Below are 72089 nucleotides of genomic sequence, written 5' to 3' on the forward strand. Positions count from 1 at the left end.
GTCACGTAACTATTCATATGTTACAAATTCATCATTTTTATTGAAAATTGCATTATATTTGAGTTAAACGTTAACCTATTGATGATTAGTTAGTTATTTGATTAGAACTAAGATAAACCTAAAAGTATCCGAAAAATCTGATTTAATTAGAGATTATTCTAAATTTATGTTAATAATATTAATTAAGATTCTAATATATATTGTCTTGTCTGAATAGTACTTAATAGTGATGCTATTACATCTATCTTATTTTTTTTTATGTTCATTAAATAATAACTGAAATTATTTATATATATGATTTTTCATTTTATTGACGCTTTCGTTGAAAATATTCTTTCAACGAGTTTTTGTTAGCGTAAATCATCAAATTCACGGTTTTTTTTGTTTGAGTCAATAATCAATTTTTAAATGTAAATTTGAATTAAAAATAAAATATTTGTGACTATTTTTACGTTTCAAATAATTTTTTTTAAACTAAAAACACTTCCACAAGCATTCAAAATCAATAATAAGACAAACTAGGATGAGCTGAAGCCGAATGAACCGCTCAACTGAGCCATGCAGCGAGTGACGAGAGTCTCTTTTCATCTCCCCCCCTGCATACAGCACGTGGCAGGAAATGTTGGATACAGCTATAATACTTGACTAAAGTAAATTAATAATAAAATAATTACGAAAATTTTACTTATCATTTACTAGCTTAACACCTGTCGACCGTTTTAGTATTGAAGACAGACACAAGCACTCTTGACCAAATTTAGAAGAGACAAATGTACTTTTACAATTTCTTAATCATTTTAACTAATTCTTGATTTTTTTTTATTTTATTTTGTGTCTTAAACATCCATATTTCCGACCAATTCCTACTTTGTACAATCTTACAATTTGTATCAAAATGCGTAAACATAGATGTAATTTACAATTAAAATTGGATATAAATCAAAAGAGGGGGTGATTTTTTAAAATATAAACTAATATAGGGATTTAATTTTGTAAAAATATAGCATATGACTTAATTTTAAGTTTTAAAACATTATATAGCGTATGCTTGTAAAATCGATGCCATTCATTAATTTTTTTTGAAAAGAACCAAATAACCATTAACCGGAAACTATAAAATCGATGACTTAATATTATTTACGAGTGTTTTTTTCTTTTTTTTATACTTTCATATAATATTTAAATAAATAATTAAAAATATTATTTGAGATTTAAACACAAAACTATTAAAATATTTCAAAGACTTTATCATTCCTCGATCCTTAATCATTATTTAAATGATTCTTAAAAAAAGTTTTGCACGCGAAATATTTTCTAAGGGTTACTTCAACTAGACATTCTTAAATCATGAGGTTTAGATTGTAAATTGATAATTATACTTTAAAATGTTTTCAAATTAATTTAGAAGGTTTTAATATCTTATCAAATAGGCCCTTCAATCGATTTAAATGATAAATATAGCGTAGATCTAATGTAAAATGTACTTAAAATATATTAATAGAATTTATATATGAGTATCTATGTATGAACTTGTATTTTTAAAAATGAAATATATAACTCCTAAAATTTAATAAAATTATCTAAAAATATTTTTTTATTAATATGTGGTAAGTACAAGATAGTATATTCATAGATAACTCTTTACCATTTGACATTGAATGCTCACACCTCTGGCATTACTAGTGCACAATAATTTTTTACAAGCTAAGCCATTTGATTCGTGCAATAAATTAAATAAAATTTATATTTTAAACACACTCCACGTAAATTTCGAACAAACGTTTAAATTAGGTTTGTTCTTACATAGGACAAAGCTAATAGGGCGATAAATAAACATGTGTAGTTTGAATATGTATTTACGTGCAATGTGTAATTTTCCCCCATAAGAAGACACGTTTCAATTGGGCGGTACCAAATCCTATTTGACTTGCCCCAATTCGCCCCCCGCAAACCCTGTCTCTCCTCTATTATATATCTCCTCTTCCATGCGTTATATGACTTCGGTTCCCAAGGTTTTTACACTTCTTACAAGTTTTTTCCCGAAACAAAAGGCAAGTTTTAAGGTTGTCTTAAAAGATATATCGGAAATGGGGAAATCTACCTGCTCCGACAAAATGGGTTGAAGAAAGGTCCATGGACAGCTGAAGAAGATCAAATATGATCGATTATATTCTGAAACATGGCCATGGCAGGTGGCGTACCCTCCCCAAAAATGCAGGTATATCCCAAAACATACTTAAATCATCGAGATTCGAGTCGAATGTTTCGAGTTCGTTGTCTTTTTCGTTACGATAGTTCGGTTAAGATTATGTTATTTTTTTACTAGGGTTGAAGAGGTGCGGAAAGAGTTGCAGGCTTCGATGGACTAATTACTTACGGCCTGATATCAAGAGGGGGAAATTCTCACGAAGAAGATGAAGTTATAATACAGTTACACAGTGTTTTAGGAAACAAGTAAGTGTTTATTACCTAGAAAATGTCAAAATATGTTTAATCGAATAGTAAACAGTTTGATGTTTTTTTCTTTTTTCCTTTTGTATTTTATATATTAAGAATGATTTAAGTTGAACTATACTTATGGACTGATTATAATAGATCAGCAAAGTCAATGTAACAAAAATGTTTGTTTTATAGTACCATGTCTGATTTACTCCTTTTTTTTTTAACATAGGTGGTCCGCCATGCTGCTCGATTGCCTGGAAGAACAGATAACGAGGTCAAGAACTACTGGAACACTAACATCAAGAAGAAGCTATTGAGAATGGGGATCGATCCCGTAACCCACACTCCTCGACTCGATCTTCTCGAACTCTCTTCGCTTCTCAGCTCATCTCTGTACAATTCTGCCGAATCCGACCGGTTTTACCGGCAGCATCGGACCAATGTTCAACCCTAATCTCCTCAGCATAGCCACTGCTTTCATGTCGGCCCAAAACAAACATGGAAGATAGTAACCCTGAATGTATCCAAGTACAAAACCAGCAGGTCGAATCTTACCAGGGAAACCAGTTCCAGAATCCTGTTCAAATCTGCCCTACGTCATCATCTTCAAGTACTGTCATGAGCCATATTCTGCAAGCTAATTCGAACTATTTTTCTGCAAATATTCCGCAAATACCCTTCCAAATCTGTGGCAATTAGATGGTAATGTTAATAACTATTCAAAGAGTTTCTTCCCCATGCAACTACGCCTACCGCCACGAGTCGAATCAGTCGATCATTAGCTCTTCAGCTGATCAAAACCATACATGTTTAACGAAACATCTGAGTCTGAATCCCTTCGGATCGATTTTATCAACACCGTCTTCGTGCTCGACGCCGTTGAATTCGTCGTCGAACACATATGTGAACAACGGTGCCGGTAGTGCTGCCGAAGATCGAAAGAGATAGTTACTGCAGCAACATGTTGATGTTTGAAGTTCCTAATGGCCGATTAAATGTCAATGGGTCCTGTAATGTTTCTGAAAAAAACACAAAAGTTAGATTAAAGTGTTTTTTTTAATTAATTGGAATTTGACTATAGTGTTTTTGTATTTTGTAACATCTATGTGAAATCTTTAAATATGTATTTTGTGTAGAAGTTTTGTTGATTTTTTTTTTCATTTGCTTATACAAATTTCTCAAGGGTTAAAGGTTGAAGTTATGCAGTTGAAATTGACATTTGCCTACAAAAGATTAGCTTATTTCTAAAGCACGCCCAGTTGGCTAAGGCAGAAAATTTACTTGCTGTTAGGTGTGCATCATTTCATGGGACCCTCTGCATTGCAAATAATACCAAAAGGAAAAAAAATCTAAATTTAATTAAATTATATTATTCATGAAAAAGCACATTCCAAATATTAAAACTTAGAGTCATGTTATCAACAGAGTTTATTCAAGTAATAAACAACTTAATATCGCTTAAGTAAATATCAAGTTCAAATATTTGTATATGCAGAAATTTTGGGAGACTCACCCACTATAGCTAAGTACGACATGAATCAATTCAAATAGCAAAGAAAAAACTTTAAAACAAAGTCAAAAAAAAAACTTAACTCTTCTTGTAAAATTAAAGAAGACAAATATGGAGAAAGAACAAGAGATAACAACTACAAAAAGTGAATATTAATTTTTTCAAAAGTAATATTTAAAATGATATTTATATTTATAAATAGAAAAATATAATAAATAAAATTTATATTTAACACGTTATTATTATTATATTATTATTATTATTATTATTATTATTCCGTACTAAAGAGTTAAGAATCTTTAACATATATAATATTTTTATCCCAATATGATATACTTTATGCTAAATTTTTAGTGATTAAGATAAATTATTTAATTATACTCAAGTTTTTTTTTTGAGTTGAAATCTCACTTTTAAACGATGATAAGTTTTTTTCAGCATGACAACAATTGTCAATAATATATTCATAAAAAACACATTCCAAATATTTAAAACTTAGAGTCTTGTCATCGACAGGAGTTGGTTCAAATCGTAAATAGTTTAATATCATTTAAATAATGTCTCAAGTTAAATTCTTGTATATACAGAAACCTCTGTCGGGATACTCACCCACCAAAACCAAATGTACAACGTGTCAGTTCAGAATAGTTAAGGCGAAGCTTAAATCAGGAAGGCAACAAAAAAAAAACTTATTCTTCTAGTAAATTATACAAACATATGGAGAAATAACAAGAGATAACATAACCACAAAATAAGTGAATATTAATTTTTCAAAAACAATATTTAAAATGATCTTTATATTATAAATATAAAAGATATAATAATGAAATTATATTTACATTATTATTATTATAGTAGTAGTAGTACATAAACAATGTTAAATAAAATTACATAAAGCCGGACAATGCTTCTCGTTCAAAGCGAGCGCATGAAAAATGAAGTTCTTGCTGCGTCTATGGACAGTCCACGGACAACTGTTTTGCGTGTTACAGCGTGATGGATAAAGCCGGACTACAACTAGATTAAGAAAAATACGGATGGTTTCGTGGGTGGCTCAGGGATATGGCAGCAGCAGCAGCAGGAGTTTTGCGTGACTAATGGTGCATGGTTGTTTGGTTTCTCTCGAAGCCTTGGCGTTTGTTCTGTTTTAAATGCAGAATTGTGGGAAATCCATACTGTTCTAGCTCATGCTTGGGAGTTTGGGACACGACAAATTATTATGGAATCGGATAGTGCAAACTGTGCAATGACGGTTCAACTTATTAATCAAACGACGAAAGGCGATGCCGGCAACACCATGTTGTACTGATTCGGGAGCTGTTAAACAGGAGTTGGGTTTCAAAGGTTAATCATAAGTCGAGAGATGAATAGAGTAGCTGATAGGCTTGCTTCCATGACGCGGGGTCAGCCGATTGGGGTGCAACTTCATCACGATGTACCTCTGGAGATTGCAGCGTTAGTTGCTGAGGAGAAGAACCCGTCAAACTAATTTGTTTTTTGTATTACCAAAAAAAAATTACATGAAGCACAAATCAACCAACTGTAGTTAGGGATGGGCATTTAAACCGACCCGACCCGATTGGGTCGGATTTTTTATGTTGTGTTCGGGTCGGGTTCGGGTTTAGGGTGAAAAAATCCGATCCGACCCGACCGAAAAAATATATAATTTTACCCTATATATTTAGGGATAATTACAATAATACCCCTCTATATATAATTTTTTTTCAATTAAGTCACTATTTTTATTGAATAAAAATAATTTTTTTATTCTTTCGGGTCTGGTCGGGTAAGGTGAAACCTTATTTTGGTCGGATCAGGTCGGGTCTCAGGTGGAGGTTCTCTTGTTCTCGGGTCGGATGGACTAAAAACCCGACCCATGCCCATCCCTAACTGTAGTGACTAAGAGATTTATCGTTATCCCTTAAGGTATTAAATTTAACCACTACGTAGGTAAGGTATGATCATTATGTACCAAAGGGTTAATAATCTTTAAACATATATAATACTTTTATCCCGATATATGGTATAATTTTATGCTAAATTTTTAGTGATTAAAATAAATTATTATTTTTTGGTACATAGGACAAAACGACAACATTTTGTCTATCATCTTAATAGCTCTATCCCATGGATATCAGCTAGCAAAAGATTAAGCAGTTCATTTGGTGGCTCCTCAACTCAGAGCGTCCCTTCGGTTCGTATGGAAGCTAGGTGTGCCATCCGATCGGCACTACGATTTCCTTCCCTCTAGGTATGTCGAACTTCCTTAACCCATCATTCTTTTATCATTTTTGACAGTCACTGATAAGAATTTCATTTGCATGTTAGTCGATCCACCTCCCTGTATCGCTTCGACAGCCCATCGAGCATCTACTTCGACTACTAAGTTTGTCGCTCCCAGGGTTTTCGCAAGGTTCAATCCTTCTCTTATACCCCAAATTTCAGCCATGGCTATCTTTATTTTGCCGAGATTTACCATAAATCTGTGCACCCATTTTCCATTTTCATCTCTTATCAGACCACCTGCGGTAGCCATACCCGTGCTTGCTTTGTAAGCCCGGTCTGAGTTCAAGATCCAGTGTTCACTTGGTGGTTTCCTCCATTTTACCCATTTGGGTTCACAGGTAATCCACTATGTTTTATGTTGTTCTTTGCTTGGGAGATTTCTTTTGTTAGATTGTTGCTGTTGTTTATCAACTGAGTTGTGTTGGGATTATTGTTTTTAAATATTGTTTCGTTTCTGGTTTTCCATAAGCTCCATATGATTGTAGAAAACTGAGTTCCCCAACCTATTCCATCTTTTGTCACTTTTACCGATCGACAATTCCATCACATCCATTCTTCGAAAACCTTAGATTCGAAGCTCACATCTTGACTCCTCACTTCGGTCTTCTCCCACACCTCTTTCGCTACTTTGCACTCTCTCAGTATGTGTTCAATCGATTCGATAACTCCCTAGCAATGTTTACACTGGCTTTCATGAGTAATCTTCTTTTTGACTTGTATTTCGTTCGTGTTTAGTCTTTTTAGAATCTTGAGCCAGATAAATACTCTTATTCTATCAGTAGTATTAACTTTCCAAATCCAACCCAGATCCTTCATATGTTGGCTCGAAAGACTTGCGCTCACTATTGCTTTATATGTTGATTTTATTGAAAAAATTTCATCTTTAGGAAAACCCCAGAGAATTTTGTGTTCAGAATTTTCAGTGTCCATTCCTGGTAGAGGTACACTTCTAATTTGATTAAACTGATCTTCGGGGAGTAAGTTCAACGCAAGAAGATTCCATAATCGATTGTCATTTATAAACTCAGCTACTTTGGTGTCATCTTCCTCTCTTCCTGGGACTTTATATCTCAATGGGGTGTCATCTATCCACCAATCCTTCCAAAACGTATTTTCTCCCGACCAAATTTACGTTTACAACTTTTACTTATAAAGTCCTTGGTATTCATGATGTCTCTCCAAGTAGCAGAACAGTTTCCATGAAAATTTGTTTCCAAAATTTTTTCTCCTTCAGATATTTTTTTCTGAAGATTTTACACCAAAGACTATCTTTCTTCTCTATCATCCCCTAGCCATTTTTGGCTAGCAGGGCTAAGTTCATATCTTTGGTCTTTCTTAACCCAATTCCACCTGCATATTAGGGTCTGCACATAGCGTCCCAGTTAACAAGGTGCTTATGATCATAATTTATAGTTCCTCTCCATAAGAAATTGCGATTCAATTTATCCATTGTGTTGCATGTTGAAACGGGGAGCATAACAGTCTGCATGGTATGAATGGGTATAACAACTGTCATATTAAAATAAATTATTCAATTATACTCAAAGTTATTTTAGAGTTAAAACTCACTTTTAGACTATGATCAAGTTTTTTCAGCATGACAAAAGTGTCAATAATAATATTATTTTTTTTCAGCACCTAAAGAACTCAGAAGCAAAGTAATTTCAAAATTTTCAATTTTAACATGTTCGTTATTGAAATCGATGAAATAAAAATATTTCATAAATTTACCCTAAATTAGTTATGTAGTTAAAAATATGCAATAATGAACCAATATGATGAAAACTCAGATTTCAATAATAATTTTGTCTAAAATGAAAGAAGTTGGCAAATAATTAAAGAATATGTGAAAATGACATTCTTGAATATTTTTTTTGGGTTAACTACATGATTGATCATGTTTTGTTTTGTTATATTTTCTTCACTAATTACGAAAAACATTATATATGGTTATTTTTATTTTTATTTAATAAAGATGTTGTCACTATGAATTAACTTGTTATGAACAGTTAATAAATTAGGTGATGTGACCGTTAAATATTTTAGTTTAATCACACATTTGGTCTCTATTATTTATATATTATTTCAATTTAGTCATACTTTTAATAAATTAAAATAAATTTAATCATCTAATCGAATAATGTCTCATATCACCCTCTTGTTGAAAGAAAACAAAGCAAAGTAAATTGGGGGCAAATAAATTTGAATTTGGGTTACTTAGGAAACCAAGCATGTACCCAACTATTGAACCAAGACCAATGTTTAGTCTAAAATAGACAATATGATGTATATATTTTGTATGTTAGTATATAAATACTTAACTTAAATTCATATATATTTATATATTAACTTTTAAAATATTTTTTATATTAACTTATAAAATATATTTTATTATTAACTTAATTTAAAAATATTTTTAAATCCATTTAGTCTCAGTTTGTTTTGCTTTGTTTTCTTTCAACAAAAGGGTGACACGTGTCATCTTATGATTGATAAAAAATACATATATTAAATTAAAATAAAATGACATGTGATACGACATTCGGTACTAGTGATACATGGAATCATTCAATTGGAGGAATATATTTATTTAAATATATTAACAGCAAGACTAAAATTGAGAGAATATATAAATAACATGGATCAAATGTGTGGTTATACATAATATTTTAATTGTTATTGGCAGTTAACATGCTGAAAACATCTTAACTAAATACCCTTTCACTGCAACTATCGTCCAATGAATTCAACCAACTAATATATTAATTTGCATATATTAGAATTAGAAGCATTTTTGGGCCCAAATTCTTTATAGATATTTTATTTATCATTATTGCAGTCGGGCCTTAGTTGGCCCAGTTCATGTTAAACGAACCTGTTTATATTAATAGCTAAATTACACCAGTTTTTTTTGGGTTTTTGGCCCAATAGAATAAACAACTTTTTAATTAGCCCAATTCTGCATATAAAAGTTTATGTTGGGATCTACGGTATTTGTAATAGTAACTTTAAACTCGTTAAATTGACGAGAAAAATTCTAATAAAAAATATTTTTTAATTGAACTTTTTCCCGGATGTGATCAATTTAATAAAAAATTATTTTTATTGAAATTCGTCACTTCGATATGATGAGTTTTTTTAATACTGTAACAAATATCGTAAATCGCATAATAAACTTATATATGCCTTATTGGGCTAGTTAATAAAACTGTTTGCTCTATTGGACCAAAAGACACTGTTATTTAATTTCTAGGTCATAATATTTTAGTCATTCAAAATGAAAAAAAAAACTTTCATTTTAATCATTCAATAAATTGTTAATTATTAAAAATTAATATTTTATACATATATTATTTTAATTCTAAAAATCTAAATGTTAATACCCTAAATCTAAATTCTAAATAGGACATATATTATTAAAATAAATTCGTGTAAAACAAATTTTACATAGCTTGGATATAAATTTGTAACCTCAATTTTTTATAAATAAATTAGACCAAGTCTCATATATTTACACAACATTTGCACATAATTAGACCAAGTCTTATTTCAGTATATTCATGTTGGGTCAATACTCTATTTTTGGAGTTGGTAAACGTTCACATTTGAAGTCAATAGTCATAAGTCACAGATGCCCACAGCTTATTGTTCTTCTTAAACCTCAATTAATAAAGTAATTAAACTTTAATTTTGTCCACCTAATCATGTTTTGGGTCAACATTTCTAGTGAGTCCAAGTCAGTCCATTAAGTCAAATAACGAATGGGAACCTTTGCTTTGTATTTTATTTTAAAACAAGTTTCCTTATTCCCTCATTGGACGGATATTAGTTATTGTATGAAATACGCATAAATTAATATTAATTATTTTTTTCATCCAAATTAAATCTTTAATTTTAAATATTTTAATTCATTTTTAATTATTTGAATAATTATAAAATATTAACTATTCAAAAAATTTTAATCAATTACCTTGTAAACATAATTACTTGAAGTTAAATCTTTTCTAAAAAATAATACTTTTAATCTTTATAGATTAAATTCATTTCTCATTAAAAATTAATTAATTTTAATTAATAATGACTAGTATTTCGTATTCATACCGGCGCCTATAGAGAAGCAAAATCGCCACTCTTCCCATTAAAAGGGAAACTAACACTTTCCCTCGTTTTCTCAGTTTCCTTCCGATTCTCACTCTCCAAACAAGCACTTTCTCCCCCTAAATCTTCGCTATATCCACATAACAATCAGAATTCATTTAAAATATCTTTATTTTTCTCCTTTTCAAACCGCCCCTTTTCTTCTTCTTTCCTTTTCCCTAAACCCATTGCATGAACTAAAGCAAACCTTTTCCGTAAAAATGAAGAAAATGAGCATGTGTTTCCTTCCGGTTGTTTCCGATAACGGTTCGATGGTCGGAAAACGATCGAAGTCGTCGTCGTCAGATGTTAAATCGCCCCTTTCACCGGCGAAGAACATGATGGGTTCCGACGACAGAGACGATGATGCTCCTGGAAATTCTTTTGGTCGGAAAAACAAACTTGGCCGCCGGAGTCTCTCTCGTTTTGTCAATGCCGTCTTCTTTGAAACTTCTCTGGTCAGTTCCCTTTTTTTCTGCTTCTTCTTGTCGTTTAATCTTATGTGGGTTCTTTTTTATAAGTGAAACTAAAAATAGAAATTTACTTAAAACCATGCATTTAAAATTCAAATCTTATATACATATATGAACAGATTACCAGTAGAGTATACAGTAACAGTATGAACACTTAGTTCTTTCGTGTGTTAATTATTTTAGTTTCTGCTTTTAATGATAATTTGATCAAATCAATTCAATTGTATACTCTTCACAGAAACACTTACTGTTCTTGGAAATTCAATCTCCATGTGCTTCACTGATTAAAAATTCTAGTCAAAATTGTTACGTTTCTTCTGTTCTCTTTTGTGTCTGATTATATATATATATATATTGAAATTCAATTTTCATTTGCATTTGATAGATGAAGAGAATGACAAGCAAGAAACTGGATCAGAAGCTGCACCGGATTTACAATGGCGAGATATCCAAATCTAAATCTGAATTAAAACCGAAGAAGATTTTCAGTCCGACAATCAACGATGTGCCACCGTGCGAGGGCATCGATCACTCAACAAGTGACAATTCTTCTAAGATCTCATCTTGTTTATCAAAAGATTCATCTTCATCATCGTCGAGATTGTTGTCGTTAACGACGGCATCTGACCGTTCATCTTCATCATCGTCGAGGTCGTCGTTAACAACTCCATCCGGCCGTTCATCTTCGTCGTCACTTTCCCGTAATTCGAGGCCGGCATCGTCCAAAACCGCGGAAAACAATAAAATGATTGAAAAGGACCATGGTTCCAGGATCGTTTCTTGTTGTTTGCTCCTTGTGAGCCTATTGGTTTTGGTCATTTGGGGTAAAGTTTCTGCAATTTTCTGCACCTCGGCCGTGCTGGCCCTTACGAACCGGTGGGCTAAACGAGGTCCATCGGATAGTGTTGCGGTCGATCATCGTGTATTCGAGATCGATTCGAAGCATTACAGGAAGAAGATTATCATGGAAGGGTTGCTAGAAAGGAACCATGGTCGAAATGTATATCCATACATTCATAGTCATACTTTTGGAACTATATAAATGTTATCTATAAACAAAAGGAAATTAGGTTTCTAGACTCTCAGCAAATTTACCAGATTCTTGCATGTAATTTTGGCTAATGGATTTACACTTCGATTATTCATATTTATATTTATTTTGATATAAGATCTCGATATATTTCAGTTATTAGTATATTTATTTGTGATTCGTTACGTTCGATATTACATGTGGACCATATCTGTAATCAAGATATAGTTCGTTTATCACCATGTTTATCAAAATAAGATTTAAAAAATAATTTAGATGATCAAAATGAAATTATAAAAATATAATTATTGAATGTGTAATTTATCCTAAAAAATAATGTTTATCATGGCCCAAAAAAATAAAGAAACAAAACCCCTTAAACCCAAAAAAAAAAACCTCGTTAATCTTCTTATCTCCTAAAGTCCTCCCTCAACCCCGAAAAGTTCAGTCCACCAAAAATGGTGGCAGTAAAGCTTATGCATCTCAAACCAAACTCTCTTCTTCCTTTCACAACCTTCTCTCTCAAACACTCCTTTTCCTCTCTTCCAAAACCCTCAATCCTTTCTCTCTTGTATTCCACCCAAACCCAAATCAAAACCCAAAATTTCTCTTATGGCCCTTCTCTTCACAAAGGCAAAATCCCACTCGAAACCCCTGGAGAAGCTTCACCGATCAGATAGAAGCTCCAGGAAGCAGGACATTGATGGAGTATTGAATCCAGCGGCACCGAATAAGGTTTCTTTAGGTGGCCATGATGGTGCATTTGAAGCCACTGCTGTTGAAACCACTAATCCAACCGACTTGCTGGATTCTACTGATAAAGATATGTTGGAAGGGAGATTAGTATATATAAGACTGCATTGGAAGGGAGGAAAGTGGAGTTGGCGGATGGTGAAGTGGAGAGAGATGATGATTTGGAGGTTCAGATTGGGAATAAGTTGAGAAGGGATGCCTTTTTGGATAATTGTGCTGTGGGAAAAGTGGTACTCAATTATAATTATTATAATTATCATGTTTTAGGATTAATTGTGCGAAATTTACAAAATTTTACGACCGCAACTTCTAGAGTGATCGCAATGTGACCGAAAATGTAACCGCCAACGCTATTTAAATATCTGTTTATAGTAGCTTTTGAATGTGTTATAAAAGATTAGAGAGATGGAATTTAGCTTTAGCATTAGTCTTAAAAACGCTTTGACGCTCTAGTTAATTAAACTGGAAAATTTTGAATGTTATAATGTCTTATATATAATAGTTTTTGAATGTGTTATAAAAGGTAGAGAGATGAGATTTAGCTTCAGCTCTAGTCCCAACATGTTTCGATGCTGTATGTGTTAATTGGAGAATTTTCAATTTATTTGATGTATGCGTGGACTGTCGGTACTTTTTATTTGGATGCTCTAGTTGCTTACCTCTTTTTCTATGATATATGATTTTTGCAAATTTGATGCTGTTACTGTATCTATAGTATGATTTCTATTATGACATATTGTTCATGTTTGTCACATCTGAAATGCCACCCCCCTTCCTTTTTTCAGGCTGTGTTGGTTGAAGAAACCAGAGAGAATAGTTCCTCGACTATAGAGGTTGTGAGATGTAAGCTGACTTTGTTCTATGATTATTGGCAGATGAATGAGGTATATCGCACGAAAGCATCATAATTGTGTTTGTTTGGGGGGCAAATTTATACCACAAACATTGATTTCAAACTTATGTTATCTCTTCAAGAATGACGTCTTGGGCATCAGATTCATTTAAGTAATTCTTGAAGTTAGGGTGTCTTGCCCGCAGAGAATGTTCCTTGTTTCATCATTCTCGCCTCTCATCTTTCCCCCCCTTATATCCGTCATTTTCTAATAATGCTTTGAAAGACTGTAACGCAAATTAATGGTAATCTGGTTCACTTACTTCTAATGTCATTGTCTTTAATAAGCTTAGAAGCTAGACTGGCAGCATGATTGGCAGAAATGGAAGGACTTTTAGTTTGCAAATGAATGGACAAAGCAAGATTTTGGAATCATTTACGTAGACATTTTGTAATTATTATCAATCATTAAATCATGTCATGAAAATTCTGCATATGCTATTCTATTACACAAGGCCACAAAACTGTAGCGTCCACGGCAAAGAGGAAAGAAAATTAAGGGGGAAATATTGAGAGTGGGTTGTAGTTTTTTCTTTTGGTCCCACCTCTAACTATAACAACTAATCAGAGTCAGATATAAATGTTTGCAACATCAATGGGGGCTCTAAATCTTATGCATTCCTTGCAGATCTTGGAGACCCTGCTACCAGAGGGCATGATTATCCCTTCAGCCTTTGAGACGGTTGGTCATATTGCACACTTGAACCTGAAAGATGAACATCTACCATACAAGAACGTTATAGCGGAGGTTCCTATTATAGAAATTAGTATATTGCACATACTGAAGATACAAGTCTACAACTTTGAAGGTGAACTCATCATTTGTCTTCTGACAGGATATGGTTGTTTTCCACTTTATCAGGTGGTTCTGGACAAAAAGAAGCCAAAAATACAAACAGTTGTAAATAAGATTGACGTCATTCAAAATGACTACCGAAAAATGCAGCTTGAGGTGTTAGCCGGGAATCACTCCTTGGTGACTACAGTAGTTGAGAATGGACTGCGATTTCGTGTTGATTTAGCAAAAGTGTAAGCACTGCTTTCATCAAAACAATAAGATATTTAACTTCGGTGACAAGGTATTCATGTTCCTCTTTTCCGCCGTTTATGCAGTTATTGGAACTCAAGGCTTGGAACTGAGAGGCAGAGGCTTCTGAGTGGCTTCGATCGCAATGATGTCATATGTATGCTTTCAACTCTACGTTGTTTGGCATTATGTATTACAAATAATGATTGTTATAATCACCATAAGAGTATTTAATGTGCGCAAATTTTGTACTAGCTGTAATTTTTATATAAATATTCGTATCATATCAAGTGGCTTACATGTCTCAATTCTTCAATTTTTTGTAATTTACAGGTGATGTATTCTCTGGGGGTCCGATTGCTATATCTGCCGCTAAGATAGTAAAACGTGTTTATGCTAATGATTTGAACCCTTTTGCGGTTGAATATCTTGTTAGAAATATATGCTGTGTGCATCTTTTATTCTTCCAAGGAGTAGCCTTTGCAGAATGCAGTTTAAGTGTATAAAATAGTTGATTTGTAAAACTGAGTATTTCATATAAAATTTTGTATAGTAAACACCTTATTCATTTCTGTGGAAAATATAGTTATTTTCACTGAGGTGAATATACACTTTCAGAGGATTCCAACCAAAAGAAAAGAGCACAAAACAATGAAAACACCTAAACAACAGAGAATTCATGTTTTTTCAAAGATACATGAACATCTTACAGACGCATCTAGTTACTGTCCCCACGTTTATGTTTTACGGTCCACTTTTTATCATATATGCAGTACTGTAACAGCTGGGGGTACCTGTTTTGGATGGCACAGATTAACCCAACACAACGCTCTGAAGTCACTCTGTTGAGAGATCCTGTCCCTCCATAAAAATCTTAAAGAACCAAAGACAGAGATGATGATTTTTCTTTTTAACTATGTTGGGCAAACATGCAATAAAACCTTGGAAAAGGAGTCATGTAGGGAGAAAGATAACAGCAAAGAGCAACAAAATCTCTGTTCAGATTGCTGAGATCCCAGTAATTATTATTGTTTTTATATGGCTGAGGTCCAATATTGAAATGAGAGAGAAGAAAAGGGACCTTTTGATCTTTGGTAAGGGCATTCTTTGATTTTTGTTTTTTGAACTTCAAAGAGGAAGGTCCTTTCACAAGCTGCATAAAGCTACAACCAACAGTTACTCTAACCTTTGATCTTTAATTTTAACCTAAAATGTTGCCCAATTTAATGAAGTACTTTATAAATTTTTATTTTAAAATCGATTAATTGCGGCCTTTTTCAATCTTATATTAACCTATTGTATTTTAGACTACCCAAATATATGTATGGATCTAATTAGTTTTTAAGTTGTTGATATATTATTAATACACTAATGCAAATTAATTTAAGGATAAAAGTTGAATTAGTTTGATGTCACTTTCTTTAGTTTTTTTTAAGGTAATATACATATGGTCCCCCATTGTAATGCAAAAAAGGAGATTTCCGTGGTTAGGGTCATAGCCCTATAAATGTATGATCTCCATCAAAAGCTGCCAAATGGTAGGACACCTATGCATATAAATGCCCCAAAACTGAGTCCATGTAGGGCACAATCTGCTTCCCAAACCCCCAAGAATCCTTCCATGTCTGCCAAAACCCATTAAACCCTAAACCCTCTGTCTAAACCCCCCAAAACTCATACATGAGGAAGAAAACCCTAAACACTCTGGTTCCACACATGCGACCATCTCCGGCCAGCTTCCACACCTGCCAAATCTCACATTTTTTGTAGCCGCCTATATCCCAACCAGGGTTTTAAATAGCGTTCGCGGTCACGTTTTCGGTCGCGTCGCGTTAATCATGGTTACGGATATAACGGATGTTATTGCGGTCATTGCGAATATCGCGATCGAGAATTTTTTTCGAATGAGCAGTTTTTTTTAATAAAAAACCTGTTTTTATTAAAAAATTAAAATAACGAAAGAATAGCGGTCCGCTATTGCTGTGATTGGCCACAATCCGTTAAATTACGGCCGCGATCCACCGCTATTGGTGTGATCCCGCTTCACACCGTTATTTTTCGCGATAGCGGTTTCGGACACCACTGCGACTGCGATATAACGGCCGCGATATCACTATTCGGCTGCTATTTGAAACCATCATCCCAACACCTATGGTGGCCAGCCATAACCAATGTCCCTTTAAGAAGATTATCTCTTCTTTACATACGAAGAATAAAACTTCATCACACCATACATATGCATATGGCCTAGGATCTGGAGAACTAGATCAAGGCCTAAAGAAGGAAACTAGAGATCAAAGCCTTTTTGCTTAGGTGGCAGGTGATGATTGGTTGGAATTTTGGTATTCTGGACCGTCCTACATAAATTTGTTCAGCTTGCATGCAATTGTGTGAAAGGGATGGGGTTCCCTGGGATGATTATAAAGATCTTCAACCAGAATAATATCTGAAAATTACATCTTCGGTTAGTCACGCGGTTTTTATTGTTTTATTTTTCTCCACCCGTTTTAAGCTTTTATAACACACCACGATCATGATTCAATGGTAACAGGGCCTAGGAATTTTCCGTCTAATACTATCATTAAAAGTCATTATAAAATCTCCTATACAAAATCGAAAGAATACTTCCTTTCTTCTCCTCTTTCTCCCTCTCTCCTGACAACATCGCCCCTAATCTTCGGTTACCATTTTCTCTCAAATCACCGACTACGATTCTTAGTATAAACTAGAAGGAATAAACCACCAAAACCAAGTTTTACAATTCCATAAACTAGTAAAGTACCCCATGGACTCGGCTTTATTTATTTTAAGGTGTTTTCAAAATATGCAGGGATCAGGGGATCATTGCAACCCTACAACATAGCTAGGTAGATTCACATTATCATGACCAAAACGTACTCTTTATGATTGCTCTTCCACCTTTTAATTATTATACAATTATATAAAAAAATAATTAAAATACAATATAGTATATGACAAAATTCCAAAGAATATATCAAGTTAAAACCCACCTCCTTGTTATTATAAGCTTTATTCCTTCTAGTTTATACGAAGAATCGTGTCCTGGAGTTTGTGAAGAGCAACAAAGGGAGGAAACCTAATGGGAAAGCCCCACACCCAAAGAAACAGCCACAAAGAGGCATGGGAGTTGCCCAACTCGAACATTTAAGGAAAATGAATGAAACCAGAACCATAACGGCAATAACCCAGTTCCCTTGTGAAACTAGAGGAGGAGGAGCGGCTGGGAATGTTCCCTTGTTTCACGGTATAGTTAGCTATGGTGTTCTGTTGGTAAAATAGACTGCTGCAAAACGAGGCATTAGCATTGATTGGAAAAATATATATATTGAAATATATAATTAAAGAACCGATTAACCGTGTCGTGGTATTAACCACTGCCTTAGAAACGAATTCGTCCCGATGTGTGTAATCGCTGCAGTAGGCGGACCTTCCTCCGAGGTTAACACGGTCGCTCCGAATTCCGTACACCCGAAACCGGAGTGGACTGCTGATGGTATTGCACTTCTGATCGGAAAGCACGGAGAGAACAACTTTAGAAAACACTTGGAGAGTGAATTCTAATTGTAGAGAGTGTGTGTTGAGAAGCTGAATTTAGCTCTCTATTTATAGGCTAGAAGTAAGGGTAAATCCGTCCAACAAGAAAATCAAATTAAATTTGATTTTAATTATGAATTTAAACCCTTTTTGTAACTCCTCTTGATGAATCTGGCTAAAATAAGAGTCCATGTTCATTGCATAAAAATTAAACAGTTATAACTCCTGAAATTAAATCAGATAACTCATGTAACTTCTGATATTAACAACTTGTCTTTCCCATGAACAAAGCTTGAAATCAGTCCAGATACATCTTAAATTCTGATTTAATTTAGGAAAATAACAGTTTAATGGTAAAATAGACTGCTGCAAAACGAGACATTAGCATTGACTGGAAAAATATATATTGAAATATATAATTAAAGAACCGATTAACCGTGTCGTGGTATTAACCACTGCCTTAGAAACGAATTCGCCCCGATGTGTGTAATCGTTGCAGTAGGCGGACCTTCCCCCGAGGTTAACACGGTCGCTCCGAATTCCGTACACTCGAAACCGGAGTGGACTGCTGGTGGTATGGCACTTCTGATCGGAAAGCACGGAGAGAACAACTTTAGAAAACACTTGGAGAGTGAATTCTAATTGTAGAGTGTGTGTGTTGAGAAGCTGAATTTAGCTCTCTATTTATAGGCTAGAAGTAAGGGTAAATCCGTCCAACAAGAAAATCAAATTAAATTTGATTTTAATTCTGAATTTAAACCCTTTTTGTAACTCCTCTTGATGAATCTGGCTAAAAAAAAGAGTCAATGTTCATTGCATAAAAATTAAACAGTTATAACTCCTGAAATTAAATCAGATAACTCTTGTAACTCCTGATATTAACAGCTTGTCTCTCCCATGAACAAAGCTTGAAATCAGTCCAGATACATCTTAAATTCTGATTTAATTTAGGAAAATAATAATTTAATTTATTTAATTTCAGACAACTAATAATCAGTTATTATCATCTGAAATATTCGAACTTTAATAGTCTCAGTAGCCTATAAATATCAGATGAATCTTTCACATTTTCATTTAATATTTCAGAGAAAAATTCCTTACGAATTTTCTCTAAAAAGATATTATTCGTGTGGACGTGTGAAAGACACGTATTACCACGCCTTGTTCTCTATCACTCAACAAGGGAATGGAGAATGTAAACCTTAAATACCATTCCCACTAGTATTTCCAACTCTATGTGGGATTGAGTATTACCAACATTCCCCCAGTAATGCGAAAGAATTCTTCTGAAACTCGAAAACAATCTTTCCAGAATAGCAATAGCGAGATTAGTTGCTTAAGCACTAGTGAACGTATCTGGAACTAGTACATGGTGATGATGAGCAATCCTTCTCTTAGATAAGTGAAACTAGTCTGGAACTTTCTAAGATGGGGGTAAACTCATAACACACAACTAACCCCTCCATCCACCTGAGTCCTCGATGTGTAAGATATATATACAAAAATATATATTTGGCCATCTTACCTCAGGATTCTAGTAAGTGTGCTAGAAAAATGGCCCAACATTTTTCATAGAAGATGTCTAACCCTTCTCACTTACATAGGTTATTTCATCAAGTTTATCTCGATATAAACCACCCTTAACAGGGATATGAAATAATTAAGAGCTTTTATAATAGCTCGACCTCACAAAGAGTATGGTGACTTTTTTCAAGTTCATTATTAATGAACCACCCAAACTCTGGGCTAAGAAGTCATTAAGAATAAATATTCATCCTCAATTATCGGTAAATTCAATAAGTCCTTCTCACTAGAACCATCCAAAAACTTGGATTTGAATTTATTAAGAGTTTAACAAACTCAACCTTTCTGTCGGTAAGTTCATTATTTCCTTTTCATTTAGGACTACCTACTCACTCTGGGTTATGAACTTATTAAGAATAGATATTCAGCCAAAATCGGTAAATTCATCAAGTCTTTCTCACTAATACCACCCAAAGTCTGGGCTATGAATTTATTAAGAGCAATTAAGCTCATCCTGGGCATGCACATTATTCATCATAGGGATAGGCAGTAGGAATGTGCACTATGAGTCTTTCCATGGTTTCGTTTGACCACATGGAACTTAGATAACTAAGTTGGGTATCCACCACGAATTCCTCAACCAATGGGCTTGAGACCCATCCCCCTCAACGAATCTAGGACCAGCTTCCGACTTAACCCTTTGGTAAGCGGATCTGCTAGGTTCCTTTCCGACTTCACATACTCTAAAGAGAGCACTCCATTCTTTATTAAGTGTCTAATTGATTCATGTCTTATGCGAATGTGTCTTTTCTTACCATTATATACATATCACATCTTGCGAATCACACAACAAAGAGAACAAGGGGTTAGTTGTGTGTTATGAGTTTACCCCCATCTTAGAAAGTTCCAGACTAGTTTCACTTATCTAAGAGAAGGATTGCTCATCATCACTATGTACTAGTTCTAGATATGTTCACTAGTGCTTAAGCAGCTAATCTCGTTATTGCTCTTTTGGAAAGTTTGTTTTCGAGTTTCAGAAGAATTCTTTCGCATTAGTGGGGGAATGTTGGTATTGCTCAATCCCACATAGTATTGGAAACACTATTGGGAATGGGTATTTATGGATTGGAATTCCCACTTCCTTGTTGAGTGAAAGAGAACAAGGGGGACTCTCGCGCACCGCCGCCGTCCGTCTCGTCTCGGCACGGCTTGGCTCGTCTCGGCTCGTGGTCGTGGTAATACGTGTCTTCGACACGTCCGCGCGGATACTATCTTTTTAGAGAAAATTCTTGAGGAATTTCTCTTTGAAAGAAACAAATAAATGTGAAAGATTTCAACTGATATTTATAGGCTGCTGAGGACTGTTTAAATTCAAATGATAACAGCTGGTTTATGAGAGTTATCAGAAATTAAACAGCTTTTCCTAAATTAAATCAAAAACGTTAAGATGTATATGGACTGATTTCCAGCTTTGTACAGAGGAGACAAGTTGTTAATATCAGAGTTACAAGAGTTATTTGATTTAATTCCAGGGGTTACATGATATAATTTCGGGAGTTATAACAGCTGAATAATGATGCAATGAACCTGGACTATTTTTGAGTCAGGTTCATCTAGACGTTTCAGCTGTTACAAAAGAAGAGATTTAGTCCTGAAATTTTATGGACGATTTTAACCCTATTTCTAGCATATAGATAGAGAGTTATATTCAGCTTTTCAACTCACTCTCAACATTTCAGAATTCACTCTCCAAGTTTTTTCTAAAGTTCTCTCTATGTGCTTTCCCATCAGAAGTGCAATACCATCAGTAGTCCACTCCAGTTTCGGGTGTACGAAATTCGGAGCGACCGTGTTAACCTCGGGGGACGGTCCACCTACTGCAGCGATTACACACATCGGGGCGAATTCGTTTCTAAGGCAGTGGTTATACCACGACACGGTTTACCAATCTGTTCTTTTTCAATTATTGTTTATCTTTCCTGTCAGTGCTAACGGTGTGGTTTTGCAGTCTATTTTACCAACAATTTAGAAACGAATTCTTACTGCTGCTAAATACGACAATAATTATTATTGTTCGTGTTGTGAAGAAAGATGGATTCTATGATCACTGGAAATTATCGGTAAGAAAATCGAATATGGATTGCACTGCATGAGATCGTGTCTCTTCTTTGCAAAGTTTGAATTCATTCTACTTTTCGGAATGGTAAGAATCAAAAGGTTAGTACGATTGCATTCTTAATATTAATAATGATTAATACAATACTTATTATAAACGTTTTTAAATGTTTGTAAGTAATACAATATCTGAATAATGTTCAGATTAAAAAATGCAATTATTACTTGAAACGATTAAATGCCATGTCAATGCATTTACATGTATTAATTTGTGCAGTTACACGTAAATATGCACATTTCTTTTTGGTTAATTTGTATTAATATGAATGGAAATGTATATATAATGCGTTTAAGAAAAATGAAAACTATAATATCATTTTAAGAAATGGTATTTATTGGAAAACATGAATGTATTATAATCATTATGCGGTTATAACTTTTGATTTGGAGTTATTGGCTGTTTTATGGCATTATTATTATGCCTTAACATTTATGTGTTTATGATGAAACACTAAAATAAACTTTTAAATGTAGATTAAGATTACATTTAAAAATTTGACACATTTGTGTTGTGTTTATGATGCATCGGTTGAATATTCATTAGTGGTAATTTTTATTGACAATTCATTTGGGTGATAAATGGATTAATATTTGAATAATGAAAAATCATGAAAAAAACGGTAAGCTTTGAATAGAGATTTTAATGGTTCTATTATAGCAAGCAATTGAATTGTTTATTAAGCTTTAATGACAATTTATTAAGCTTTAACAATATTGTATAAAGGTGGTAGATGGTTGTTTTATTCTTAGTGAATTGTTTCATGTTTCCATGGCCTGCCTTATTTAATTCTTTATTATGTGTTTAAGAATTTTAATATGGTTGGTTCATGTACAATGAGTTGAGCTATGAAACTATTCAGTTTCTGAATAGTAAGTTGAAAAATAAATGTCAACTCTCTTGTCGTACTAATAATTTCTTTTGAGAAATTATAAAGATAACAGAACGTTGCAATTTTGGAGAATCATGAAGATGATGATGTTGGACGAGAAGATTCTTCAAATCGAAATAGTTGTTAAATTCGAGTTTTATTTTCACAATCTACTGAAGATAAGGAACCAAAATCTTAAAGATATGGATCTTATTACTATCAGTAAATTATTTTTATTTTATTACTGTTAGTAAAAATATTTTTGTTACTAACCATATATATTATTCATTTGAATTCAAAAGATTCAAAAGAGATGATGGGTCAGATGAAGTGATTGTCATGATAGATTTTGAGGTCCTAATGCAAAGGCTGAAGTAGCATGCATGGTGAGGATGAACAAGTCTATTTGGAAATTATGACTCTACCTACGAGGTCAGGTTATTTAGACTTGTTGTTTGTTAATTCATGTTCTTTTAAATACATGAATTAGACTGCATGAGCCTTTAAGGTAGTCTTTAAAACTCAGTGGATACTATGAAATGAGATAAAATCACTAGTAAAGACTAAGGTAGTACTACTAAGGCTAAGGTAGTAGTGCAAACCCGAAATATATGCTTAATAAGATACTATTGTGATTAAAAGTATCAAGCATAATTCTTTAAGAAGCCTTAAGAAAGAGAAAATCTATAAATAATTTATTGGAAAGTAGTGTGATGAGTATAAAAGTGCATGTCTAGGATTGGTTCGATTAAGACTTGGTATTTAAGCGTGCCTAGTGCACCACCTCTCTTTCATAGAAACATACCTGGTGCATTGTTCATTACTATGCTCACTATTTCAATTTATAAAATACTATGACAAGATGATAACTCTTTAAACTTAGTGTAGAAGTTAAAAGAGTAAAGATTAATTTGGTTGAGTGAAATACCAAACTTAGTCATAGTAAATAAAATATGTGATGATCTCTTTAAGGCTAATATGTTGAATATCATGAATGAAAATATGATAGACATTATTGCTACTAAGAGTGTGTTGTAGTTATTAAATTTCTTTAAGTGGTTTTCCTAAGTAGAGGAAAGAAAAAAGATTATCTATTTCATAATGGTTTATACATTTTAATCTTAATGATTTGTAACTTCTCAAAACTTTGAGAATATAATTATGTGTAAACAAAACTTAAGTTTGTTAAAATATAGTTTTATGGCTAAAACTCATAACAAACTTTACTCTAGTATGATTGAGTATTTGTTTACACGTTTTACAAGACACTTATGGATATCCTAAAATATTAGAAATGTGGGGGTGGCTTAAAATGTAGATTAAATGCATAAACTCAAATAGAAAATATTCTATCAACTTCTTCTCGTATTCCTGTTAGGTCTTCTCAAGAAATTGATTTCGAGACTAGAAGAAGTAAAAGGCTATTTGGACCAAATTTTATCACTTCCTTTATTTCTAAGATAAATGATTTAGACTCTCTTTCTGATCATATAGCTTAAATATTATATGAGGATCCTAAAAAGGCTATAAGATCTATCGATACTAGTTCTAGAAAATCGCTATTAATGATGAACTAGAATCGATAATGTCTAATCATACTTGGGAATTAGTTGACTTGCCTAGAGGATTTAAACCAATATGTAGAAAATGAATCTTCCGGAAGAAAATGAGACCAGATGGTTTGATCCAGTGGTACAAGGCAAGGCTATTTGTCAAAAGGGCTCAAAAGTTTGTTTTAAACTACTTTGATTCGTACTCTCTCGTTATGAACATCTCAATGATCCTTGCATTATTTGCACTAGCCTCCATTCATAAGTTGCAAGTACATCAAATGGATGTTAAGACTACATTTTTGAATGGAGATCTAGATGAGGAGATCTATATGGGAACAATGGTACAAGAAATTTTATAAAACTATACTTAGTTTTGGTTTTGTTGTGAATGATTCGGATGCTTGTGTGTATTCGAGGATGTTTGGTACTGATAACGCCATCATAAGTTTTGTATGTTGATGACATGTTGATTTTCAGTTCTAACATTGAGTCCATTAACAAAACAAACAGTTTCTTGTCCATTAAATTTGAGATGATGGATTTGGGAGAAGTCAATATAATCTTAGGAGTCAAAATTACCAAAACTGAAACGAGATTTTCTTTAGGTCAAGCACACTATCTTAAGAAAGTGTTAAAGAAATTTGACAGTTTTGATGTCGTCCCTGTTCGAACCCTTGTGATTCTAGCATACATCTTGTTAAAAATAAAGGAAGTAGTGTTTCCCAAACTGAATATGCTAAATTAATCGGAAACTTAATGTTCTTAATGAACTATACTCGGCCTGATATTGTTTATGTTATGAGTAGACTGAGTATATATACTCATAATCTGAGTGGTGAACACTGGATTGCTCTTAAACGCTTACTGAATTATCTTAAGGGTACTTTGGATTGGAAACTTGAGTTCGTTGGCTTTCCTGCGGTACTGGAAGGATATTGTGATGCCAACTGGGTTTCTGATAATGATGAGGTAAGCTCTACGAGCGGGTATGTTTTTACTTTGGGTGGAGCAACAATCTCGTGGAAATCATCAAAGCAGACTTGTATTGCTCGTTCTACCATGGAGTCAGAGTTTATAGCTCTTGACCTAGCTGGGCAAGAAGCCGAGTGGCTCAGAAGCTTGTTAGCAAATATTCTGTTGTGGGGAAGACCGACTCCTCCAATTTCTTTGTTGTGTGATTCACAAGATGTGATATGTGTATAATGGTAAGAAAAGATACATTCGCATAAGACATGAATCAGTTAGACACTTAATAAAGAATGGAGTGCTCTCTTTAGAGTATGATAAGTCGGAAAGGAACCTAGCAGATCCGCTTACCAAAGGTAAGTCGGAAGCTGGTCCTAGATTCGTCGAGGGGATGGGTCTCAAGCCCATTGGTTGAGGAATTCATGGTGGATACCCAACTTAGTTATCTAAGTTCCATGTGGTCAAACGAAACCATGGAAAGACTCATAGTGCACATTCCTACCGCTTACCAACTTAATTGCTCTTAATAAATTCATAGCCCAGACTTTGGGTGGTCTTAATGAGAAAGACTTGATGAATTTACCGATTTTTGTTGAATATATATTCTTAATAAGTTCATAACCCAGAGTGAGTGGGTAGTCCTAAATGAAAAAGAAATAATGAACTTACCGACAGAAATGTTGAGTTTGTTAAACTCTTAATAAATTTAAATCCAAGTTTTTGGATGGTTATAGTGAGAAGGACTTATTGAATTTACCGATAATTGAGGATGAATATTTATTCTTAATGACTTCTTAGCCCAGAGTTTGGGTGGTTCATTAATAATGAACTTGAAAAAAGTCACCATACCTTTTGTGAGGTTGAGCTATTATAAAAGCTCTTAATTATTTCATATCCCTGTTAAGGGTGGTTTATATCGAGATAAACTTGATGAAATAACCTATGTAAGTGAGAAGGGTTAGCCACCTTTCTATGAAAAATGTTGGGCCATTTTTCTAGCACACTTACTAGAATCCTGAGGTAAGATGGCCAAATATATATTTTTTGTATATATATATCTTACACATCGAGGACTCAGGTGGATGAAGGGGTTAGTTGTGTGTTATGAGTTTACCCCCATCTTAGAAAGTTCCAGACTAGTTTCACTTATCTAAGAGAATGATTGCTCATCATCACTATGTACTAGTTCCAGATACGTTCACTAGTGCTTAAGCAACTAATCTCGCTATTGCTCTTCTGGAAAGATTGTTTTCGAGTTTCAGAAGAATTCTTTCGCATTAGTGGGAGAATGTTGGTAATGCTCAATCCCACATAGAGTTGGAAATACTAGTGGGAATGGTATTTAAGGTTTACATTCTCCATTCCCTTGTTGAGTGATAGAGAACAAGGCGTGGTAATACGTATCTTTCACACGTCCACACGAATAATATCTTTTTAGAGAAAATTCGTAAGGAATTTTTCTCTGAAATATTAAATGAAAAATGTGAAAGATTCATCTGATATTTATAGGCTACTGAGACTATTAAAGTTCGAATATTTCAGATGATAATAACTGATTATTAGTTGTCTGAAATTAAATAAATTAAACTGTTATTTTCCTAAATTAAATCAGAATTTAACATGTATCTGGACTGATTTCAAGCTTTGTTCATGGGAGAGACAAACTGTTAATATCAGGAGTTACAGGAGTTATCTGATTTAATTTCAGGAGTTATAACTGTTTAATTTTTATGCAATGAACATGGACTCTTTTTTAGCCAGATTCATCAAGAGGAGTTACAAAAAGGGTTTAAATTCAGAATTAAAATCAAATTTAATTTGATTTTCTTATTGGACGAATTTACCCTTACTTATAGCCTATAAATAGAGAGCTAAAATCAGCTTCTCAACACACACTCTCTACAATTAGAATTCACTCTCCAAGTGTTTTCTAAAGTTGTTCTCTCCGTGCTTTCCGATCAGAAGTGCAATACCACCAGCAGTCCACTCCGGTTTTGAGTGTACGAAATTTGGAGCGACCGTGTTAACCTCGGGGGACGGTCTGCCTACTGCAGCGATTACACACATCGGGACGAATTCGTTTCTAAGGCAGTGGTTAATACCACGACATGGTTAATCGGTTCTTTAATTATATATTTCAATATATATTTTTCCAGTTAATGCTAATGTCTCGTTTTGCAACAGTCTATTTTACCAACATGTTCGAATGGTGATCAATGGTGGAAGTGGTGGGGGGTTATGGGGTTCGGGAAGTGAAACAGATGGTTTGATGATGCAAAGGGTTGTCGGAAATGGAGGATTTGGTGGGTTTAATGGTCAGGTTTTTGTGGGAAATCCTGGTAATTGGCAGGTCGGTTGTGGTGTTGTGGAGGCTTCAAAAGAGATCTCTTCAATGCCAAAGTTTCAGCATTGTAAACCTGATCGTTGTGATTGTTGCTTCAAGGTATAGTTCTTCTTAATCTGCAAAGTTTTTTGAGCTCCGGGTTTCGTTTTGTTTGCAGACTTGTGTTTCTGGTTTGGAGTTGAGTCCTGTTTGGTTAGCTAGAAAATATAAGTATGTAACAAATCCAGAAACTAGCCAGTATTGGCCCTGGCCATCTTTATTCTTATCTTACTAATAATTTTTTACACACGTTGCAGAAGAAGCGTTGCAGTGGAGAAACTGGAGGGATATTCAACCAATTTGGACAAATTTTCCCCAGAAAAGATGCTGATTTTCATGGAAGGAACCTGGAAAACAATCAAAATTACATCAATGAAGAGATGAATGGATTCAGTGCTAGAGCTGCAAGGAGTGCTTATGCCTATGCAGCAGCAACAGGAGGCCAAATGAACAACATCAATGAGGTAAAAATGAAATTGTGTTTTGAATCAAATCGAACGCATTTCTTTTCTACTGGAACTCTTTTGATGTAATTTCATTTTTCTGGGTTTTTTTCTCTGGGGGGAAGACTGTGGATGTGTTAGCTATTCACAAGAAGGGAAACTCGGTTGGCACTGGAAATTATGTGACGGAGTATGAATTTTTCCCTGACAAAAATGGCAGAAACACCGCTTTCAAAGAATGGGAACTGCCACAAGATGATTCTTTGTCTCTGGGAGGTGAAGCTTCTCATGCTAATGCTTCTAATTGTGTTGAGTTGTCACTCAAGCTTTCTTATTAGAAGCATATATATACAGGGAAATTGTCTGTTTTGGTTTTACTGTTACATTGATTTGGTGGTGTGTGTGTAATTAATGCCCTTTTGACAAAAAAACCAAATTCCAAATACAGCATTAAAAAACTTAATTATATGTGATATACTAAATTACTGCAATTGATCTTTCTACTTTCTGCAATCCATTTTGTCAGCTTCAAAAGATTTGTACATGCCCCAAGCTTTAAAGCTTGTCCCGGAAACTATATGCTAAAGAAACTGGCTAAAAATATGCCATACATGGAAGAAGATATGCATAGATTGTAGAGACTGGTCTTGTGTTGTTGCATGTAGAAACTGCAAATCAATAGTTTCGTTTGGCTCAAGTAATCCTATGTGAGAATTTTGAATTTGATTATTATAGCTCCATATTCTTTGTTATATTCCGTGGTTGTCTCTCTCAACAATATCGTGTCTAAGATTCTAAGCTATAGGTTAGGTTTTCTGAGATTATAGCTCGAATCATGCTTACATATGTATATAATATAAATGGGATGGAAAGAATGGGCTCAAAACCCTAGCAACTGTTACTGTCTCTCATTTAGAATTGTACTTTTATTCTTTTTTCAATGGGGTGAGACACAAGGAGGGTATCTCTAGCTTTGTCGAGCTCGAATCATGCTTACATATGTATATAATATAAATGGGATGGAAAGAATGGGCTCAAAACCCTAGCAACTGTTACTGTCTCTCATTTAGAATTGTACTTTTATTCTTTTTTCAATGGGGTGAGACACAAGGAGGGTATCTCTAGCTTTGTCGATGGGAGTGATCTAATTAAGTAAACCTTTTTAGGGTTTGTTTTTTAAAAACGTGTAATGTAGCCAGCATAGAGATAGACTATCACTGTTTCCAGGAAAATCTAAGCAAAACGTACACAGACATGGAGTATATAATGTTACCAACGACACTGGAAATGATCAGAAACTGGCTGCTGCTAGCTGATACTGTAACCGATGAGTGCAGTTGAAAGTTCTAATATAAACTTTGAACAAACCGATAATCTGAAGAAAACCATGTTAAATATTTGACTAAATATAAGAAACGAAATGATGAAGCCAAACAGTTTCGTGGATGTGGGGGCTTATAGTCTGGTTAATGCATGGGGGTGGGAAAAGCCGAGTGTTTTCAACTATTTGTTTGGTTGCTCTCAGTGATATGTTTCTTCATTCCCCAGATTTTCTTTTTGGATTTATTTTGGTTAACCATTATGAAAAATCAATCTTTTTAAGTAATTCATGGGTTAGCATATTTTTTTTGCAGTGTAATCTCATTTTCCTGGAAATTGACTAGGAAAATACGATGTTAAAACAATTGCAGGAAAATGCATACATTGCCACCAAAAAGGGGTAAAAAAATAAAAGGAGCGTGAACGGCAGGATTCGAACCTACGCGGGCAGAGCCCACATGATTTCTAGTCATGCCCGATAACCACTCCGGCACGTCCACAAGATTGGTGTAACGCGTTCTGTTTATTAATATTAATATCTTAACAAATCTATTTTTTTTCTTTCCACTTCACATGGTTTGTTCTTTTGGACGATTTATATGGATGAAGGCAGGGAAGGTTAGAAGTGTTGAAATTTAATGTGGAAATTAGAGGTGTCTCAATGACTTAGAGTGTTCTTATGATTGATTTTGCTTGAAAATTTGTTAATAAATAAAGAACGTTTCTGTCGGTATTTGACTGTTGATAGTGAGTAATGCTTAAATCTCTATTTTCCCCTTTAACTATATTATTTTATAGTGTTGCCAAGTATTTTTCGTATCGTTTTATCCCCTCAACTAAAATTCGTTCCTCTGTTTTTCCCAATCTGTTAATTCTGTTAAAAAACACAGCGGTGAATTACATATACTTGGTCACTCAACCATTCTCACGATTTTGTTTTGGTCATCAAACTATTTTATTTTTCATAATCATCACTACACTTAGGTTTTTGTTTCATTTTGGTCATTAAATTCTATTCGATTTATTTTTAAAATTTTTAATATATAAAAATTCATTAGAAAAACATAATATTTGATCTTGAGACATTTAAACATTGAAAATTACTGAAAGACACACTTGAAATGACTAATTTCAATGTGTTTAAATTGAATTCAATTACGATTTTTTTGAAATTAAAAAATAATAAATAAAATCATTAAATAAATAAATGTTACCATTAAAAAGGAAACAATGAATCTAAAAATTGGGATTAAAAAACAACCACATTCAGGACATTTTGTGATTGTAGAAGCACGCACAAATCCTACATTTTATTATTTTTTCCAGATTTGAATCCTCTCAAGAACTCTCTCCTTCCTTTACACCTTTTTCATCACTCTATCACCATATCTCCTTTCTCCACCATTAAAATCTCACCTTTCTCCAATATTTCGATTAACCGATTAAACCGATCGAACTGATTTTTTTTGTTAATCAGTCGGTTAATTTTACGTTTGGTCGGTTAACAATTAATGATTTTTTCAAAGTTCAGTTATCGGTTAATTCGGTTAGAAATCGGTTAATTAACCGAAATTTTTAAATATTTAATATATTATTTATCTATTAATAGCTTTAGTAGTGTTTAAATTTCAGTTTTAACTGAATTAATCGACCAAAATATTAAATATTAAATATATACTATATATTATTTAAAATTTTGGTTAATTCGGTTAACTGACCGATTAACTGAACTTTGTTCGGTTCAAATAATTATTTTTGGAAAAAATTTTGGTTCGGTTAACGGTTAAAACGAGAAAAAAAATCAGTTAATGAAATTTTGAAAGTTCGGTTCGGTCGGTTAACCAAACCAACCGATTGAACACCCCTATATACTAATCTAAACCTTGTTTAGATTAAACAAAAGGAAAAAAACCCATAAAGGGTGAAGAAGCAGACGTGAAATTAAATTAGGTGACTAAAATGGAAAATAATTTAAGTTTAGTGATTATTTTGAAAGAAAAAATAATTAAGTGGTGAAAACACAACCGTTATAATAGTTGAATGACTAAATATGTAACTTACCCATGCTGTTTTTAACGTTGTTAACGATTTTAGGCAACGAGATAATTATTTTTAGTTGAGTGAGTAAAGCAGTACGAAAAATACTTTAAGGGGTAACTCGATAAAAAAATATAGTTCATGGGGGAAAATATGCATTTAAGCCTATATATAATTCTCACGAAGACGACTTCGACCATGTTGAGTTCATTGCTCCTTGTTTCGATTTGGATGATTCTTGAACAAGAATGAGAAATAAGAGTTTCACCTATAAGAGATAGATGAATTTAAAATCCATTAAGAATGAGAGTGATTTTTTTTTATAGATTAAATCAATTTCTTCTTCCTCGATTTTCTTTAGTAGACAGTAGTATCAATTTTGATGTTGGTTATCATTGTCGGTTGTTTTTTCTCTTTTTTTTTATTATTTTTTTATTTTTAATAAAAATAATTTTGTCTTTGTGATTTGTTTACTTTTACCTTTGTGGCACGTTTGTCTTTACCTTTATGACACATTTTTCTGTCTTTTGGTAGTTTTCAATCGTTTGTCCCTCATTTCGTTTATCTTTTTTCTCAGGGTTGGATTTGACTTCGCCACAACTAATCAAAAAGACGCTTATTTGTTATCATGTTGATCTTCCTTGCTTTGAACCCTTGGAGTGATTTGGATACGCGTTTTGCGTTCATGGATAGTTTTCTCACGTCGCTCGACTCTGATTTGCGATTTATCGTGGTCTTTTAGTAGTTTTATCATTTTTTGTGGTTCGTTTGTCAATTCAATTAGATTCGTTCGCATCTTTATTTTGTTTGACATTTCTTTTATTTGGTCGTTGTGTGATCTAAGTGGCTAATTTTCGTGTTATATTTTAATTTACTACTATGATTATAAATCTTTATTATAATTCTAAATATTTTCCAATTTTAATAAAACTAGCATATTTCTGTATAAAAAATGATGTTAATTCAATTTGCTATTTAATATTAGGAAAATAAATTGAAAATTTAAGTAGAAAGGGGTAAGTCAATCGAAGCGTTACTCTACAAAGTCCAAAATTTTCAACTGCTTCAAAACCTCTATTCAGCATCAACCTAAAACATCGTAAACTGAATCCCCCCAAAAAAAAAATGAATCCTTCGGATTACAGTGACCACCCTCAGCTCCCAACCATTAAGATCCACCACCCATCATCCCCTCACCACCCCACCTCCACCGCTACCCCCACCGCCGGCTCTCGCCGCAAGATCGGCGTAGCCGTTGACCTCTCCGAAGAGTCTGCTTTTGCCGTACGTTGGGCTGTTCAGGACTACATCCGGGCCGAGGATGCTGTCCTCCTCCTCCATGTTTCCCCGACCTCCGTACTCTATGGAGCAGACTGGGGCCCACTCCCCCACTCCCCTCAGAGCCCTGGGACGCCGCAGTCACAGAAACAACTGGAAGACGATTTCGATGCCTTCACGGCGTCGATGGTGGCGGATTTGGCCAAACCCTTGAAGGAAGCTGGGATTCCTTTTAAGATCCATATAGTGAAAGATCATGATATGAGGGAAAGGTTGTGCCTTGAGGTGGAGAGGTTAGGGTTGAGTGCTGTTATAATGGGGAGTCGAGGTTTTGGAGCTGAGAAAAGAGGGAGTGATGGGAAGTTGGGAAGCGTGAGTGATTATTGTGTCCATCACTGTGTTTGCCCCGTCGTTGTTGTAAGGTATCCTGAAGATAAAGAGGGCGGCAATAGCAAGCCCGTGGTGACGGTTAAGGAGGCTGAGGTAGAGGAAGAAGGTGGCAAAGGTTAATCCTTCTTCGGGTTTTCTTTTCTTTTCTTTTTTTGTTTCAATTTGATTGAAAATATGATATCTTTGTACTTGTTTCAATGTTTAATTTGGATGGTTTGCCCTTATTTTAAATTGCTTGTGTTTTTATAGCATTGTCAAATGAATCTATATAGCGAATCCTACATATCTAGATTGTTTTTGGTTGTGAATTAATGAAATATGGATTCTTTGCAATGTCTATAAATGTTTATGTAGGATGATTTTAGCATTTTTTCTTGATCTCTATACCTAAACCAGCTTGTTAGAAATGTCTATAAATATCGTTGTGCGGATATGATTTTTTTTCTTACTGATAACCAGATCATACATGTAGCTGCTAATGAGTTAGGAGTGCATAATTCGAGTGCATAATTCATAAATGTGATAAAATTTGTTACAACATAACTAAATATGTGTAAACCCTTGATAGGGATAGTTTCTCTTCCCTTGCTTTGAGCTCCATTCTGGATGTTAGGGTGTTACTTTCAGTAACTAATTGAAATGGGAAACAGTGGTCTACAATGCAAGTGATGATTTAATGAGCAGGATGGCATAAGTTAGTACCATTTGCTTGGTATTGGATCTTATAATTGAGCTTGATTTGAGAATGATAATTGCCTAAATGTGATAAAGACCCTGGATGGCAATTGCTACTATTTCTTTACCTGTTAAATCTGTGCCAATGCAAGTATGAAGTCACATGAACTGGGAAGTTATCCTGCTCATAGAGGTTTGAATGCTCGATCTTTTGATCATGGAAATGACCAGATTGTATTAGAATTTTAGAAAGATGTTTTGATTAGTTATTTTCCCACTTAAAATGAAGCTAGTTTATACTTGAAGGTACTGGAGTATTTTTACTGCTTGAGGACCGGATGATCGATTGGAGCTTAAAAGAAAAGCTATTTTTATTGGCAATTTAAAATCATAGTTACTTTAACTTGGAAAATATGGGTAGATAAATTGGTTTGGCGTGATTTGTACTCTGGACAGTTTTGTTAAAGCATGCTTTCCCCCTGATATTCAGACACTTAAAGAAAGACGATGTGCAATTTAGTGTTTGCTAGAACACTCTCAGTTTTCATACATATTTCTTTGCAACATACCTATCCGGATGCTTCATATATTGCTGTTGGAAGTAGTATAGTTCCAATGTATGTATAGTTCCGATGTGTTTTATAAGCAAATAAGTCTATGTACAAAGAAATAACTATTAGATGCTAAAATGTTGAAATGTATGTATGTATGTATTGTTCCAATGTGTTTTATAAGAAAATATGTCTACTTACAAAGAAATGAGTAGACATGCAAAGAAAAAGAGCTGTCTGTACTCGATATCATTTCCTGGTGTACATGTAGTAAACATGAGACTGCCTGTTATGAAATCCGTAGCATGTTTAACAAGCAAAGCTTCCTTAGTTTCTTTTATGACTTTTGGTTTCCTGTATGAAACTTGTGAGTTGCTGAATTTTGAACTTACTGCAATGCAAACTTGTAAATTGACATTAGTTTTTTATGCTTCTTTCGTGGCAGATGCTTAGCATAATTAGCAGGTTCGTATCTTGGTGTTGGAAACATCTTCAATCTCAAAGTTATACCTTTCATTCTTATTTTCTCCATCTTGCGTTATAGCAAGTCTAGGAATTAGCTGGTGTGAAGAGAAGCGGTGAAAAGTTTGTGCAAGTTGATGGTTAAAATGGATTGATACTAGGGTTTTCTGGTCTTTGTAACAACTCTTTGACGATGATGTTGTACGGTTAACGAGGTTCTTGATTTGATTATGGTCACTGAACTGAAGGATGTTATTTTGCTTGTACTTTGATATAATTACTATAAGATAAACCTTGTGTCGGCATTTGGTTTTAGTTTCAACAAGCTGTTTGTACTTTGAATATGATGAAATATGAGATAAAACTATTGCAGCTCATGCTGTTAAACTCATAACAGGTCTAGAACACCTTCCCAAATAACTACACTCGAGCAACAAGTGAACCTGTCTCCAACTGAACGAAGCAGAGGATGCATCTACCTTCAGTACCAAGTCCTCGTCTAATAGACCTATCTCGGGCAACCAATCTATCATGCATTGCCAAGTAAGCCACCAAGGAGTTCTTTGGTATGCGGAAAAGGAACCATAGTCCATGCTCGTGTGCGTGTCGACATTACGCAGCTATTTTTCCTCATCTTCAAGAGCTTTTTCCAGTTCTAGGTACTACCGGTAGGAACATGTTTATGAAACTAAATCCTGGCCATTTATGATGATCCAACCTGAAGTGGTATGGCCCAAATTGTTAGATCTACGCACAATTTTTTACTCGGGGAATAAAAAAATTTATGGTTTGTAATTTTGAAATGTTAAGAGTGGCTACCAATCTATTTAGGGTGAGATTGGAATACTATAATAATTTAGGGTTTATGAAAACCAGAATTGGGTTCGTGGGTTCGGGTGCACGGTTACGTCTGAGGAAGGGTTAACACCCTCATCACGCCCATGAAAATGACACTCACTTGACCACGAATATTTTGTCTCTACTCATGAATGACATTTAGATTAATAGAGAATTTTCAAGTTCTCAAGATTAATTTTGGATTCCCTAACGACTAAGAGAATCTAAATTGTGTCTGAAAATCTCAAAATTCACATATTAATCTATGTAAAATTTCAAAGGTGACGTCTTTCATGGGTGATTTCGAGCATTCCCCAACCTCTAGAAGAATATTGAGATCCAATCCCATTCGAAAAGACACCCCGATTTTTACGAAATTGCTAAAACATTCGGGATTCTACAATTCTTTAAAAACACCTTTAAATTTTCTAACGTTTAAGAAAATTTAGAAATATTTCTCAAAGTCTGAAAAATCTCATAATCGTAATGATATTGTTTATGAAAAAAGTCAAAGATATGTTCCCTCGTCAAATAACCTCGAAATCCTCCAACATCTAGAAAGATATCGAACATCCAATTGATTCGAGAACATACCCCATTTGAAATCATGTGTCGAAGGTATTGAAAACGTATGACATGTTTCTTTAATCTAAGTGCGGAATATAGAAAAGAGTTCACTAGCTGTTCTAGGCTCTACAAATTAACATTCTCTAATAGTAACATCAAATACTAAATTATCTAACTAAGTCTCTAATAAACAAAAGAAATAGATACAAACTAGACCTAATTTTAAAGGATCTAATGTATTCAACACCTAAAACGAAAGAAACCCTATTCGAATATTCTAGTTTTATAAAATGATAAATTTTTATTATTATAATAGATGACCTTTGATAGAAATAAAATAAATTCAAAAGATCATGGTTTGCCTAACGTAAATTCTCCTCGAATTAATCTAAGGATTGAATTAAACAAGTAAAATCCTAGACTAAAAATAAAATCTGCACAAGGAATACAACCATTTTAAATAAACATAAAAAATTCGAATTAAGTAAATAAACTAATTAACATAAATGCTATAAAAAGTAAAAAATAATTCACAAAGAAAGAAATAATATTGAGAAAGGAAAGAAACAAACATAATAGGAATCAAAACCCATGTCTCGTGATTAGGAAGAAGATAAAATCAAAATGTGGAAACAACTATTTTTAAAGGGAATAGAAATTTTAAAGAAAAGGGAATGAAAAGAAAACGGTATAATATCGAGATCAGTGCACCATGTTACAATTAATAAAACAAAAGAAGCAATCCGTGACTTAAATATAAAAATGCATTTAAATTCAAAGGATATAAAGACAGTTTTTCCTTTTTATATAAGCTAACATAAAACGGGAAAACGCACAATCAGGGTCTACATGTTTTATTCGATTTACGAAATTAAAAAAAAAACAAGGGACCTATTTACAAAAATACGCTAAATGTTGAGTGGCATGAACACAAATAACCCATAAAAATAAAACACTAGCAAAATAATAAGCACAAAAATGGGAAATAGCAGGATTAGTACTTCAAAAAAAAAAAAGAAAGGCACGGAGATTAATGAATACTTTATAAAAACACAATAAACCTATGGTGACTTATGCGTGATTATCCCAAAAGAAAATGATATATTACTTATCTTTTTTTTTTTGGTTTTAACTCATATTTCAACCTAAACACAAAAAAAAATGTTTGCTTTTTTCTCTCAACTCCTCTCTTCTCTCTGTCGACAACCTCATCAAATCCCAAAACCACCACATCGGCCACCAGTCCGACCACCTCTCAAGGTTGCCAGAATTCCTGAAAATACCCTAATAACCCTAAATGCCTCGATGTACTCACCTAAACTCAAATCAAAATTGAGAATCACATAACTAAGATAGAAACTCCCTGAAAATATGGTGATTTCAGATCTAAATATAATTATTAAAAATTAAAAGATCTGATTATAAAAATATCAAAATAATAAGATAAAAAAGTTCTATATCTCTAAATTAATTAAATATGGGTACATCAAATCAATCAAGTTAATCAATGGAGCTTTGCAAGTTGATTTTTTTTATTATCTCTTAATCATTACTCATTTACACTTTATCCGGGGAGTTTCGTTTTCTAGGCACCACACATGCTTTTTAATTGCTGTAAACCATGATTAGCTACAGCCAAAATTTATTTTTTATTGTTAGGTTAGTCGCCTTCCTTTACCTATAATTTATTTTTTATTTGGAATTTCACAAATTCATTGACAATGAAAAAAATATTTATTTGATTTTAGAAGGATTTAAAATAATATAAATATAAATATTTATAATTTAATTTATCGATCAATTAATCCTGACGAGATATTATATAATTTTATTACGAGAATTTCCCTTTAAATTTAGTTTACTCCAAGTAAATACTAAAATTCAAATTTTAATCTTTCTTAAAAGAATTAACATCTTATTCGTTAAACCAACTAATAGTTGATTAAAAAGTTAAAAATGTACAATTATAATATTGCATTAATAGTTCATTTAAACCTTTTATATGGTGATCTATTGCTTTTCTTTATCAAGATTCTTGTAAAATAGTTAAATGTAAAATATATTATTCACAACTTGTACTTGATTCATCAAGGCATTGATTAAAAGTATTGGAGGTCAAAATATTTAATAGTGATTGTGATTTTGCCATTGTGTTTTGGCTTAATAGTTCATATTAATTTTTTTCATTTGATTTAATAAGCAAATTAAGGAAATGATGATGACAAATTTAAGAGGTTAAAAAGAAATCGAAGATGATGGTCCGACCATTCTAGAAATTATCTATATATATTTTTAATTAAATGTTTAATGTTTATTTATTACAATCTAACGTACGATCAATTTTAACCCTAAATCATACTTTAAAAATACAAACATTCTAACATATAATCAATTTTAATCCTAAATCATATAAATATAACACCCTAAACCACTAAAAAATACGCTAAATCCAATTACAAAATCCTAAAACTGCTCTAACATAAAACCATAAATATAAAACCACCGGGTATGGGAGACGCGTTCCCTAGATTGTGGTATTCATAAAACCCATGGAAGACGTGTTTCATGCGACGCGTCTTGCCTCCCCCAACTAAAACGTGTCTCCTGCAGTGCGCCTCATTTTCTATTCTGAAAAAATGTGTTAGATCGAAAAATAATTGGGAAAAGATGTTTGATATGTAATATTTTTTAATAAGGTGATTTTTAGGTCAAAACCCCGTACTATAGAATTTAATTAAAAATTCTATTAATTAATTTTTAAGAAACAATTTGTTAATTATATACATTTTTAATATCAATTTATTATATATCTATAAACACAAGTTGATAAATTTTTTATTAAAATAATTATAGTATTAAAAATATAACAATAAAAGGAAATTCCAACATTTTCAAAGCTGAATTAAAAGAAGAAGAAGACAACAATGGCTTTTTATGTCAAGAAAATTGTAACATTTCCAGAAAAGGGAAAAAAGGGTATTGAATGGTGTAGGTTAGGGTATAATAAGAGATTTGGAGGGAGGTGGAATATAACGGCTCTGATCTCTGCTCAATCTGCAGATCTCAATGATCGTAGCCGATGCATCATTATCATCAATGATCTTGTGCTTCTGAAAACTTTTCAAAGAGCTGCCGTTGATCTGGACTCTGTTTCACCGTCATCTTGATTAATAGCTGAATGATTAGCTTCGGGTAATCTTGGTTGCTTTAATAGTCTTGACGAGCTCATTGAAGATGATGCTTCTGCATTGGATGATCCTATCGAGCCTACATGAGATGAGGAGCACGCAATCTCATCCTGCAGTCGTAAAAAGAGAAAGAAATAGCAATTTCACCTTGTTAGAAACACACTGTTTGGTTCCTTAGAAAATGCATATGGCAAAGAATTCAAACAAAAAGAAAATTTCAAAATTTAAAACATAAACTGGAATAATCATCTAACTTAAACACTTTCAGATTCGAAACTCAAGCATGAAACGGCAAAATTTTCATATTTTTAAAGATGAATATAATTAAAAGGCTAAAAACAGCGCAAGGAAAACAAATCAACATACGTCAGAGCAGAAACTAAGACTTCTTTTCATCCTCTTCAATCCAAAACCGGCACCGCCTTCAGTACTACTCAAAGAAGCCGAGCTAGCCACCGGCTTCGTCATCGGAAAAGAAGAAGAACCTCCTGACCACGGAACCACCTGATTCTCTGCATCATCTTCTTCCTCTTCGTCTTCTTCTTCTTCATCGTCGCTGAAGTCATCATAATCTTCTTCTTCTTCGTCGTCGTCGTCATCGGCCTCCGATGACTCTTCCGGCTCTGTAGAAACACCGCAAGTATTATCGTTGATGGCGACGCATGACTCGCAAACGGAGACAGCAGGGCCGAGGTGTTGACCGGAGGCGAGCCATGGAGTAGGGTTTTGACAGACATGGCAGAGGAGGGTTCTGGTGTGCTTAGCCACAAGGAAATTGGCTCCGTGAACCTTGACGTCGCAGTCCCAGCACAGGTTCGCTTGGTCCGATTCGCAGTGCATTCGAGCTAACTCACCGCATAGTTCGCACTTCCTCATTTTCCTTTTCTTTCAAAACTAAATCTAATGGATAAAATGAAATCTAATTAAACCTTTTCGCTATTTAAAACGCCTGAAGGATAGTTTTGTAATTTAGCCTGTAATATGATATACTAATAAAATTTTATTTATTAATTACTATTTATCATTAATTCTGAATAAAAATGTAAAAAAAAAAATTACGCAGAGTTAAAAACTTGATTTTGACTGTGGTGACGTGTACGGAAATGGGGAACGTGTTAATTGGGAGCTACGTGGAAGCCCATGGTGGGTGAAATATATATTCTTCTAAAACCAAGAAGATCGAAGATTGGGGTGATGACATGGCCGATTCTGCAAATCAGTCCTACGTGGACGAACCGAGATCATGACTATGGCCGGAGCCACGTGAGCCCCACCTGACTGATTCTCTGAATACAATAACTGATGACGTGGCGTAATGGGGCGGGACCTACTTTCACGTTTATCCATGCCTTTTCATTACCTTATCTGTTCTTCCTTTTTATGCAATTTGAATATTTACATTATTTTATTTAATTTTAGAGGGGAAAACAATTTATATTTATTTTTTCAGTTAAAAAAGCGTTTTCTTCCTTAATGGAACTTAAGGTGAGCATATGAACCGAATTAACTCGAAAATTAAAATACTAATTATTGTAGTAAAATAATTAAACGTTTATTATTAAATGATTAAGAATATTTAAAATATATGCTATTTTATAATCAATTTAACTATATAAAAAAATTAAGAACTTAGGTGTATGATATTAAGAGAGTAATTGTTGACGAAAACGGGTAAAGAAAACAAAAGAACACGAGAATTTTACGAGGTTCGGCAATGTGCTTACGTCCTCGGTGCCTAGGCGGCGCTAGAAGTTTTTATTCAATTATTGAATTTTAGGTCTAGGTTACATCTCTATTTATAATAGAAAACCCTGGTACATAATTACAAAATTAACCCTGTACCGTACCGCGGGGGCGCAGCCCCCGCACCCCCAACCCACATAATTCGTAACCCCACAACGAGACTTTCTTTGTAAGGACAGTTGATGTTCGCTTCGCTCACTCCGCTCCATCTCCTGTCCTCTTTACTGGTATATTTATGAGTCATACCTAACAAATCTCCACCTTGGCGAATATCCTGCCTCTTGGAAAATTCAATGTGGGTTGGGTTACCTTGATTCTTTAACAACTCGAAACATTCAACAAGTCCAAGCAATGCTTGAACTTGTCTGTCGTAACTGGCTTAGTGAACATATCAGCGGCATTTTCATCAGTATGTACCTTCTGAAACAAAACCTCTCCAGATGCAACCAACTCTCTGATCTTGTGGAACCTTACATCAATATGTTTAGTTCTAGCACGATACACCTGATTCTTAGCCAAGTGAATAGCACTTTGATTATCACAAAGCAACTGAACTCCACCTTGTTGAACACCCAACTCCTTCACTAAACCAGTAAGCCATAAAGCTTCTTTTACAGCTTCAGCCGCTGCCATGTACTCAGCTTCAGTTGTAGATAGAGCCACAATAGATTGAACAGTAGACTTCCAACAAATAGGCCCTCCACCAAGAGTAAAGACATACCCTGTCGTAGATCTTCTATTATCCAAGTCACCTGCATAGTCTGAATCCACATATCCTACAACCAAAGGATTATCCCGCTGACTCCCAAAAACAATTCCATGTCCCACAGTACCCTTTAAGTACCGAAAGATCCACTTGACTGCTTCCCAATGTTGCTTACCAGGTTTAGACATGTACTTACAAACTTGACTAACAGCATGAGCTAAATCAGGACGAGTACATACCATCGCATACATCAAGCAGCCAACAGCATTAGAATACGGAACCTTTGCCATATCTTCAGCTTCCTTATCTGTCTTGGGGCACTGTTCTGATGAGAGCTTAAAGTGATTCGCCAATGGAGTGCTAACTGGTTTTGCGCTGCTCATCGCAAACCTTTCTAGCATTTTCTCAACATAACCCCGTTGAGATAGCCGCAGTTTCCTTGAGTCTCTGTCCCTGTAAATTTCCATTCCAAGAATTTTCTTTGCAGCACCTAAATCTTTCATATCAAATTCCTGACTCAATAAAGTTTTCAAACCGATAACATCATCCATGTTCTTCGCAGCAATCAACATATCATCAACATACAGTAATAGAAAAATAAAAGAACCATCATCAAGGCTCTTAACATAGACACAACAATCAAACTCACATCGGTTGTAGCCAATCTTGATCATATAGGAGTCAAACCGTTTATACCACTGTCTCGGAGACTGTTTCAACCCGTACAAAGATTTCTTCAATCTGCAAACTAAATGCTCGTTTCCAGGTTGAGTGAAACCTTCAGGTTGCCGCATGTAGATCTGCTCCTCTAAATCACCATGCAAAAAAGCAGTTTTAACATCCATCTGCTCTAAATGCAAATCCCAACTAGCCACCAATGCAAGTACTGCTCGGATTGAAGTGTGCCTGACCACAGGAGAAAATATTTCATCATAATCAACTCCTTTCTGCTGTGAAAAACCCTTCGCTACCAAACGAGCCTTGAACTTCTCCCCCTCTTTTTCTGTTACTACTGGTTTCTTCTTATACACCCATTTGCAACCAATCGGCTTCTTACCCTCAGGAAGGGGAACTAACTCCCATGTGCGATTGTGATTCAAAGACTCCATCTCCTCAACCATGGCTGCCATCCACTTGTCGTTTTCCTGACTAGTAACGGCATCATGAAAAGTAACTGGATCATCACTGCTAACAATAAGTGCAAAAGATACCAAGTCTTCAAAACCCAATCTGTTCGGAGGCTTTATATTCGTCCGTCTCACCCTGTCTCTGGCGAGACTATAATCCTGCAAATCATCCGTAGTGGAACCACCAGAAGTCGGTTGAGAAGTTTCTGGTTTCTCAACTGGAAACTGCTCGAAATCCACCACTGTCGTGTCTTGCTTCTGCTGCAACATGGATTGTTCATCAAAAACGACATCTCTACTAATCACAACTTTCTTCGCAACTGGATCCCAGAACTTGAATCCTTTGACACCTTTCTTGTAACCCAGAAAAATGCACTCCTTCGATTTTGCATCAAGTTTGGATCTCTCATCAGCAGGTACATGCACATAAGCAGGACAACCAAAATCCGTAAGTTATCAAAAATAACATCATGACCAGTCCATACCTCTTCTGCAACTTTCCCAGCCAGCGATGCCCTTGGCGATCTGTTGATAAGGTAACACGCCATGTTAACAGCCTCAGCCCAGAAGTGTTTGGGAAGCCCCGCATTCAACCGCAAACATCTGGCTCTTTCATTCAACGACCTGTTCATTCGTTCCGCAACACCATTCTGTTGTGGTGTCTTGCGCACTGTAAAATGCCTCTGAATCCCATGCTCCTTACAGAATTGTAGGAACTGTGAATCTGTGTACTCCGTACCATTGTCAGACCGCAAACACTTGATTTTTCGTCCTGTTGGTTTTCTACCTCAGCTTTCCACAGCTTGAACTTCTCAAAAACTTCAGATTTCTGTTTCAAAAAATACACCCAAACTTTCCGTGAAAAATCATCAATAAAAGTAACGTAGTACCTAGATCCACCCAAAGACGATGTCGTGGAAGGCCCCCATACATCAGAATGCACATAATCAAGAATCCCTTGAGTTGTGTGCTTCGCAGTCTTGAAACGGACTTTAGTCTGTTTACCAAGAACACAATACTTGCAAAAGTCGAGCTTACAGCTTTTGACACCATGCAACAAGTTTCTCTTGTGTAATTCTGCCATACCACGTTCACTAAGATGAGCAAGGCGCATATGCCACAATTTTGTCGTATCATCACAGGACTCAACAGAGTGAACTCCACCTGCAACGGTACTCCCTAACAATCTGTAGATATTCCCTGCAGTCATCTTGCCTTTCATCACAGTCAATGCTCCTTTAACAATCCGAATGGTTTCCCTATCCTCGTCAGCCTTAGGGATAAAACCATTCTTGTGCAAAGTGCCCAAGGAAATCAAATTCTTCTTCAAGTCTGGGATATGTCGAACACCACTCAACGTCCGAACGGAGCCATCGTGCATCTTAATTCTGACATCACCAATACCAACAATATTGCAACATCGATCATCACCCAAATAAACCGAACCAGAATTAACCGGCCTGTATGTCGAAAACCATTCCCTATTTGGGGTGATGTGATAAGAACATCCAGAATCAAGAATCCAAGCATCCGTCAATTGTGTCGTTGAAATAGAAAGCATATCACCCTCACTGCAATCAGAATTATCATCCTCGACCACGTTCACAGACTTGGATGAGCCATCACGCTTCTCATCAGTCTGTTTTTTCAACTTCGGACAGTCTCGCTTCATATGTCCCGCCTCCTTGCACTTGTAACAGTGAATCGTCTTCTTATCCCTGGATTTGGATCTGGAATTCCGCTTCCCGGACCCTGCCTTCTCTGGCTTCCGTCCACGATCTCGATTACCCTTGACATATAAGCTATCGGCTTGAGAGCTTTCCCCTGCATTCTGCTTCCGCTGGTTGTGAGCCAACAAGGCTGCAGTAATCTCCTCAACATTGATAGTCTCTTTCCCATATGTAAGAGTAGTCACCATGTGTTCGTAAGAGGGAGGCAACGAACACAACAGAATCATCGCTCAGTCTTCATCCTCAATTTTCACATCAAGCCGAGCCAGATCAGAAACGATTTGATTGAAGACATTCACGTGTTGCGCCAAATCGTGATCGTCCTGCATCTTCAGCCCATACAGCCGCTGCTTCAGATACAGTTTTGTCGTTAAGGATTTGGACATAAACTGACTTTCCAACTTCCTCCAAATTTCGTCTGGAGACGATAGATGCATGACGTGATACATGACCTCGTCCGCCAAGCATAATCGTATGGTTCCTGCCGCTCGCTGCTGCAATTCTTCCCAATCTTCCTCATCCATCGACGCCGGCTTTGTAGATCGCAAAGCCTTCAAGATCCCTTGCTGCGCCAATAGATCCTTCACCCTCGTTTGCCATAATCCGAAGTTACCCTGACCATCGAATTTCGCGACTTCGAATTTTGCTCCTGACATCTGATACCAATTGTTGACGAAAACGGGTAAAGAAAACAAAAGAACACGTGAATTTTACGAGGTTCAGCAATGTGCTTACGTCCTCGGTGCCTAGGCGGCGCTAGAAGTTTTTATTCAATGATTTAATTTTTTAGGTCTAGGTTACATCTCTATTTATAATAGAAAACCCTGGTACATAATTACAAAATTAACCATGTACCGTACCGCGGGGGTTGCGCCCCCGCACCCCCAACCCACATAATTCGTAACCCCACAACGAGACTTTCTTTGCAAGGACAGGAGATGGAGCGGAGTGAGCGAAGCAACATCTCCTGTCCTCTTTACTGGTATATTTATGAGCCATACCTAACAAATACTAATTATTGTAGTAAAATAATTAAACGTTTATTATTAAATGATTAAAAATATTTAAAATATATGCTATTTTATAATCAATTTAACTATATAAAAAATTTAAGAACTTAGGTGTATGATATTAAGAGAGTAATTAGTTGATGATTAAATTAATAGTTGATAATTATATTTAATCTTTTAATTAACTTAAATAAAAATACCATCTAAGTATACTTTGAATATTAATCAAGATCGTTAAATATCCCTTAATTAATTAAAAATTAGGAATGCATATATATATATATATATATATATATATATATAATAATAATAATAATAATAATAATAGACATAAATTTATACAAATAATGAAAAAGATACGGCCTAAAATATATTCTGCATTATCCTAATAATAATGGAGTATGTGATAGACCTTGGAATGTATGGCGAGAATGGATTTGTGGGATGGGAGTGGAGCGCTCTTCACCAAGAGTGTTTTAGGTTGCGAAAATTTATTCTTATTTCCTCAATAAATTTGCTAGCAAAGGATGAATTTGATGATGTGGCAAACTTCACGTGAAGATACCTACGTGGCACACAATTGAGAGAAAATTTTTGGGAATTAGAAATCAAAAGCCAATATATATATATATATATATATATATATATATATATATATGTTTAAATATAACACTCAACCATTTGATATTGAACATTTATATTATTGACATTTTTGGTGTTCAATCTTGATACTTTAAAAAATAACAACAATTCATGTATTACCGAAGTCATTTGGTTCGTGCATATATTAATCTTATATATATATATATATATATATGGAGGAGAAGAATAATCTAATAATAATTCATACATACATAAATAAAAAGTGTGAGAAGATAGGGAAGGGCAATGTGTGGAGGAGAATGGAGATAAGAGGGGTACTTTGCATATAGACTCCCTTGTAGGAAACAACAATTTGCCCATCTAAAAAGCAAAGAGGGATGTGTTGTGACCCCCACAACAATTTTCAACGCACGCCGCTTGTAAGTTGTAACGGCTTCACTCTTTTAATGTTACTTTAGTATCTAATCTTATTATCTGTCTCTCACCATTTCTATATTTAATTATGATTTTATAAATCCATTAGACTATGTAAATGGTTAAAAAAATATGAGATTTTGAATTCAAGCGACTACGTATTTATAAAAAATCATAATTTCATAAATTAAATAATAAAATTTTAAGTTATAATTAAATAAATTAAACAATTTGATAAAATATATCTAATAATATATTATATAATTTTAATAATCTTATTATTAAAAATAATCTTGTATTCTATGAATAAAATGTTATTTATATAAATATTGATACATCTACTCTATAATTGTGAGTTTTGGTTTTATATTATTAAATTATCAAAGAAAGTGTAAGTTAAAACTAGAAAAATTAAATCATAATGAAAATTGTAATTTATTATAGATAAAAGTATAAATTCAACAATAATAAAATATTTTGTATTTAAATAAAACAAAATATTATTACAATATCAATTATAACATGCTCGTAAAAACCATTGATGTTTCTTTTTCATTAACTTGATGTGATTATAAGATAGTATGTTAAAAAGACAATTAACCATTTTGGTAATAAAAGCTCAAACACATATGTAAATGTCGTGTTTGATGTGTCGTTAGAGTGCCAGGCGACAATTTCACTCTTTTGAGAGGGTTTGTATGATTTAAAAATTTATTTCTTTTGATGGGGATAAAATAATACTAATTCATTCAAATTTATTTTAAAAACAATTTCTTTAAACTATAAACTATAAACGTCCACCTTTTATCAATAAAAACTTTGTTATATACTCCAAATAATTCAGAGCCATATGCCATAATAATATTACAAGAAAACAATTTGCTTTCAATGCATCAAGTATAAATCATAATAATCTATTCTTTTTAATATATTATATCGTAGAAAGATAATTGTTATGAAATGACATCTTCAAGCGGGAGGGATACAGCAAACCTGATCTTTGACCTAATCGATTGAAATATGACTCATGTATGTTGATCACCAAATAATAAATGAAATAGTGTACCTTTTGAATCTTCTTCATGCAGGGAATATATCGCCATGCTTAGCGCAGTTACATGCATCCGCATATGCAGGGACGGATCCAAGATTCTAATTTAAGGGCAAAATATAATTTGTCATAACTATTTTAAAACGAAAATAATTGAATTAAAAAATAATTATGACTTTATTTAAGAAAATGATATTTTGAATCAATGTGAAATTTGGAGTCGCTATCAACATTTGGTTTAGGTATGTCGAATACCTAAAAATATCGTTTAAAACAATTTTAAGAAAAACAATTTTAAGAAAAACAATTTTAAAGTCAAAAATTGGTTTGCGTTTACAAAAGATTCATTTTTAAGAGTTCGGGAGTCGATTATGCGTGAGGAAGGGTGAGCACCCCCATAACGCCCAAAATTAGAACCAAATCGTTTATACATAGTCACAATGGCGGAATTTATAAATTAGAATCAAAATTAAAATATGATCATTTTATTAAAATTGATTAATTTATCTCAAATTCATTTTTCATTTGAATGTCGTCAAATCGCACTTCTCCTATAGAGTGGTGCTTTTCACGCCTATTCTACAACGAACGTTCTTGAAAATAATTTCGAGAAAAAATGTTTGTAACATAAATAAATAAAGAGAAAATAACCTCAGTGACCAAAAATCCCATATAATATACGATTTTAACCAACTTTTTCCGGATTTGCCAAAATGACCAACAAAATCGCAATGCGATCGCTAATTCGCAACGCGATCTCCATTATCGCAAATTCGCGTTGCATTTCGCGTTGCGATGGTCTACAGTGTCGTTGCGATTTTCCCAATTCGCAATGCGAATAAGTAAATCGCAACGCGAATTGGAAAAAATCGCAATGCGATACTGACTATCGCAATGCGATACTGACTATCGCAATGCGATAATACAAAATCGTAACGAGATACTGACTTTCGCAACGCGATTCTGACTTTCGCAATGCGATAATACATAATCGCAATGCGATTTTCAAAGCGCCATTAGTATCTTGGCCAAGTATTTTATATTTTTAAATTCCAAACACGAATATTAATATATTGGAACACTGAACCGTCCACAGTATATCCCGTAATCGCAACTCATAACCTAAAACCTAAAATCACAACTCAGTCCCATCTCCATCTCTCACTCTCTCACCCATCTCCGACGAAATCCGTCCCCATCTCCGGCGAAATCCGTCTATCTCCATCTCTCAGAGCCACCCTCACAATCAGAAATGGAAAATCAACCAAATCAACCAACGAGGGTTAGTTTTTTTAATTATTTTTTTTGAAATTTTTGCATTATTATTAGGTTTTTCATATTGAAATTGATGATAAGTTTACTGGTAATTTCAATAATAGATTAACCATTTCACTTAGATTGCTTATTAAATCAACCGAGAATCGCAATGCAAAATGCAAATCGCAACGCGATTTTAGTTTCGCGTTGCGATTCTCTCGTTGAGATAGTCATTTTCGTGTTGCGATTTTCATTTTCAGAAACTATTCTTCTTCTGCAAATTGAAACTTGAATGAATTGCATTACTTCAACCAAAAAACAAAGACAAATACGAAATTCACAGTGTTGCAAATTTAAGTTTGAAGAATAAACTACTACTCTTTATGTTTATTATTGTTTTTGGTATATCTTCACAGTGTAGTTTTTGGTATATCTAACTTAGTATGTTTATTGTTTTTGTAGAACTTTTATTCGGCTCAATTGACCTTAAGAAATAAAGTCAGCCTGGCCAAAACAATTGCGTCGAAGCTTTCACCTGCACAAAGAAAAATGTTTGAGGATACATGCTTCGGGCCATGGCTGAAAGTACAACATCCCGATGGAGATGCGATGTTGACACACCTGTTTCTTCAAACCATGACTAGCGATCTACCAGAGACTATACAACGTCGTGATGAAGAGATATGGTTTGATTTTCCACCGGCGTATACGTGTTTTGGGCGGGAGGAGTTTTGCTTAATCACCGGTCTACGCTTCGGACACGATGATGTAGGTCGGTACACTAGACACATTACCCACCCATCATGGCTATCCCGGGTTTTTCTTGAGCTGGAGAGGCCGAATCTACTCGTAGAAGACCTGACAAGATTGTTGAATAAGAAAGATGGTTTTACTCGGATGGATGACATCGACGTTGTCCGAGTATGCCTTCTAATTCTTTTGCATGTCGGCTTTTTAGGCAGAGAGGCCAGACAACCTATTCCAAATGATCTAATCAAATTGGTAGAAGACCTAAATGCGTGGAACCTGTTTCCGTGGGGCTCGTATTTATGGAAAGCTACATGGAATAAGTTATCGTCTGCCTTGGATGATCGAAAAAGTTTGCATGGCGATGGTTCCAAATACACTTTGACAGGCTTTATTTGGTCCTTTAAGGTAAGAATTTTTATATAATGTTTCCAAAATTATAAGTAATTATTTAACAATTACTAATGTTTGTTATTATATTGTTTGTAGATTTGGATATTTGAGGCCTTTCCCGCCATGAAGACATATGCAATAAAAACTTCAAATGATATTCCTAGGGCTATTTCCTGGAAGAGGAAACAGACCTTGCAATGGGAAGATTTACTACGGTATACGACAATAAATAATGTAAGTTAACATAAATACTACCATATGTTTATAAACAAGTTATTACTAGTACACATTTAACTTTGTTTGAGCTTTTATATTGTTAGGAGGCCAACACTCCTCTACAGAGGCTGACACCCACGGAAGCTGAGCTTGCCACTGATTGGTGGCAAGCTAGTAAGCGTTTTTTTGATGGAACGGTTGATGAGTAGCCTCCACTTCGGGAGCCATCACCTCACCCAGAGCTATCACCTCACCCAGAGCCATCATCTGATCGACCCGACTATACACCTCCACAACGACAGCCATCACCTATTCTGTCACATCATCGAGCCTCTTCTCCACCATCACCGCAAGATAGACGACCGGCAAAGATGCCACGACGTTTATCTCCCTGTTCTCCACCTCAACGGGATGAGTTAGGGGAGTTACATGATGAGGTTAATGCCTTGCGTGAGGAGGTTGGTACTTTACGCAAAGACGATGGTGCATGGCGTATTGAGGTGTCTACATTACGCGGTGAGGTAGCCGCTTTACGTGAGATGGTAGTATCGTTGCAGAATGAGGTTCATACTCTACGCAACGAGGTAAGTTTAAGATTTTTCATACTCGTAATTCATTCGGTTGCTGCCAATACTGCTAAACTGTTTTTGTTAGTATTTGTTTTTGGTTTTGTTTTTGTCGTTTGGTTGAAGTAATGCAATCCATTCAAGTTTCAATTTGCAGAAGAAGAATAGTTTACTTTCGCAACACGAAAATGACTATCGCAACGCGGAAATGGCTATCGCAATGCGAAATGAAAATCGCAACGACAAAATCGCAATGCGAAATGAAATCGCAACGACAAAATCGCAACGCGAAATGAAAATCGCAATGCGATTTGTGTTTCGCGTTGCGATTTCATTTCGCATTGCGATTTTGTCGTTGCGATTTTCATTTCGCATTGCGATTTTGTCGTTGCGATTTTCATTTCGCATTGCGATAGCCATTTCCGCGTTGCGATAGTCATTTTCGCGTTGCGATTTTAAGTTTCGTGCTGCGAAAGTAAACTATTCTTCTTCTGGAATGTTTATATATGTTGTCCTTTTAAATGTTTATATAAGTGCTTACTTCTGGAATGTTATCTGAGAATTTTGTGAACTATGATAGAATAATGACTTGGGTGAATACAATGCTAGTTTGAAACATATTTGTCTTTGTTTAATATCATGTCTATTTATTTACTGATTTATGTATTAATTTTTTTTAGCGGCCCGATAAGGTGGATGCTTTACGTCGGGTTTTCCTTGCACGATGGAGTTCACGCATCAGACGGCGTGGACGTGCTATTACGTCTCCGTTCACCCCAATAGTGCGAAGACTCCGCAAGAAGAAGCCCGACTCACCTGTCATCCCTCAAGAGTCCCCTCCAATCGTTCAAGAGGCCCCTATCCTCCCTCAAGAGTCCCCCCTCACCGTTCAAGAGGCCACTGTCATCGTTGAAGAGGTCCCTCCCACCATTCTAGAGCCCGATTCACATGGGGTAATATATCGAAGTATTGAGAAACCCCCACCGGTTCCGGACATGATGGATGAGAGTTGGCTCTTCTATGAGTTATCGGCTAGTACCCTTCCGGTATCTGAAGTGGAGAGGAGACAACTGCCGGAAACAATTGTGGATAATACCCTTTGGGCTAAGACCGCAGTTGATTTTTATCTACATGAGTGGAGCCAAGGGTGTTACACTGACATAAGCAAACTCAACGATGAAATATTTTTGTTGATTGATCGGTCTTGGTGGGGTGTGCTATTAGGGGTTGAAGACAGTGGCTATTTCGATGGGGAGGTAAGTATTATATTTGTCTTATATATGATTTTGATTAATTTTTTTAAAAATTAATGTAATTCACTAATATATGTATTTTTTTGTAAAACAGCATATCGATGCGTGGGTGTCACGTCTTCTAATAATAAGGAAGCTTAGGAAAAATAAAAAAAATTCGCGATATACAATAATGTCGGCGGCTTTTCACGCAGTTCACTTGAAGAATCAACGAGATGAATCATTTTTATTGGGCAACGGACAAGCTAAACTTTATCCTGCATGGTGGGAGGTCGATACGGTTAGTGTTTATTTTTTAAATTTTTTAAAGGTGTTCATAAATAAGTGCGCAAATAAATGAATTATTACTTATGATTGCAGGTGTTTATCCCTGTTTTGGAACGTCGTCATTGGCTTCTCGTCCAACTTCAGCTCCCATCCCTGAAGATAATAGTGTATGACAGCCTGATAAATTACATATCACTGTCTGATTTGAGAGATATGATCAAGGGATGGAGCTCTCATTTGGCTAAATTCTTGGATGGGATTAATTATTGGACTCATTCTGGACACAAGAAGCCAAATAAGTTCAATGTCACAGTTGTCAGAGACGAGACCGCGCCACAACAATCGCCGGGAGCCAGAGGGGATTGTGGTCCTCTCGTATGCTTGTGCTTGGCGCGTTTGACGACTGGAAGCACAGATTTTCTACCTCCCACCGATAGAGATAGAGCTGCAGTAGGCTTGTGGTTTCGGCATTATATGGCTAGAGCAATATATTCGAGACGCTGCCTACCTACATCCGCCTTATGAAAGTGTCCATTGTTAATTGGTAAGTCAAATGCAAGTTTTGTTAACATATATACTCCTTTTGGTTTGAAAATGTTTGGTTAAGTACCTAGAATTCAATAATTTGCTGTTTGTAGGTTTTAGATGTGTAGGAAGTCTTGTTTGAGCAAATGTTTGGTTTCTGCAGGTTAATCCTTAAGTGAGCTGCGTGAAATGGATGTACGGGGTCACAAAGTTGTTGATTCATTGATTCAATTATTTATGAAGAAATAAGAATTATTATTATTTTTTGATTGTTTAATTGATTTGTAAAAGATGATTTGTAAATGTTGATTTGTTTAATTGATGTGTACATAATTCTTATTTGTGCTTGTTTAATTGATTGAAATGTAATAGTTGATTTGTTGATTTTCAATCTGCATTATGTTGAAGGCAAAACAGACTATCGCAACACGAAACTGACAGTCGCAATGAGAAAATCGCAATGCGAAATGAAAATCGCAATGCGAAATGAAAATCGCAACGAGAAAATCGCAATGCGATTTTCATTTCGCATTGCGATTTTTCTAGTTGCGATAGTCATTTTCGCGTTGCGATTTTTCATTTCGAATTGCGATAGCCATTTTCACGTTGCGATAGCCATTTTCGCGTTGCGATTTCCCCGTTGCGATAGTCAAATGAATGTCTAATAAGTGATAACAACTGAACAGATCATAGCAATGTTCAAACTCAAGTTACTAATACATGCCTAACTGAAAATGTTAAAAGTGCACACATAAAATACACATAATACAACGTTTGCATTTAAAAATCACCTAAGTTAACAGTCCCAAAAGGTGAAGCCGGTTGTGATTGGGATTTTGAAGATGATTGCGATTTTCAGAATCTCGTTGCGAAAGTTAGAATCTCGTTGCGATTTTGTATTATCTCGTTGCGATAGTCAGTATCGCATTGCGATTTTCCAAATTCACATTGCGATTTACTTATTCGCATTGCGACTTAGGAAAATCGCAACGCGATACTTACTTTCGCAACGAGATAATACAGAATCGCAATGCGATTTTCAAAGTTCGCAATAGGTTTTAGTTTCACAACATAAATTTTTTGTGTATATATCTACGCAGAAGCAACAACTCATAACCTAAATCCCTAAATCGCAACTAATTCCATCTCCATCTATCACTCTCTCCGGCGACATCCGTTCCTATATCCGTTCCTACATCCTTCCCCATCCGGCAACAGGTCTTAGTTTCGCAGCTCGTTTGTTTAGTAAATTAATTTACAACCATGAAATCATCTAATGTTGATCATGTTTGGATAGATTTGTGTTTTGGAGGGTCATGGGAGAATGTTCATGGTGTTTTACAATATATGCCTTTACCCATGAATCTTCAACTAAAACTGTCATTAAAAAAGTTAACTTATGAAACTCTAATGTTACGTGTTTCAAAGAAATTGAATTTAAAGCCCCTAAGTGGATTTAGGCTATCTTATCAGAGGAATGATAAAGTTTATTTGTTAACCGACAATGAAGATGTTGAACGATTCATTGCTTACATTAGTGTTTCAAGTGATGATGTTACATTGTATGTTGTTGAACCTAGAAGTAGTATTGTTGGGTCAGTAGCGGGTAGTAATCAACTAAGTTTTTCTCAAACCCCACAACCTTTCTCTAATCCAAATCCCAATCAACTTTCAGCACCAAATTCCGGTTTTCGTATTGACCAATTAGACGATGATGAGCCAAGAGAAAAAATTGTGAGTACTAGTCAGTATTCGAAATTTGATCTTGGTCAATGCTCGGACTTTGATATTGGTCAATACTCGGATTTTGATGATGTTTCAGAAGAAGAAACATACCCTACGTGTAATGATTTTGATATTGGTCAATACCCGAATTTTGATGATGAAACAACCGTTGCCGAGGAAGATGTTGTTGATGATAATGATGAGGAAGTGGAGGCTGTGAATGAACATGTTGAACATCCATTCTGTAATTCATATAATCCTGAAGAAGAAAAAGAAGAAGAAAAAGTCCCCGAAGAAAAGAAAATGCCACGGGAGTATAACTGGAATATGCCAGAATTACTTCAAATACCGAAAGAAGAGTTGGTAAAGAAATCAGTTGATTGTTACACAAAAGTTATTCGTATCAAGAAAGATGATTGTTTTGATACAAAGGAAGACTTGAAGATAGCTTTGTATACGAAATGTGTGGAAGATGGCTATCAACTAAAAGTTAACAAATCAAGCAAAGATCGTTTCGAAACAAGGTATATGATTGACAAAAACTGTACGTGGCGTATGATTGCAAAGAGGATAAAAGATTGCGAAATGTTTCAAGTTAGGACTTTTATTGATAAACATACATGTTCAAGAACCCAAGTTTTTCCTAACCATAGACAGGCAAACAAAAAGGTGTTGGGTGGTTTTCTGGCTGAGTTAATGTTTTTGAATGGCATGGTATATCGGGGACATGAAATTATGACTGACATGAATGCTCGGTTCAAGATTAGTATATCATATTCTCAAGCTTGGAGAGCCAAATGTTATGCCTTGGAATTGTTGAGGGGGTCGCCAGAAGCATCGTTTGCCCAACTGCCGGCTTATTGACACAATTTAAAGCTGAAAAATCCTGGGTCGGTAACTCATATCAAAACAGATAGAGATGGACGCTTTGAGTTGCTGTTTATCGCCATTGGTGCTGCGGTTAGTAAATCAATATAATTCTGTTGACTCATTTCTGTTAGTTACATGCATTTCACATTTAAATGATTATATTTCTTGTGTATATTATTTTGTAGATTCGTTCGTTTATTAATTGCATGCGCCCAATTATTATAGTTGACGGAGCACATTTGAAAGGTCGATACCTTGGAGTAAACTTATTAGCAGTAGCCATGGATGCTAACAATGGGATATTGCCAATAGCTTACGGGGTTGGCAAATCTGAAACCTCTGATTCATGGATATGGTTTATGGGGCATCTTAGAGATTGCATAGGTCCTATTAGCAATCTGACAATCATATCCGATAGGGCAAACTCAATTGACAACGCTGTTAGAAGGTGTTTCCCAGATGCTTTTCATGGACTTTGTGGTGTTCATTTGTATAGAAATCTAAAATCAAGGTCTGATGGTATAAAAAAGCACAAATGGACATACTGGAAGGCTGTAAAAGCTTATCGGGAAGTGGATTTCAATAAGCATATAAACTGTTTAAGACGTGTTTTGCCTCAGTATGCTCAAACACTAGAAGATGTCGGGTTTGAAAGATGGTCAAGAGTACATCAACTTGGAGCAAGAGATGGTTTCATGACGTCTAATAGTGCAGAATCAATCAACGCTCTAAGTCGTCATTCCCGGAAATTACCCATTACTATGTTAATGGAGTTTTTTCGAGCCTCTATTCAACAGTGGTACTACAAGAAAAGAAACCATGCAGGTATTATTTCTTTGAATTCGTAACTTATCATATATTTTACTAAGTATTATTTATTTAAATTTACAGGAACATTGGAACATCGTGTTACACCATGGACTGAAAAAAAGATAACGAAACGTGTTGTGAAGTCAACGTCATGGAGAGTTGAACCATGTTCAAACACTTTGTTTGAAGTACTGGATAATAACTTAAATGGGCTTGTCGATCTAAATGCAAGGACGTGTAGTTGTATGAAATGGCAAACATCTGGTTATCCGTGTGGTCATGTTATAAAAATTGCTCTTCATCTAAACCAAGATGATTCAAGCACATACGCTATGGATTGCTACACTACAGAAGTATATCGACAGACTTATGCCGAGATTATCTACCCTATTCCACATCCTTCTGAGTGGGACATACCAGATGACTTACAAACAGTTTTGCCACCAGCCATGGACAGAAGGCTACCTGGCCGACCAAAAAGTCACGATCGTATGCCGTCTAAGGGTGAAGAGAAGAAGAGATCGACATGTAGTCGGTGCAAGGAAAGTGGTCATACAAGGTTGACATGTGGATCACCAGTGCCATCACAATCATCTTTTCCTCTACCAAAATATGGATCATCATCAAAATCCAAAGCTCATATGGTGTCAAGAAAAAGGCAATCAAAATCGCAATCATCTTTAAAATCCCAATCACAACTGGCTTCACCTTTTGGGACTGTTAACTTAGGTGATTTTTAAATGCAAACGTTGTATTATGTAGATTTTATGTGTGAACTTTTAACATTTTCAGTTAGGCATGTATTAGTAACTTGAGTTTGAAAATTGCTATGATCTGTTCAGTTGTTATCACTTAATAGGCAATCATCTTAATGTCTATCGCAACGCGGAAATTACTATCGCAATGCGAAATGAAAATCGCAACGAGAGAATCGCAATGCAAAATGAAAATCGCAACGCTAATTTTGCAATGCGAAATGAAAATCGCAACGAGGGAATCGCAATGCGAAATGAAAATCGCAACGCGAATTTAATTTCGCGTTGCGATTCTCTCGTTGCGATTTCATTTCGCATTGCGATAGTACTTTTTGCCTTCAACATAATGCAGATTGAAATCAACAAAATCAACCATTACATTTCAATCAATTAAACAAGCACAAATAAGAATTATGTTAACATCAATTAAACAAATCAACTTTTACAAATCAATTAAACAATCAAAAAATAAGCAATAATTATTAGAGAAAATAACACTTCTACTATTGAATCAACTTTTGCAGCCATACATCATTTTCATGCAGCTCACTTCTGAGATTAACCTGCATAAACCAAACATTTGCTCAAACAACACTTTCTACACATCTAAAACCTACAAACAACAAATTATTGAATTCTAGGTACTTAACCAAACATTTTCAAACCACAAGCCTATAAACATACCAATTGTTTATGGACATTTTTATAACGCGGATGCAGGTAGGCAGCGTCTCGTATATATCGATCTAGCCATATAATGTCGAAACCACAAGCCTACTGCAGCTCTATCTATATCGGTGGGAGGTAGATACTTTATACTTCCTATGATCAAACGGTCCAACGCCAAGCATACGAGAGGACCACAATCCCCTCTGGGTCCTTTCGTTTGTTGTGGTGCGGTCTCATCACTGCTAACTGTAATATTAAGCTTCTTTGGCTTCTTGTTTCCAGAACGAGTCCAATAATTTATCGCATCCAAGAATTTAGCCAAATAAGAGCTCCATCCCTTAATAATATCTCTTAAATCAGCCAATCATATGTAATTTATCATGCTGTCATATACTATTGCCTTAAGGGATGGGATCTGAAGCTCGACGAGAAGCCAATGGTTACGTTCCAAAATAGGGATAAACACCTGTAATCATAAGTAATAATTCATTCATTTACGCACTTATTTATGAATACCTTTAAACTCAATCTAAAATAAACACTAACCTTATCGACCTCCCACCATGCAGATAAGTTTAGCTTGTCCATTGCCCAACGCAAATGATTCATCTCGTTGATTCTTCAAGTGAACGGCGTTAAAAGACGTCGGCATAATTGTATATCGTGTATTTCTTTTATTTTCCTTAAGTTTCCTAATTATTAGAAGACGTGACACCCACGCATCGATATGCTGTTTTACAAAAAAAGACATATATTAGTAACTTACATAAATTTACAAAAAAAATAATCAAATTAAAATATAAGAAAAATATAAGACTTACCCCTCCATCGAAATAGCCATTGTCTTCGACCCCTAATAATACGCCCCACCAAGACCGATCAAGCAACAAATAGATATCATCGTTGAGCTTGCATATGTCAGTGAAACACCCCTGGCTTCGCTCATGTAGAAAAAAATCAACTGCGGTCTTAGCCCAAAGGGTGTTATTCAGAATTGTGTCTGGTAGTTGTTTCCTCTCCACTTCAGATACCGGTATGGTACTGCCCGGTAACTCATACGAGAGCCAACTTGAATCCATCATGTCCGGCACGTCAGAGGGTTTCTCAAGAATCCTACATATGACGCCATGTGAATCGGGCTCTTGAATGGTGGGAGGGACCTCTTCAACGATGACAATGGCCTCTTGAACGGTGGGAGGAGACTCTCGAGGAATGATAGGGGCCTCTTCAACGATAGGAGTGGACTCTTGAGGGATGAAAGTGGCCTCTTGAACGGTGGGAGGGGACTCTCGAGGAATGATAGGGGCCTCTTCAACGATAGGAGTGGACTCTTGAGGGATGACAGGCGAGTCGGGCTTCTTCTTACGGTGTCTTCGCACTATTGGGGTATACGGAGACTTAATAGCACGTGCACGCCGTCTGATGCGTGAACTCTATCGTGCAAGAAAAACCCGACGTAAAGCATCCACCTTATCGGTCCGCTAAATAATTAAATACAAATATCAGTAAATAAACAGACATGATATTTAAACAGTGAAAACAAAGACAAATATATTTCAAACTTTCAACCAAAAGACAAAAAAAAGACAAATACTAACTTCACAGTGTTAAAGAATACACAGTTTAGCAGAATTAGCAGCAACCGAATAAATTTACTTCAACCAAAAGACAAAACAAAAAGACAAATACTAACTTCACAGTGTTAATAAACAGTTTAGCAGTATTGGCAGCAACCAAATAAATTTACTAAGCAATCTAAGTGAAATGATTAATTTAAGTGAAATTACAAGTAAATTTATCATCAAGTTAAATATGGAAAATCTTAAACTTACCTCGTTGCGTAGAGTATGAACCTCATTATGCAACGATACTACCATCTAACGTAGAGCGGCAACCTCACCACGTAAAGTAGACACCTCCACACGCCATGCACCATCGTTATCGAGTAGAGTATCGATCTCCTCACGCAAGGCATTGACCTCATCACGTAACTCCCTTGACTCATCCCGTGGAGGTGGAGAACAGGGAGATAGAAGTCGTGGCATCTTTGCCGGTCGCCTATCATGAGGTGATGGTGGAGAAGAGGCTCGATGATGTGACGGGATAGGTGATGGCTCTCGTTGTAGAGGTGTATAGTCGGGTCGATCAGGTGATGGCTCTGGGTGAGGTGATGGCTCTCGAAGTGGAGGAAGTGGAGGCTGCTCATCACTCGTGCCATCAAGAAAACGCTGACTAGCCTGCCACCAATCAGTGGCAAGCTCAGCCTCTGTGGGTGTCAGTCTCATTAATGGAATGTTGGCCTCCTAAAAATATAAAAACTCAAACAAAGTTAAACGTCTACTATTAATAACTTGTTTATATATGATAGTATTTGTGTTAACTTACATTATTTATTGTCGCATATGGTATTAAGTCTTCCCAATCCAACAGACTTTCCTCTTCCAGGAAATAGCCCTGGGAATATCATTTGAAGTTTTATTGCATATGTCTTCATGGCGGGAAAGGCCTCGAATATCCAAATCTACAAACAATATAATAACAAACATTAGTAATTGTTAAATAATTAATTATAATTTTGAAAACATTATATAGAAATTCTTACCTTAAAGGCCCAAACAAAGCCTGACAAAGTGTATTTCGACCCATCGCCCCGCAAACTTTTGCGGTCATCAAAGGCAGACGACAACTTAGTCCAGGTAGCTTTCCATATATACGAACCCCACGAAAACAGATTCCATGCATTTAGGTCCTCTACCAATAATATTAGCTCCTGAGGAATAGGTTGTCTGGCCTCTCTGCCTAAAAAGCCGGCATACAAAAGTAGTAGAAGGCATACTCGGATAACATCGACGTCATTCATCCGAGTAAAACCATCTTTCTTATTAAACAATTTCTTCATGTCGTCAACGTGTAAGTTCGGCTTCTCTATTGACTCATCAGGAAAAACCCTGGATAACCATGATGGCGGGTGATATGACGAGTGTACCGGCCTACATCATCGTGTCCGAATCGTAGACCAGTGATTAAGCAGAACTCCTTCCGCCCAAAACAAGTATACGCCGGTGGAAAATGAAACCATATCTCTTCCTCACCACGTTGTATACTGTCGGGTAGATCGCTAGTCATGGTCTGAAGCCACAAATGGGTCAAATTAGCATCTCCATCCGGATGCTGTACTCTCAGCCATGGCCCGAAACAGGTTTCTTCAAACAATTTTCTTTGTGCAGGTGAAAGCTTCGAAGCAATTGTAGTGGCTAGGCTAACTTTATTCCTTAATGTCAATGAAGCCGAAAAAAATTTCTACAAAAACAATAAACATACCAAGTTAGATATACCAAAAACTACACTGTCAAGATATACCAAAAACAATAAACATAAATAGTAGTTTATTCTTGAAACTAAAATTTGCAACACTGTTTTGTCTTTTGGTTGAATCTAAAATCGCAACGAGATAATGAGAATCGCAACGCGGAAATGACTATCGCAACACGAAATGACTATCGCGACGAGAGAATCGCAACGTGAAATGAAAATCGCAATGCAATTTTGGTTTCGCGTTGCGATAGTTATTTCCGCGTTGCGATTTTCATTATCGAAACTATTCTTCTTCTGCATTACTTCAACCAAAAGACAAAACAAAGACAAATACTAACTTCACAGGCTAAACAGTTTAGCAGTATTGGCAGCAATCGAATGAATTTAATAAGAAATCTAAGTGAAATGGTTAATCTATTATTGAAATTACCAGTAAACTTATCATCAATCTCAATATGAAAAACCTAAAATAATGCAAAAATTTCAAAATAAAAAAAAAAATAACCCTCGGAGGTTGATTTTCCATTTCTGAATGATTGTGAGGGATTTTTGACTATGAATGGTTGTGAGGGATTTCGCGGGCGATGGGGACGGAAATCTTCGGAGATGGGGACGGATTTCGCCGTAGAGAGTGAGAGATGGAGATGGGACTGAGTGTTGTGATTTTGGGTTTGAGGTTATGAGTTGCGATTACTGTGGACGGTTCAGTTTCCGATTTATTAAGAAAAAATTCGTGTTTGGAATTTGAAAAAAAAATACGCATTAATACGAATGGCGCTATGTAAATCGCGTTGCGAAAGTCAGAATCGCGTTGCGAAAGTCAGTATCTCGTTGCGATTTTGTATATCGCATTGCGATAGTCAGTATCGCATTGCGATTTTCCCAATTCGCGTTGTGATTTACTTATTCGCATTGCGAATTGGGAAAATCGCAACGACACTGTAGACCATCGCAACGCGATTTCCAACTATCGCAACGCGAAATGCAACGCGAATTTGCGATAATGGAGATCGCGTTGCGAATTAGCGATCGCATTGCGATTTTGTTGGTCATTTTGGCAAATCCAGAAAAAGTTGGTTAAAATCGTATATTATAAGGCATTTTTGGTCACTGAGGCGATTTTCTCATAAATAAATGGGCGAGTGATAAAATTAAAAAAAATACTGAAAATATAAAACAACGAAATAACATACATGTGTACATATTTTAAATACGTATAATATTTTAAATATACATGAATATGGGGTAATAATCAAAGTATAAAATTATGCAATAATATAGGGATTAACATATAAATAACAAATAAACAAGGACCAAATCAGAACAAATGAAAAATATAGGCCCAAAATAAAATAAATCAAACAGAAGTAAATCTACAAGGACTAAGTACATAAATAATCCATGAAATAGTAAAACAATGACTAAAATAAATAGTAAAACCAGGAGCATCTAAAGCATAAAAAGAACATTTTCTAAACATAACAACACTAAGGACTAAAATAAAATAAATCTACAATTAACTACTCAGATCAAGTATTTAACCAAAGCGTATTACGGAGCATGTAGTAACTAAAATATAAACGTGGCAAAATTAAAAGAATTGAAAGCAGAAATAACCCATGTTCATTGATGACCAAATTGTAAGGATTACAAAGTTAGAATGACCTAGAATGCTATTAACCCACATGAGTTTGGCATAGCTGCCCTAACCTTCAAAACTACATCGTTTTGGTCGACGTATATAAGCTCGATTATAGAGCTTTTTTTCCTCTTCCTCTCCCATTTTTCATTTTTTGGTTTCAAAAGAAAGAGATAAACTCTCTATTTTCTCTCGCCGAAGGGGGTCAGCAACCGTTCACCGGTGGCATTCCTCCACCGCTAGCTGCCACCGTCGGTGATCAAAAAATCCTAAAATACCCCCAAAATGCTCACATTTTCCTCTTAAGCACAAAACTCATGCTACCTTTACCTAAAACTCACCCTCCGAATCTAGGTCTAACAAGGGAAACCGAAGAGTCTACATTCCTTCGTCGTCGATCTAACCATCCGATGAAGCCCTCGTCAAGTTATATTATTCCTCGCTCCCCGACGAAGAATTTGACCAAATATATTCTCGATCTGAGGCTTCAGACCAAGGTAAAGACTTTTTTATGTTTTATTTTTTTATTTTTTAACTGCTGCTATTTTTTTTTCAAACCCTCAGTTTCTTCTCTTTTTTTAGGCTTTATAAGATGCAAATCCTTGTTGGAGACTCAAGTCACGTCTATCAGCCAACACATTGTGACTTTATTGTCCTCTTTATTTCTTGCATTTAAAACTTCTTTTGTTGTTCTCGAATGGATTGATCTTTGAACACATTGTATTTGGTCCACCTTACAGTATCTTATTATTTCTCACTTTATTTCAGAAAGACTTGCTCTTGTAATAAAATCTGGATTGACGATCTTCACTCCTGCGAGCAAATGTCCTTCACCTTGCCCCATGGTGTGGAGGGCGATCCTTGGTTAGGGATGAATCAGAAGAAAAAAATAATTCAGACTTAAATTGGGATAATAAGGGGATATATTTTCTTCTTTTGTGAAGGGATAGTGAAATAAGGTCGTTCATCATTTCATACATGAAAGTATTTACATAAGAGGTATCCTTAGAGGGATAGATTTTAAAGTTTAACTTTTATTCACATGAGAACAATGTAATTAATGCATGATAAAGTATTTCAAACAATCTATTTTTTTCTTCTCATTGCTTCAAGCATGCCCCAATTTATTCGGGCTTATCTTCAGAAACTTGATCCAGGATGCCCCACCTCATTTTTTCTTACAAGAAAGTTCACTGAAAAACGAACATCTTGCACTCAATGCCTTCAGGTTTTATTGGTAGAAAAATGTCGGTTTTGTGTCTAAAAAGATACGGATGTGACTTTATTGTCTCAAAAAGAGGTAAAGGTGTGACTTTAATGTCTTGAAAAAGATAAATATAGTATTTTGAAGTCTCTAAAAGAGGTAATGTCAAAATTTGGTCATTTGGTAGTGACCATGAATTATTCTAAGTTAAAGAATCAAGTGACCACATTTTGGTTTCAGATGGAATAAGAATGGTTTAATCTTACCACTTGTCAAAAATCTATAATTTTTGAAGAACAAAAAGGATATGTAATTCATTTGATATTCAAAGAACTACAAGATTAAAACTAGTTCAACTGTTCACTAACTTAGAAGATGTCATAAGTTTAATCATCAAACAATTTACAAAATATTTAAAAAATATTAAAGAAAAACAAAAATGAGTTCAAACAAAACAATGATATTAATGCACATGAAAAAAAATTTCATGGTAGATGCAATGACTTCTCGATCCAAATCAGAATGCCTTATCATTCATCGTACGTCCATGCCCCTGAATCAATTAAATTCTAGACCTTACGCTTTAATGCCCCACAGTTCTCAATAGAATGCCCTGAACTTCATATGTGATAGTTGCATATGATGTCAACATCGTAGTCCCTTAGGATAAGGGGCTCTTTTGGCTTGGACTGAACTGGAGTCAAAAGATTCATCTCAACCAGTGTTGGATGTAATTCCTCATAGGTCATTGAAATTGAATCAAATTGACTATTTTCTCGTATTATCCTATAAGGCTTGTCCATGAGGCTAGCTGAATAAGATCCTATCATATTGATTTCAACTTATTTCTTGGTGTCAGTGCTGGTTGCGCTCCTCAGTTTACCATTCTTAATAGCCCTTTCAATCATATCTCCACACATGAAGACACTAGATAATTTATTTGTTAGAACCCCTAGCATATGGTTGATATAAAGAGAGGTTTTAGCGTGTTGATGAACATAGTAATAAACTCTATTTCAGTCATTGGGGGATGTACCTAGGATGCAACGTCCCTCCTAGGGGTGTAAAAAACTGGCCCGACCTGTAGAACTAACTGAAACCGACTCGAGTTAAAACTATTTTTGACCTACGCTGTGGCGATCCGAAACCGACTCGAGTCGGAATTAGTGTTGACCTGAACCCGAGTAGGACCTAGAAATTGTGGATCTGAACCCGACCTGCATCTGACATGAGAACGACCTGAACCCGAATTGAACCGAAAATATGATACCCGAACCCAAACTTCATCCGACTGATATGAACCCGAACCCAAGATTGACCTGGTAAATAACTGGTATTACCCGACCTGTTTTCAACCTGACCTGTGATGAACCTGACCTGTAAATGATCCGACTTGTTAATGACATGATTTGATATTTACCAGACTTGATATTTACCTGACTTATATATTACCATGGACGAAATTATAAGATTTTAATAAAATTATGAGTTTTTTAATTTAAGATGTAATTAAAAAATTAATATGATTACTTTTTAAATGTTATAATAAATATTTATTATGATAATTAAATTAATAAACATACCTATTATATAAAATTATTTAATAAAATTAATAAAATTATTTAAATGTAAATTAGATAAAACATGATTAATTAGGTGTTAAATAATTAATAAGTCACATTGCATATTATATGGTTCATAAATAATAATACATGTAATATTAATTTCATTTGCATAATTAATATTTTAGTTGCATGTTAGGTTAATTCACATTAATAGCCCATTTATTTTGTTGTTATGAATAAATAATAATAAAACCCAAAAATAAGTCTATTTGCATTAGTGCTAGTCCATTTATATTAGTTTACATAGGCTCAATACATAGCCCACTCTTTTATTGCAAATATATAAGTATTAGTGCTAGTCATTTATATTAGGGTTTGTGGTTTAGGGTTTAGGGTTTCTATAAACTATATAATTTATTACTTTATATTGTTTGTGCATAGTGTTTCTATAAACTATATAAGTAATTTATTTTATATAGTTTATATATATTATACATGGTTTATGCATACATATTATATAAAATTATTTAATAAAATTAATAAAATTATTTAAATGTAAATTATATAAAACATGATTAATTAGGTGTTAAATAATTAGTATGTCACATTGCATATTATATGGTTCATATATAGTAGTACATGTCATATTAATTTCATTTGCATAATTAGTATTTTAGTTGCATGTTAGGTTAATTCACATTAATAGCTCATTTATTTTGTTGTTATGAATAAGTAATAATGAAACCCAAAGATAAGCCCGTTTGCATTAGTGCTAGTCTATTTACATTAGTTTACATAGGTCGAATACATAAGCCAACTCTTTTATTACAAATATATATGCTTTAGTGCTAGTCTATTTACATTAGGGTTTATGGTTTAGGGTTTAATGTTTATGATTTAAAGTTTAGGGTTTTTTATAAACTATATACTTTATTACTTTATATAGTTTATGCATAGTGTTTCTATAAATTATATAAGTAATTTACTTTATATAGTTTATATATATATATATATATATATATATATATATATATATATATATATATATATAGTTTATATATACTATACATGGTTTATACATACATGTACTATAAGTTACATATATAATTTAGGGGTTAAGGGTTGAAGGTTTAAGGTTCCTAATTTAGTGTTTAGGATTTAGAGTTTCTAAACTATATACTTTATTACTTTATATAGTTTGTGCATAGTATTTCTATAAACTATATATATATATATATATATATATATATATATATATATATATATATATATATATATATATATATATATATAATCTATAGATACTTATATTAGTTATACATACATATATATACTATATTAATATAAATTATAATTTATAAACTATACATTTTATATAGTTTATACATATATAGTTTAGATACATACATACATGCATACATACATATATACATGCATGCATGCATGCATACACACACATGCATGCATGCATACACACACACACACATGCGCGCGCTCGCTCACACACACGCACACACGCACACACGTACGCACGCACGCACGCACGCACGCACGCACGCACGCACGCACGCACGCACGCACGCACGCACGCACACGCGCGCGTGCACACACATACATACAATTAAAAGTAATTAGAATGTATACAGGATTAAATTGCATCGAATTGAAAATTTAAGAAGATATTTACAATTAAACCATGACTAAAATGAAAGAAATTAAAATTCAAATACATGTGGAAAAATGATGATTGTTAGAGGAGCATGAGCCTAATTAACCCAAAATATCTTGTTGGACACTATATTATGCGCCGACTTCCCAAAATTTTCTATTCCCTCTAAATTTTCCATTTTTTCTCTAAATTCCTAATTTCCCTATATTCTCAAAATTTCCTAATTTCCCTCTACTTTTGATCCAAGGGGTAAAATTTGTTTGTATCTTTAGCTATGAATCAGTGACATCACACCACCTAAAAAGTTAGGCCAACATTTAGTGCTTTGTCTCCTTTCAAAAACCAAAGTCAAATTTTTTCCCTCATACACCACAAAAATGGGCAACTAGGAGTAGTTTAGGGTTTTTTGTTTTTTTATTTATTAAATGCATATATTTGTAATACATGCATGCTAATTATATGGGTCTAAATAACTATGTAATGGACTATTAAATGCAAATGGACTCTTTATTTGGGTTTTAAAAAAGCTATATAGTTTATATATAAAGTATATATATATATATATAAACTATACAATTTATACATAATATATATAGTTAATATATATATTATAATTGTTTCAATTTTTTCTCAACTTTTGAAATGAATACAATTTAGTCCATTTTATAGATTTTTTTTTCTCATTTTACAATTATTTCGATTTGATCCATTTGTGTTGTTTAATTTATTTAAATTTTTATTTGTAATCTCATATTTGTTCAATTTAGTCTTTAAAATTATATTTGCATCTGAAATTGACCCATACTTATTACTTATTTATATTTTTTAATTGACGCATAACTTTTTAAATGGGTATAATTTAGTACTTTTTATATTAATTTCAACCTCATATTTTAAAATTATTTCGATTTGGTCCCTCATCAATGCATGTTTTTTAATTTATTTGAACTTTTACTTGTAATTTCATATTTGTTCAATTTAGTCATTAATTTTATATTTTTCATAAAATTGATCCATAATTATTTTTATTCTTAGTAATTTACTCTAAATTATATACAATTTAAAATTACAATTCAACGTTCGTGAAAGACGAAAATAATTAATCCAAAAATAAAAATTGACCCAATTTGAACTCAATCCGTATATGATAAAGATCCAACCTGAATTTTATCTGCCAATGATGTCACCTGATCTGAACGATATCCGCCTGAAGTCCATCCGAACTTGAATTAACCTGGTCTTTATCTGCTGTGGACCTGAACTGTTTTGACCTGAACTGACATCGATCCGAACTGAAAGTAACCCGACCTGAACCCGAACTATACCTGGTGTCAAATCAACCTGAAAATGACCTGACCTGATTAGACCTAACCTGATCCGAGTCAAAGCATCAAATTTACCTGACTTGACATGTATCCGATTTTACCCGACCTGACAGGATCCGACTGAAACCTGAACGATTACCCGATTTTACATCCTAGTCCCTCCATCGCTGTGCAAATTGTCGGAAGCTCTCGTTATGCTTTATTTTCATGATTTGTAGCATTGTTCGACCAGGGGTTATATCTGTCATATGTTTATATTGACCCAAATGCATGAGCTAGATCATTCCAAGAATGAATCTGAGTTAGGTTTAGTTGATTATACCACTTAGAAGCAGGTCTGATCAAATTGTCTTGAAAATAATAGATTAATATTTGATCATTATTGGTGTATCCAGACATCCTTCGAGTAAACATCATGAGATGGGTAGAAGGGCAACTAATTCCATCATAATATTTTTCAAAATCTGACATTTTGAATTTGGGTGGGAGCACCAGGTCCAGAACCAAGGCTAACTCACTTGCATCCATTTCATATTGGGAGCTTTGTCCGCTCATTCCTTTGAAGTAGTCTTTGCACCAGTCTTTTAAGTTCTCGGTATCTTATTCTCACATTTCTGATTGTTGGGAATCTTCTCAGGTGAAATAGTTAACTATGGAGCAGCATGTACCACCACACGCTCAACGGTTTCCACAGATGAAGAAGTATGGTCTTTGCATTTTTCCTGATTGAGCCCAACCAACTTTGCTACAATCTGGTCAACCATGCTGGCCTGGTTTTTTAAGATGCAATCCATGGTGGCCTTTTATGATTGCTCTAATTTAGTTTCCGAGTCTTGTTACATTCTCTATAAATTCTCTTGCAGTTATTCCTTTAATTGTTCAAATCTTATTTCTATTCTTAATGTTGTGTCAAGTGATTAGGACCACTGTCATCGAATCCTCCACTAATTAATTCCATGTTTTTATGAATGATGCATGTAAAATTGTTTAAATAAATGCAATGCAGAATGTAAATATGCAAATGCAGATGCAAAAAATATTGATCCCAACGATGAATATCATAAAATAATTTTCATCAGAGATAAAAGTCTTAATATTACAAGATAGTCCATTTTACAGACATCGAACTATGACCCTTACCACCGTTTCGTTGGGTATGAAACGGGTCGATGCTTCGTCTCAGAGCTTCGTCCTTAAAAATTATGCCCCTCAAGCGCTCTATAACATATCAACCATCGAACTATGACCCTTACCACCTCTTAATTAACTTTGGTTACATAAATAAATTAAATTAAAAGAATATGTACTATAATAAATTAATAAATTAAATAAAGGGAACTTAGCAACATTCCAAGGAATGAAGACCTAGGCATCTATTTGGGGGTTCCAATTATACACAAAAGAGCGAATTCAGAAATTTTTGCTCCCCTAATTGAGAAAGTTCTGAAGAAACTAGCTGGTTGGAAAGGGAAAGTGCTATCTATGGCTGGTTGGAGAACTCTCATTCAAGCGGTGACATCAGCAATACCTATTCATACTATGCAAACAAATGTTTTACCAATTGCAACCTGCAATAGATTAGATAGCATCAACCGGAATTTTCTGTGGGCAGGCGGACTAGAGTACACAAAAAACCACCTGGTTATCTGGGAGGTTGTTTATCGTCCAAAGATGACAGGAGGTTTGGGTATCCGCAGGACAAGAATTATGAACCTGGCGCTTATGGAAAAAAATGGTTGGAAGATGTTTCAAAGAAATGACCTTTGGCGTAAAATTTTATAAGAAAATTATCTGAATCAGGAGAATTTCCTGAACATAAAAAAACGTGAAAACATTTCACCAACATGCATGGATAGGGATATTAAAAACAAAAGAGGTCATTAAGAATGGTTGTAAACACCAAATCCGACCATGAGAGCAAATAGATTTCTTGAATGATTGGTGGACAGGAAAATCTGATTTGATTAAAGATTATCCAGAGAGGGAAAATTGTCAAAATGAAAAGGTGGCTAGATTTATATTGGAGAATAAATGCTGGGACATCAGTGTTCTACAGAATATGGTCTTGAAGGACGCGATTGATCAAATCTGCAGTACTCCCATTCCCTGGTTAAATCACAATGAAGACGAGGATAAGGTAATCTGGGGACATTCTAAGGGTGGTCAGTTTACTGTGAAATCAAGCTTTCAAAGATCTGTATAATATAAACAGCGATAGGCGACGGAACATGAATATGGGATGTGTGTGGAATCTGAAAACAACTGAACGTGTAAGATTTTTCGTATGGCTTTGTATGTTAAACAGACTGAATACAAATGAAATGAGAATGAAGAAACATATGACGCAGAACTCGGACTGCAACTTGTGCCAAGGCGAGACTGAAACAGTTGAACATATTTTGAGGAGACGCACAATCGCAAAAGCAATTCGGAAGGAGTTCGAAACATCTTCATGGACAGCCGATTTGAATCCAGAGAATTCAACGAGTGGTTAAAGGTAATCTTTTGTTCAAAGAAATTGGGAATGGAAGGAATTCAGTGGGGATCTTTATTCTCTTCGATTATTTGGGGTTTATGGAAGAACCGAAATGAACAAATTTTCAAGATAGATTTTCATTTTGTTGATTGAAATAAGATAATATCAGAATCTATTAAATAATTTTAAGGATTAAGGGTCACGTTTGTCCATGTAGTAGATTTAATTTATCGTTTTCGCTCATATTGTATTTAATTTAGCTCTTAAAGTTATTTAATTTCGTTATTCTATACCATTTCCTTTACTTGAAATCCTAAATTATAAACATTAAATTAGTGTTTAGGGATATTATGGTTATGATTTAGGTTTAGGGTTTATAATTTAGGATTTTAAATTAGGGGTAGATTATAGAATGATTCAATTGAACAACTTCGAGGGCTAAATTGATACAAAAATATAATAGGGGTGAAAGTGATAAATTTGGTCTACTATAGGAGCAGAAGTTACCCTTCTACCTAATTTTAATAGCAAAATGAAATATTATTGTTTTAAAAATATACGAGTTCAAGCGGTTACCTCTAAAGTAAAAATAAAAACTTATATTATTCAAGAAAAGCTAGGCTTAATACACTTTTAAGTGTCTAAATTATATTTTAAATTAACTTTTAGTGTTTAAAGAATTTTTTCTAAAAATAGGTTTCTAAAGTTTCCATCGATATGGTGCAATAATTCATGCATTCGCCACCTTATGTTCTTATAAAATCCTTTTAATATTAACTTTCGTTTGGCCTTAATAATCGCTGTACAAATTTCTCAGCCACTGTATTTGTTTATTTATTTCTTTAGAAGACCATTGATTTTTCCCCTTTCTAACATCTATTTTATCTATATTCCTTGTCATTATAAAATAGGTGCTTGGACTGTAACGATGTTAAATTTAGCCGTTATTTGATACGTGTTAGCCATACAAAATTTCAAAAAATTTATTTAAAAAAACTTAAAATCATTATTTTTAGAGAAAATAACCTCAGTGACCGAAAATGCCTTGTAATATATGATGTTGACCAACTTTTTTTGGATTTATCAAAATGACCAAGTAAATCGCAATGCGATCGATAATTCGCAATGCGATCTCC

At 34.6% G+C, this 72089-nt stretch overlaps 4 protein-coding genes, 2 long non-coding RNA genes, 1 other non-coding gene and 1 pseudogene across 9 annotated transcripts; 6 read left to right on the forward strand and 2 right to left on the reverse strand.

Annotated features, from left to right (window-relative positions):
- The first annotated feature begins 2087 nt into the window (after positions 1-2087).
- LOC120196722 lies at positions 2088-5441 on the forward strand (annotated as a pseudogene).
- Positions 5442-6102: 661 nt separating this feature from the next.
- Positions 6103-6699, forward strand: LOC120196751. Its single transcript, XR_005523209.1, has 3 exons — positions 6103-6203; positions 6281-6365; positions 6471-6699. It is a non-coding gene; the product is annotated as an uncharacterized LOC120196751 (long non-coding RNA).
- A 3901-nt stretch (positions 6700-10600) lies between these two features.
- LOC120196740 (vitellogenin-2-like) lies at positions 10601-11928 on the forward strand. Its single transcript, XM_039198473.1, has 2 exons — positions 10601-10833; positions 11234-11928. Exons 1-2 carry the CDS (start codon positions 10606-10608, stop codon positions 11888-11890), a joined length of 885 nt encoding a protein of 294 aa, XP_039054404.1. The 5' UTR covers positions 10601-10605; the 3' UTR covers positions 11891-11928.
- Positions 11929-14341: 2413 nt separating this feature from the next.
- Positions 14342-14901, forward strand: LOC120196734. The gene is made up of 3 exons (XR_005523207.1): positions 14342-14552; positions 14637-14707; positions 14884-14901. It is a non-coding gene; the product is annotated as an uncharacterized LOC120196734 (long non-coding RNA).
- Positions 14902-27398: 12497 nt separating this feature from the next.
- LOC120196759 (protein SPOROCYTELESS-like) lies at positions 27399-28356 on the forward strand. Its single transcript, XM_039198485.1, has 3 exons — positions 27399-27635; positions 27833-28039; positions 28144-28356. Exons 1-3 carry the CDS (start codon positions 27399-27401, stop codon positions 28354-28356), a joined length of 657 nt encoding a protein of 218 aa, XP_039054416.1.
- A 1400-nt stretch (positions 28357-29756) lies between these two features.
- TRNAS-AGA lies at positions 29757-29838 on the reverse strand. Its single transcript has one exon. It is a non-coding gene; the product is annotated as a tRNA-Ser (tRNA).
- Positions 29839-32435: 2597 nt separating this feature from the next.
- Positions 32436-35032, forward strand: LOC120196804 (universal stress protein PHOS32-like). Of its 2 annotated transcripts, XM_039198526.1 has the most exons (3): positions 32436-33158; positions 33650-33669; positions 34717-35032. In XM_039198526.1, the coding sequence occupies exons 1-3, from the start codon at positions 32501-32503 to the stop codon at positions 34720-34722; spliced, it is 684 nt and encodes a 227-aa protein (XP_039054457.1). In that variant the 5' UTR covers positions 32436-32500; the 3' UTR covers positions 34723-35032. The 2 variants fall into 2 exon arrangements, with proteins under 2 accessions (XP_039054457.1, XP_039054462.1); XM_039198531.1 differs by lacking the exon at positions 33650-33669 and having other exon boundaries at positions 34715-35032.
- A 4209-nt stretch (positions 35033-39241) lies between these two features.
- Positions 39242-40237, reverse strand: LOC120196790 (zinc finger protein CONSTANS-LIKE 9-like). Of its 2 annotated transcripts, XM_039198515.1 has the most exons (3): positions 39916-40237; positions 39690-39879; positions 39242-39433 (listed from the first exon to the last, which is right to left on the reverse strand). In XM_039198515.1, the coding sequence occupies exons 1-3, from the start codon at positions 40197-40199 to the stop codon at positions 39257-39259; spliced, it is 651 nt and encodes a 216-aa protein (XP_039054446.1). In that variant the 5' UTR covers positions 40200-40237; the 3' UTR covers positions 39242-39256. The 2 variants fall into 2 exon arrangements, with proteins under 2 accessions (XP_039054446.1, XP_039054439.1); XM_039198508.1 differs by having other exon boundaries at positions 39690-40237.
- Between the last annotated feature and the right edge of the window lie 31852 nt (positions 40238-72089).

Source organism: Hibiscus syriacus, unplaced genomic scaffold (genome assembly GCF_006381635.1).
Source record: "Hibiscus syriacus cultivar Baekdansim isolate YM2019G1 unplaced genomic scaffold, ASM638163v2 tig00004693_pilon, whole genome shotgun sequence".
NCBI lineage: Eukaryota > Viridiplantae > Streptophyta > Magnoliopsida > Malvales > Malvaceae > Hibiscus > Hibiscus syriacus.

What these genes read in the sequence shown, in the direction of transcription:
- LOC120196804 (XM_039198526.1), top strand. Translation starts at nt 32,501, where the DNA reads ATGAATCCTTCGGATTACAGTGACCACCCTCAGCTCCCAACCATTAAG. An exon ending in AGAGGAAGAAGGTGGCAAAG is followed by an intron (nt 33,159 to 33,649) that starts GTTAATCCTTCT and finishes GCTCCATTCTGG; the next exon opens with ATGTTAGGGTGTTACTTTCA.
- LOC120196790 (XM_039198508.1), bottom strand. Translation starts at nt 40,199, where the DNA reads ATGAGGAAGTGCGAACTATGCGGTGAGTTAGCTCGAATGCACTGCGAA. An exon ending in GTCTTAGTTTCTGCTCTGAC is followed by an intron (nt 39,434 to 39,689) that starts GTATGTTGATTT and finishes TTACGACTGCAG; the next exon opens with GATGAGATTGCGTGCTCCTC.
- LOC120196740 (XM_039198473.1), top strand. Translation starts at nt 10,606, where the DNA reads ATGAGCATGTGTTTCCTTCCGGTTGTTTCCGATAACGGTTCGATGGTC. An exon ending in TCTTCTTTGAAACTTCTCTG is followed by an intron (nt 10,834 to 11,233) that starts GTCAGTTCCCTT and finishes TGCATTTGATAG; the next exon opens with ATGAAGAGAATGACAAGCAA.
- LOC120196759 (XM_039198485.1), top strand. Translation starts at nt 27,399, where the DNA reads ATGGTGATCAATGGTGGAAGTGGTGGGGGGTTATGGGGTTCGGGAAGT. An exon ending in GTTGTGATTGTTGCTTCAAG is followed by an intron (nt 27,636 to 27,832) that starts GTATAGTTCTTC and finishes CACACGTTGCAG; the next exon opens with AAGAAGCGTTGCAGTGGAGA. An exon ending in AAATGAACAACATCAATGAG is followed by an intron (nt 28,040 to 28,143) that starts GTAAAAATGAAA and finishes TCTGGGGGGAAG; the next exon opens with ACTGTGGATGTGTTAGCTAT.